This window comes from Acipenser ruthenus, chromosome 6, assembly GCF_902713425.1.
Source record: "Acipenser ruthenus chromosome 6, fAciRut3.2 maternal haplotype, whole genome shotgun sequence".
In the NCBI taxonomy this organism is placed as follows: domain Eukaryota; kingdom Metazoa; phylum Chordata; class Actinopteri; order Acipenseriformes; family Acipenseridae; genus Acipenser; species Acipenser ruthenus.
In genome coordinates this window covers 59,699,198-59,771,286 of record NC_081194.1, presented here as the reverse complement: position 1 = coordinate 59,771,286, position 72,089 = coordinate 59,699,198, and the positions used below count along the sequence as shown (strand labels likewise).

General features: G+C 37.9%; 2 protein-coding genes across 2 annotated transcripts; one reads left to right on the top strand and one right to left on the bottom strand.

Moving 5' to 3' along the window:
* Positions 1–13,577: 13,577 nt before the first annotated feature.
* LOC117410872 (discoidin, CUB and LCCL domain-containing protein 1-like) lies at positions 13,578–51,038 on the bottom strand. Its single transcript, XM_034017777.3, has 15 exons — positions 50,609–51,038; positions 43,136–43,354; positions 31,474–31,617; positions 30,483–30,534; positions 30,032–30,104; positions 28,006–28,139; positions 24,733–24,773; positions 22,231–22,434; positions 20,673–20,797; positions 20,419–20,566; positions 17,263–17,367; positions 17,058–17,142; positions 15,945–15,994; positions 14,750–14,869; positions 13,578–14,410 (listed from the first exon to the last, which is right to left on the bottom strand). Exons 1-15 carry the CDS (start codon positions 50,691–50,693, stop codon positions 13,884–13,886), a joined length of 2,112 nt encoding a protein of 703 aa, XP_033873668.1. The 5' UTR covers positions 50,694–51,038; the 3' UTR covers positions 13,578–13,883.
* A 412-nt stretch (positions 51,039–51,450) lies between these two features.
* Positions 51,451–59,489, top strand: LOC117411205 (dynein axonemal heavy chain 8-like). The gene is made up of 5 exons (XM_034921758.2): positions 51,451–51,572; positions 57,675–57,864; positions 58,095–58,258; positions 59,188–59,364; positions 59,466–59,489. The coding sequence occupies exons 2-5, from the start codon at positions 57,690–57,692 to the stop codon at positions 59,487–59,489; spliced, it is 540 nt and encodes a 179-aa protein (XP_034777649.2). The 5' UTR covers positions 51,451–51,572; positions 57,675–57,689.
* Positions 59,490–72,089: the final 12,600 nt, after the last annotated feature.

Below are 72,089 nucleotides of genomic sequence, written 5' to 3'. Positions count from 1 at the left end.
GTACTACTGTAGCATACCTCCATTCAGAGGTACGTGGAAGTGGGTGTGTGTCTCTGTTAGAGAAAACAGGAAGCAAAGCATGGGGTGAAGGGGAACAGGTGTGTGTGTGTGTGTGTCTAATATATATATATATATATATATATATATATATATATATATATATATATATATATATATATATATATATATATATATATATACATACATATACATACATACATACACACACACACACACACACACTCACACATATATACACAGTAGGTGACGGTTATTAGCAACCCTGATAAAGACAACTTTTGGCTATTAACAACATTTTCCCAGGAACCAATCCCGTCCCATAGACTTTAATGTTAATGGAATTCTGATATTGGCAACTCACGCCGCTTATTGACAACTTTATTACTAGTTGCCAGTGCTACAGAGCGCACTTGCATGATTTATATGCATACTTCATGCATCGTTTATAACACACTGACTTCGCAGCTCTGTATTTCTGGCGGACTGAGGCAGAATCGTGGCTTTGAAACTGGCTACGAAGCTGCATGCAAAATTGAGATGGATTTACAGCGGGAGATGGTACATCGTAAAAAGCAGACAACGTTGGACAATTTCTTATTTTAAAAGTGTGTTCTTTAGAATTGATTGTAAGTACAGCATATATTTTTTATGCTTGCTTTACTCATTGTACAGACGATTGTAGTATATCGTTGTGTAGTACTATTTAAGCCTACTCCCTTTTTTTTTGTTTTACACACGCGTGAAGTAAACAGTTCTATGTTTGGGTATTTCAAAAATTTGATACATATTTCATTTATTTATTAAAGAAAGTTATGCAACACCCAATGCCCCCGTGTGAAAAAGTAATCGCCCCCTTAGACTCAATAACTGGTTACGCCACCTTTAGCAGCAATAACTGCAACCAAACACTTCCTGTAGTTATTGATTAGTCTCTCACAGCGCCGTGGAGGAATTTTGGCCCACTCCATGCAGAACTGCTTCAACTCAGTGACATTTGTGGGTTTTCGAGCATGAACTGCTCGTTTCAGGTCCTACCACAACATCTCAATGGGGTTTAGGTCTGGACTTTGACTAGGCCATTCCAAAACTTTAAATTTCTTGTTCTTCAACCATTCTGATGTAGACTTGCTTGTGTGTTTCGGATCATTGTTTTGTTGCATGACCCAGCTGCGCTTCAGCTTCAGCTCACGGACGGATGGCCTGACATTCTCCTGTAGAATTCTCTGATACAGAGCAGAATTCATGGTTCCTTCAATGATGGCAAGACGTCCCCAAACCATGACACTACCACCACCATGCTTGACCGTTGGTATGAGGTTCTTTCTGTGGAATGCAGTGTTTGGTTTTCGCCAGACATAACGGGGCCCATATCAGCCAAAAAGTTCCACTTTTAACTCAATTGTCCATAGAACATTGTTCCAGAACTCTTGAGATCATCCAGGTGCTTTTTGGCAAACTTGAGACGAGCATTCATGTTCTTAGTGAGCAATGGTTTCCGCCTTGCTACTCTGCCATGAATCCCATTTTTGCCCAGTGTCTTTCTGATGGTGGAGTCATGAACACTGCCCTTAGAGAGAGGCCTGCAGATCCCTGGATGATGTTCTAGGGTTATTTGTGACTTCCTGGAGAGATTTTGGCAGGACGGCCACTCCTGGGAAGATTCACTACTGTCCCAAACTTTCTCCATTTGGACAATATGGCTCTAACTGTGGTTCGGTGGAGCCCCAGAGCCTTAGAAATGGCTTTGTAACCCTTTCCAGACTGATAGGCATCAACAACATTTTTTCCGGGAGGTCTTCAGGAATTTCTTTTGTTCGTGGCATGATGTGCCTCTAGAATCTGTGTGCTGACAACTTCGCTCTGATGGTAAGGGCAAAAGTTAGTCAGATTTATATTGGGCAGGGCTGGCCCAAATCAGGTCTGGTTGTTAACCAAAGTACTCAAACAACTGACCCTAATTATACCTTTAATTTGGTTGAGTTAACTAGGGGGGGGCAATAATCTTTTCACACCTGAAGATTGCATGTTTGATTACCTTGCACACCAAACAAATGAAAGAAGCAATGAAAGAAGCATCAAACTTTGGTGTCATTTTTTCTTTCCAACTCCCTCTATATACTACTACAACCCACAAAAAATCTGACCAAATACAATGTGAAAAATGTGCAAAAATACAGAAAATCAGACGGGGCAAATACTTTTTCACGGCACTGTGTGTGTGTGTGTGTGTGTATATATATATATATATATATATATATATATATATATATATATATATATATATATATATATATATATAATCAAATAATGATATGTATATGATTTTTGTTTTAAGGGTAATGATTACAGTATTTCTAAGGGTTTATATCTTCTTTTTAAATTGTTTAAGTGTCATGCATTGTCTTCTGCATGTTTTGTAGCTTACTTGGTTTGGTGTTTGTAATTACAGACTTTTGTGTTTTATATTTACCTTGTATGTAAATTTAATTATTTTTCATAACTATCCCAAAAATTACATAAAATTTGTATTGTTAACCATCAGAAGTAGTGTTACTTTTAAATTGGTGAAAAGCAGTTTTTATTTTTTTGTTATTGCTGTTATTATTACCCAACCAAAATTAAGTTAAATATGAGCAGATTAATAAATGGTATGGGGTATTTCAACAAACCTCTACCAAAATATAATGCATGCTCAGGATCGGTTATGCCTGTAACCTGTGCACATACAAGTCATTCCTGCCTGAAATGTATATAAACTACTACAGATCATCAAAGCCTGGTTGTCGTTATTCATACTGTACTATAAGTACAATGGTGGCTTTGGTTGGGAATAATCAAGTAATAATGCTTAGTTATCTGTAATTTACACTGGGTTTAAGAAAATATTGTATTTTTGGTGTCAAACGTTGGTAATTTTATTTTTTACACACCAGTATTTACATGTACAAACTATTCTGACTACAGTAAACATTATTTAAGCATATCACTGTATTCCGTATTAAGGCCAGCCTCTGTAGTCCCAGCTTTGGTTAATGGCCTCAGTGATGCTGGACTCCAGATACAAATTATTTGTAACAAACTGCTATACCCGCCAGACCAGGTGTTTGTTCATAACATTTTACTAATTGGTTTATTTGCACCAATACAGCCCCCATCTAGGTTTCAAAACAATCAATTACTTCATTGTAATTGATGATCCTGGTGTAGAATGACCTATCCTTGCCTTAGTAATTGATCTTCATCACAAGGAAATGCCAAAACACCTACATACAAAAATGTATGTGACTTCTGTTAGCTTGTTTCCAATGATATAACATTTAAAGAATTAGCTTTGGTGTTGAAGGTCTAACTCTGTGTTGGTAAGATGGAATCATTAAAGTAATCCAAAATGAAAGTTAGTAGGGACAGCATTGAGATGCTATTTTACATGCTGCTGATTTAAGTCACGTTGACCTACATTTTCCCTGATGCCTTCAGTGTCTTATTTATACTTAGTGTAGCTATGTATAATAAATTTGAAATCAGGAATAATCGTGGAAAAATATAGCGCATCAGCTTGTAAACAAAAATGGTTTTGATATGTGATGTAAATTGCCCGAATCAATAACATACTTGATTATCTTTTGGTTATGACTGGTCACTGGTCTTGCGACATGGCCAAGAAGTGGTCAAAATAGACTATGAGCATCTTTACACTGTAAACAATGACATTTCCTCACCGGAGGTGGTCTCGAGTACGCTATTAAACACTGCGTAGATGCTAACTCTATTTAGCCAGGTTTTAAGGCAACTAATACGGTTTACAGGCATAGTGTGGACAGGGCCTTAATGTACCCTCTTCTGTGTCTGCTTCATTTCTCTAGCACTGCTGTTCCAGACATTCTCTGCCAAATACATTAGATGGCAGGAACGCTGGCAAAATAATACTACTACAATTCTGTGGATGTTAAATATTTTACTTCAATATTTCATATTGAAGCTGTTTTAAATCGTTTCTTGTCAACAAGCCAATACTGCCATTATTCAAATGTATAATTCCTAACATTGATAATATTATTGTGAGGCATCTAATCGATCCAAGGGATAAGTATCATTTTGGAATTAAAGTCTTTTAAAAATATTATTGCCTCATCTGATGTCAACTTTGCATTTGAAGTCACTAAGTTCAAAGTGCACTGACAGGAACCTACACAAATGGAATGATTTATCCTGACACCGCAGTTGTCAGGCAAGGTCCCATGGTTAATGTTATTATTATTACCCACATTTTAAAAATTATAAATAGTTCTCTTTCTTCTGGTATTGTTCCCTCAGCACTTAAGGTAGCTATAGTAAAGCCAATGCTCAAGAAACACAACTTGGATCCTAAACTCATAAATAATTACAGGCCCATCTCCAATCTTCCATTCTTAGGCAAGGTTTTAGAGGGGGTTGTTGCATTTCAAGTACAAAGTTTTTTAACTTCAGTCCGGATTTCGTGCTGCACATAGTACAGAGACAGCCCTTGTCAAAGTTGTAAATTACCTACTGATAGCTCTGACTCAGGCTTTCCATCAGTTCTAATTCTTCTTGATCTAAGTGCTGCTTTTGACACCGTAGACCACTTCTTAAATCGGCTCAAATACTTAGTGGGACTGTCTGGCTTTGTCTTATCCTGGATTCAATCTTGCCTATCCGATGGGTATCAATTTGTTTCTATTGGGGGAAGGAAAAATCAGCATTGACCAAAGTTGTTTGCGGTGTTCCACAAGGTTCAATTCTGGGTCCATTGCTATTTTAATTACATATGTTACCACTGGGTGATATCGCCAGGAAACATGGTGTGAACTTCCACTGCTATGCGGATGACACCCAGCTGTATTTGTCTTTAAAACTTGGTGATACTTCTGTCAGGGTGTTAGTTGCTGCTTGCCTTGCTGACATCAAGTGCTGGATGTCTCAAAACTTCCTAATGTTGAATTCAGATAAAACAGAGGTTATGTTTGTAGGCTCCCATAACCGACTAAAAAATGTAGGATTGCATGAGTTTGACCCTAGCAGTCTTTTATCAAATCCTAAAACTGAAATAAAACATTTGAGGGTTCTCTTTGATCCTGATTTATCATTTGAGTCTCATATTAGGGAAGTTTCTAAAGTATCCTTCTACCACTTGAGAAACATAGCCAAACTGAGACCTATTATCTCCTTATCTGACGCCGAGAGACTAACACATGCCTTTGTTTCTTCAAGAATTGATTACTGTAATGCACTCCTCTCTGACATCCCAAAACGTGCTGTGTCACGCCTACAGCTTGTTCAGAATACCGTTGCTAGAATTTTGACTAAAACCAAAAAAAATGAGAATATTACCCCAGTTTTAGCCTCCTTGCACTGGCTCCCTGTTCAATATAGAATTGATTTTAAAATCTTATTACTGACCTATAAAGCCTTGAATGGAGCAGCACCTAGCTATTTGCAGGAGCTACTGACCGCGTATCTCCCAAATCGTACTCTTAGATCACAGGAAGCGGGGCTGCTCGTTGTTCCCTGGGTCAATAAAATCAATACGAGAGGTAGGGCTTTTTCTTTTAGAGCCCCTAAACTATGGAATGCTCTACCTCCATGTGTTAGGGAAGCTGGGTCTGTGGATATTTTTAAGTCTAAACTTAAACACATTTTTATAAAATGGCATTTTTATCTTAGTGGTTTTAATGCAACATAATTGCTAGCTTTTAATTATTATTATTATTATTATTATTTGTATTTGTATATTTTGTATTTTTATGTATTTATGTACAGTGTCTTGTGATACTTCAGTATGAAAGGTGCTATATAAATAAATAAATATTGTAATGTGTTGACGGGTATTTTCCACTATCCCCACCAATTATTATTTTATTTTTATTTAGCATAGGTATCATACAAGTACTTCATTAATGTATCCACAATAGATCCCAGATCTCTCCCCTTCCCTTCTCTTCCCCTCCACTCCCTGGAGAAAGTAGAGACAGTATTCAAACAGGCATGGTCAAAAATATTAAACTAAAAAAGCTGTACCTTGTAACTTGACATCTCCTAAATGAGATACATTAGCATTGACGTCTGGCTTTTCCTTTCCTATATCTCACTAGGTCACTTGACCCAAGTGTAACATGCTTGCTATGCAGCACAAGGAGCCCCACAGCTTCCTTCCATCCTTTGTATGGATGTTCTACTTCCTCACTTCCTCTGAGAGCCCCTTCTGTTGATGATTTCCTAATAGGTCAGTCTTGAAAAGTAAAGTTGTGCTGAAAAACATAATTATACAGGAAGTTGTTTTTTGTTTGCACTATAAAAATATTCAGAAATATGGGTAATAATTTTCTTGACTGAGCAAAAGTGAAATATTTTGAAACCACAGACTCACAGAAATGTTGGAGTGAACAAAAGAGAAGGATACAATTTGTTTAAGTGCTAAATTAACGTGCACTTAATCACCTCAACACATACTTTTCCTCACTGGTACTAATAAAAACAATATTTGGGCAGTCTTTCTGTCTAATTTGAACATTTCAGTAGACTCTGAAGTCCTAAATATACCCTTCAAAGGGAGAAAGAACAACAATTATAAGTCAATGGTAATGGTACTATATCCTTCGCATTTAGTGACTAGAGCTTGGAATTAGTCTACCTCCTGTTAGAAAGTCCCTACCATGCATGCACCTCGAATACTGTTACAATCACTACTGCTCTATGTATAAAAGGACCATCACCCTCCTCTGGAGCTCAGTATACTTTGACCGGTAGAAGACACCAGAGGGCAGCATGTACTGGGAGACCTTCAAACTCAGTGTAAATCAGTGAATCTATGAGCCATTTTTCAAACTTTCTGATAAAGCTCAAAAAGGATGCAGCACCCCTAAAGTAGATTCAGACACACACAGGGTGAGGTTCGTGAATGATGTAGAAGTTAATAAACCTATTTTTTCCCCAAAAGTTTGCTAAATTTAAAAATAGTTGTAAATAGCAGAGGTTTAGAGATATCTAGGTACTACTGATATTTCTGGTATTCTGCTATCAAAGCCTCAGTTTGCAGCTTCTATGCATGTTTTGTAAAATTTAAAGTTCCAGATGGCTTGAAAGAGCAAACATACTTGGACAGGAAACATGCAGTTTTAATAAAGATTTCACGTTGTCAACACTGTTCTTTTTCTCATCGATGATACCAATATATTATTAGATGTCTCATAAGGATTAGACAATGGGATTCAATTTTTCAGTGTCCTCAACAGCAGGAAGGGGAGGTGGTGATGGACCCCCTCCCCTGAGGAAGCAGCACTGGCAAGGAGACAGGGAAATCTGCTTCACTGTTACGCTGCTGTGGTGAAGCTATTCAAGCCCTGTATTCCACAATGCAGTGGTAGATCTTGGCAGCAAGAGGCAAGGGAGAAATTTACAAAACAATGAAGATAGAGTACGTATGTAGAGGAGGTGAAAAAAGGCAACTTTTTTGTGATGAGGTGTGTTTTTTCAGTCAAACTCTTTTTCTAAAGACATGGTATAAGCTACAAGAGCAGAAATGGCATGGGACTTGAGAAAATTCAGATAAAGAACAAAGCAACAGAAGGAAGACCTGGAGGATTAATGGCTTTGTCTTCACTAATCTGTCCTTCCAACAGGATAATGCAGCACTGCTCCTTTACCTTGTAAAACACAGCTTTCGAAGCAGGCATGGGAACTGAAGATCACGCTGCAAGTTACAGGGCCATGTGACACTTGGAGGTAAAGAGTTAAAAAGGCATACTGGTAAACAAAATGACCCTATTAAGTGCCTAGCTCAGCAGGCAGGAGTTTCTACATGACATAACACCACCAAGGCACATAAATGCCAGGATTAGCTCACACTGCTTATTTGTTAATTATATACATTTTGAGCAGTTAAAGTTAAAATCTGAGGATCCATCTTCATGACATTTCCATGACCTGCAGCAAATGTTAAGTCAGGTTGCTTTTTGTATTACCTAATACTTCTATTTAACCATACACCACTATACTATTAAAGCAAAAATGCACTGCATTCTGTGAATGCAATGCATGACATACGCAGCACAAGCAGCAGCTCTAGTGTAGACACAAGTCTGTCTGTCTCCCCTAAATTGCTGCATACCATTAAAAACTTTACCTCGAACAGAGAACATGTGGCATTCTGCTCCCAGCTTTACAGCTGTTGGACTCAGAAATGAAGTAGCTGAGCTGGAATGTCTGAACCCACGTCTTGGCTCCCAGTCCTTTTTCTTTTACCACTAGGCCATACAGCCTCCAAAGGCTACTGGTTAAAATCATTATGAACATCCTTGATACTTCTTAGAATGCTCAATAAAAATAACCAACAAGGTCTCTACAATGACTTATTTACCGCCTGTGTACAACATTTAGACATTTATGTAAACAACAAACTGTACATTTAACTTCCAATGCTGTCAGAATTAGGCTGCATCAGCGTTGCTTACGCAGACAATATAACCCCCCCCCCCCCCAAACCAAATAAATAAATAAATAAATAAAAATACCCCAAACAATTTCATAGAAATTATAGTAGTAATTTAATTGTCACTTCAGCACAAAAGCAACACTGCTTAACAACATGTGCACATTAACATAGACTTCAGGTCAAGTACAGGCCTCTTTCAACTTAAGTTTTAAAAATACAGTGTTCAAGTTCTAGAATGAACAGTGTTTTTAATTGTTGAGTTTATAACTTCTTTCTTAAAATGTAAACTTTATTTGGTTAAAACAGTACTAAGAATGCTTATTAATAAACCTGTTTCCCAGTATTGGCATGGGCTGCCACTGTCGCCAGTTACATAATGCCCACTAATTAACCCATTATTGTAGCTTCCATGTTGACTACTTCTCATGGCTATTTGCTGTTCTGCACACATCATCAGTTGTTGTTTGTAATGGGGAGGGACTAGAATATTCTTCAGAGGTTTCTAAAAGGAAAATGATCCGCTTGATAAATCTGTGCAACTGATGACTCACAAGGGAGAAAAAGTCACTACTTTCCTCCCTTCATCTGTCTGCAGATGACCTGAACAGCACAGCTAAGGCGGCTTAGTCATTAAGTTTTCAGTATACCTATGGCACCCTGTTGATAAATCTGTGTGCCTTGTGGTTTATGGAACACAAATCCATAAATGACTAGAGTACAGGGCTTTGATTATACGTCATCTTTTAGCAAGTCCAATCCCCACCACCAGAAGATTTCAAGTTCAATTGTAGGTTATGTTACTGTAACGAAATATATGAGATCTGATGACTCAAGTCTTCCAAAAAGTCCAAACGTTCTTGAAATGACTTGAGTTCTGAATGTAGGGTACAGATTTAATATCAATCCTGACTCCAACCCAGTAGGTTGTCCTATTGTGTGCAGATAAACAGATCCTGATACCTGACATCTTTTGGTCACTTCCAGGTGTATTAACAGAAATATTTAAAATTCAGAGAAAACATGACAATAGAGTAGTGGTTCCCAACCTTTTTCAATGTAGGGACCACCTTGGTGTTTGGATTTTTGCCACGGACCACTTGCCATGCATTTTTTCACAACAGCATTTTGAAACTGCTTTTTATTTGTATATGTATAAGTACATGTAGAAAGTAAAGTATTTAGATAAAGTACTTAACTTAATGAGATTCCTGGGCTTGCATCTTCACCACCAGGTCAGCAAGACATGCTGTCATTTTATGCATTAAAAGTTGCTGATGGCAAAGTTCCTGCTTCTTTTGTTTAAAAATTTAATTTTTTTCACATTCTGAATGCTTTGTAGATAAATGGCGTCTTAATTTTGCAGGTTTAAGAGTTTTGTTTGACAAATAATGCACTGGGGCTTTGGGTCGTCCTCAGATCAAGTACGTAAATGCCAGTGCTGGTCCCAGCAACTGTTACCTTGTGTAGCAAATTAATCTATCCACTTCTAACACAACATATCGCCAATGTACATGTAAAAAATACCAGAATACGAAGACAAATGATTGGAGAGTGTGCAGGATGTTACTTACCACTTCTGGTGGGCTGTGATGTGTAAATTAAACAGGATTAGTGGCACACTGTCAATAGGATTTATTGCATTTTGGTTAAATATGACAGCTTCAAGAACAGACTACACATTCATTCCAGAAGTAGTGTTCACAGAATTTGCTTTTCACATATAGTCTTGAGAGATATTAAACCTGGCTGAATAAACCCATATAATAACATGGAGGTGAAATCGATCATTCACACTACGGTACAGTTCACAAGTCAAGCTACAAATATAGCCTCTTTGTTTCACATTAACTTGTTACTATATGCAGCTAACCTCTCCAAAAACATATGGAAATAATAGGTTATATATCCTTGGCAACACTGTAGCATATGTTCTATATTGCTGAAAATGAAAAGTACGATAAATGTGGTTTTAATGTTTTTTTTTTGTTTGTTTGTTTGTTTTAATTAAATTTAGTGCCCCCATCCAAGTTAGGAATATTCAATGCAGTGCGCTACTTTATGCGAAGTGAAAAGGCTGGGACAGCCAGATTAGGTTGTTTTTTTTTTTTTCCCCCAGAACAGTGACGAACGAGCACAGATTTAGAAAGATGTGCATTTACGTGAATGCTAGTAGATTTTTTTTTTTTTTAAATAAAAAAAAAAAAAGGTCTGTAATTTTGACAAAACAAACGTGCCTTCATAATGTGTAACAGTTAGCACTGTATTTGTTTTTCATTAGAAAGCTGCTTTAGTTAATGGCAGCTTTGAAGGCAATGCTTGGTGTTGCATCAAAGGGAGCTGTAATATATATTAAATTTATAAGCACACCTTTAATAAAAGAAAACAGTTAAAGTAGAAAAATGCAGACTACAGACATGTCTTATAATTATATATCATGTGGTTAGAGCGGTTTGTTGTGCTGCTTTGTAATAGTAGTAGCACAACATGTTATTGTGTAGAAATGGGGTTTTGCAAGAACTGCGTAAACGAATTTTGGGAGTTGTTTGTGGACCACCTGGAGTTTACTCACAGACCACAGGTTGGGAACCACTTCAATAGCGCAATGGAAACTCATAACCCTTATAATAGTACAGTATGAACAGGCGTCAACTATTTTATTTCACACTGTGCCTTGCAAAAGTATTCAGACCCCTGACCAATTCTCTCATATTACTGAATTACAAATGGTACATTGAAATTTCGTTCTGTTTGATATTTTTATTTTAAAACACTCAAACTCAAAATCAATTATTGTAAGGTGACATTGGTTTTATGTTGGGAAATATTTTTAAGAAAAATAAAAAACTGAAATATCTTGCTTGCATAAGTATTCAACCCCCACACATTAATATTTGGTAGAGCCACCTTTCGCTGCAATAAAAGCTTTAAGTCTTTTGGGTTAAGTATGTACCAGCTTTGCACACAGTGTCGGATTGATTTAGGCCCATTCTTCTTGACAGATTTGCTCCAGATTGTTCAGGTTGGTTGGACGACGCTTGTGGACCGCAATTTTCAAATAGTGCCACAGATTCTCAATGGGATTGAGATCAGGACTTTGACTGGGCCACTGTAGGACATTCACCTTTTTGTTCTTGAGCCACTCCAATGTTGCTTTGGCCTTGTGCTTGGGATCATTGTCCTGCTGAAAGGTGAATTTCCTACCAAGATTCAGTTTTTTAGCGGACTGAAGCAGGTTCTCTTGCAGTATTTCCCTGTATTTTGCTCCATCCATTCTTCCTTCAATTTTAACAAGATGCCCAGTCCCTGCTGATGAGAAGCATCCCCACAGTATGATGCTGCCACCACCATACTTCACTGTAGGGATGGTGTGTCTTGAGGCATGGGCAGTGTTTGCGCCACACATAGCGCTTTGAGTTTTGGCCAAAAAGCTCTATCTTGGTCTCATCTGACCACAAAACCTTTTCCCACATCGCAGCTGGGTCACTCTCATGCTTTCTGGCAAACTCCAGACGTGCTTTCAGATGGTACTTTTTGAGTAACGGCTTCTTTCTTGCCACCCTCTCATACAGGCCAGTGTTATGCAGAGCTCTTGATATGGTTGACTGGTGCACCATTACTCCACTCCCAGCCACTGAACTCTGTAGCTCCTTCAAAGTGATTGTTGGCCTCTCTGTGGCTTCTCTCACAAGTCTCCTCCTTGTTTGAGCGCTGAGTTTTGGGGGACGGCCTTTTCTTGGCAGTGCTTGGGTGGTGTGATGCAGCTTCCACTTCCTGATTATTGATCCAACTGTGCTCACTGGGATATCCGGTGTTAGAATGGCCAAGTCAAAGTCCAGACCTGAATCCAATCGAGAATCTGTGGAAAGAACTGAAAACTGCTGTTCACAAATGCTCTCCATCCAACCTCACTGAGCTCGAGCTGTTTTGCAAGGAGGAATGGGCAAAAATTTCAGTCTCTCGATGTGCAAAACTGATAGAGACATACCCCAAGCGACTTACAGCTGTAATCGCAGCAAAAGGTGGCGCTACAAAGTATTAACTTAAGGGGGCTGAATAATTTTGCACGCCCAATTTTTCAGTTTTTTATTTGTTAAAAAAGTTTGAAATATCCAATAAATTTCGTTCCACTTCATGATTGTGTCCCACTTGTTGTTGATTCTTCACAAAAAATTACAGTTTCATATCTTTATGTTTGAAGCCTGAAATGTGGCAAAAGGTCGCAAAGTTCAAGGGGGCCGAATACTTTCGCAAGGCACTGTATGTATTTGTATTACTTTATCTCTAACTTCTGTAGAATGCTCTTTGGCTTTCATTTTCCTTCAGATTCACAGCCTGACCAATGATCCTTCAACAGTGGGGTTTTTATCCAGAAAATGTGACAGCAACTTTAATGGTTCACAGGTGGGGGCCAATGGTAAGGTAATTGTGTCCTCGTTAGGGCAATTTCTTTCATCGGTGTAAACTGGGAGCTTCCACAGCACAGGGGTTGAATACTTATGCAAGCAAGATATTTCAGTTTTTTATTTTTGTTAAAAATATTTCCCAACATAAAACCAATGTCACCTTACAATAATTGATTTTGAGTTTCAGTGTTTTAAAATAAAATATCAAACAGAACGAAATTTCAATGTAGCATTTGTAATTCAGTAATATGAGAGAATTGGTCAGGGGTCTGAATACTTCTGCAAGGCACAGTGTGTATATATATATATATATATAAAAGAATCAGAATCTTCCTATGGCAACTTGTTTCACAAGAAGCAGTTGCTGATGGAAAAGAGACTTTTGTACAGCACAAGAGACTTTGCACAAGAGAGCTTTTGCATAGCTACACAACTAATTCGTTCTTCATTCCTTATTTTAAAGAGAACCATGCAACAGTTCATTTCTTGCAAGATGACACTAGTCTAGTCAACATCTCCATTCAACAGTTACACAACTCTTAATAAATGTGTCACAAGTTTTTATTATTATTATTATTAACATGGGAATCTCTGAGGCTGCTTCAATCAATTTCACGTAACAAACAGCTTAAAGGATCCAGATTTACCAGATTTACCAGAATATACAAAAAGTAAAAAATACACCCCCCCCCCCCCCCCCAAAATAAAACAAAAAACAAAAAAACAAAAACAAAATGGAGCTTTAATCTACTGCTTCCAATATCAGTATCTGGAATATGCCTGCCAAAGCAGAATAGCAGGTCAGACATTATGTACAATGACCAGGTGTACTTCCATCATAATAAAATAGATTTAAGAAATAATTACAGTAATAATTTATCTCAATAAAGTTTCTTTAGTTCACTGGAAAGTGTTCAATTATTGCCATAAATAGTCAGCATCTGTGCGCTATAACAGTGTCCACACAGGTGCCATTTAATTTTTTTGTCGTTTTTTTACTGTTGTTTCTTTTACTGTTGCCGGGGACTTGCTGGTTTTAAACAGTCTCTAGGCACGGAGTAGCCTTCAGTCACTGACAAAGTGACCTGTGGCTTCTGATAGTCCGTACTAGCGGTTGCTGTGGCCAAAGCAATGCTCAGTTTAGGTCTATCATACCCTGCCTCTTCATTCAGCGTGCTTTCAGATATAACTTGTGGTGTTTGGTAATCTCCAGTGAGGCTTTCCTGTTTGTTGTACCTATTACAATCATTTCCATTGAAAGAAGGCTTCTTGGATAAACCAACTGCTGGCACATTGTAACCCGTGTCTGCTGTGTAGGCGTCTTTCCTGAAGTTGTGCCGCTCTATTATAGGGGTGGCATATTCTGGTTCCTGATTGGTCAAAGGCAGTGCATACTGATTGGCTGTCTGCAGATAGTCATAGTGGGTCGCTGGGTCCTGTCTGCCAATTTCCTCTTTAGCATCAATGTCTATTGGTCTGAACGTGGATCCTTTTCTCGTCACTGTCCCTGTTCCAATCATTAGGGGCTGCTGGTAATCTTTAAAAAAAAGAATTAAAAAATGTAAAATGTGACAGATAACGGTGGTACTTGATTACTGGGCTGCTGGGGGGTTGCAAGTGGTGGGGGTTTGTGCAAGCTCTCCCTTGTGATCCATTATGGTTATTTACTATTCTCAACTCCACCACCCTGTGATAAGTACAGGTAATGAAAAAACACAACCATGCATCACAGCAGAATGCAAACCAGTAATCTAATGAGGGGTGGGGAAATAACTACTGAAGCAATATGGGAACAACCCAGCATGTCCAATAGGTCAGTCTGCATGTAAATGCAAGAAAACTCTTTTAAAGTCAGGTCTGAATATCCAAACTTTACCTGCCATGTTACTTTTGACCACATCCAGTTTCTTCAGCATTTCTTTTTCAGGACTGTAGCTGATGGTAAACTCTGTGGACTGGTGCTTGGCAAAAGGCTGTTTGATCTGTTTCCAACAGCCTAAAAAAAATCAAAATTACAAAAAAATAAATAAATGGGAAACATGGCTTAAAAAAAAACACTACTAAGAGAATAATTACAGTGAAACTGAATGTAATGTTCTTTCGTCTCCATTGCATTAGTTTCTTCATGTCCATTCCTTTGTCACACAACTTTTCTGTTTGCCTGAGTTCTGCAAGTTCAACACCACCAACCCTGTGCTTGTAAATGCCTGTCTAATTCTGCAGCATGCACAGGCATGAATACTTTGGCTATCTTGTGTTGTGCTTACGCTTCACTTTCCCTCCTGTCACTGAACAAGATAACCATCAATCCACAGAGATCGAGATCAGGAAACAAATTACCATCCCAATGTGTCATGTGTTGCTTTTAAGGCAGTTTTATGTTCAAAGATGTAAACGTTTCAATTCGATACAAATGTCAAAACTCAAATTTCAAATCTAATATACTGGCCCTTTTTATTCTCGGTGGTGCATTTAGAATATCTGTTTATCCTGAAAATAATATATAAGTAACTGATCAAAGAGGCCAAATTAAGATTTTATTGCCATGAAATTAAAGGAACCATATATTTTGATTTATTTATAGGCATCTACCCAATATGTTGAATGTTACCATACATGAGTAACAGCTATGACAAATACACATATTTATTATTAATGACCAACATGGATGAATGGGTTTGATGTATTTTTTTTCAGTTCAAAAGAAATATAGCTTGATCAGATTTTACTTTGGTTTATCCTCGTTCCATGTGTCAGGGAGTGGTAAAGGTTAGTCCTGGTGACACAGAACAGCAGGAAATGTTTCATAAGCTGTCCAGCTAATTGATTCCAAAAGTCAAATAAGCATGATCTAAATTGCTTGGTATTCTACATTTTGCATGGCATGCTCAAGACAGATAGTTCATTCTGAATCAACTAACAAACAATTTATTGTGACAAAACAGTAAAGCGTTGTCATTCTCTGTAAGCGACTCAGATCTTCACTGAACGATAACGCAGACAGGATTCCTGACAGCCTTTTATTGTTGTGAGCTTTCATCCGAGAACTAAAGGTTTAAGTCCTTACTAACCTGCTTTAGGAGCATCAGATAACCCATATGCGTTTTCCTTTGTCCTCTTCCTACAAGAAAATGACAAATGTGCCTGTGAGCCTGGGTGACAGTACTCTTCTATCTCCAGTCCCACTGGGTCTCTCATTGGAGGTCAGCCCCCATTGTCTTTGGTTTAAAAACAACCCTTTGCTTTCTGCAGTGCTGTTTATTCATTAATCACTTCTCTTTCCGTGGGGGGGGGGGGGGGGGTTGGGGGTACGGATGGACAAAAACAGCTGCCGCATTTCCCAAAGGTAACCTACAACTCTGTTACTCTAGCTGTAGTCCTCCCAAACAATAGAGGTGGATATTACGGGAAAGAGATAACATCTAACACAATGTTGACACGTACAAGCGATCTGCAGAAAACAATGACATGTGCGGCAGGCTGTGCCTGTTGATTTTCCAAGCAATTAGTTGGATGTGATATTTTATATATTTGTTTAACTAGGCTCATACAGGTAATTGGGTTCCCTAATGGCTGATAAAGATATGGGCGCCCCTCAGATGGGATTGAGTGTACAGATGGGAGAAAGAGTCTGTCGCTGATAACGAACCCTGCTGAATGTTCGGTTCATCTATCTTAGCTGTTAACTGGCAACACACTCATAAACATGAAAGCTGGACTATGACTACCTGAGAAGACCTTAAAGTTGAAGGTAAGTATTAACAATATATTTTTTTTTCCTCCTAGACATATTATATTATCACTTTGCAACAATAAGTCAGTCAAAGGCTATTGTTTTCTCCAAATATTTTTTTAACCTACACTATAAAAGGATGCTTATCAGTTTTAGGAGGTACACAATACCTTTTTATACATACACCTTTTGGCACCAATACTGATCCTTTACATAACCCCCAAATTCTAATTAAGCCTTAAGTTTGCAATGTCAGGATCTTTACACCTTCATATTAGTCAATACTGTACCTTAATAACTACTGTTCGACAAAAAAAAAATATTATGAACTACAATGCCCCCTCCCCCTAAATTACCCAACTAAGGATTTTTGAAAATAAAAAAATGATTGCATCATTTGAATACAGGTTTGCTATTATAGCTATTGTATGTGTTAAAAGTTTCCACTTACTTCTGTAAAGCCTTGTAAACACAAACACCCACAAACAGAAGTACCAATGAGAGGATGGCAGGGACCACAAATATGGCTAGTTTCACTTGATGAGCAAAAGAAAAAATATTTTTAGTGCTTTGTTAAAACAGGAGTAAACATTTAGAAAACAAAGCAACTGCTGAATTAAAAATGGACCATTACAAACAATTCACTACATCCTTACATAGGTCAGTCTGGGATGGAAAAGGCTCAGTTATGTCTTCATCTTCAGCATGTGAATTTGTATCTGGGCTTGTGTTTTGTGGTATAGGTAACTTTGAAGCATTTACTGAAAAAATAAGAAGAAACAGATCACATTGATGGATTTAGATTGATATTTCAGATTCTGACAGAATGAATCCCTTCAATAGAGCAGTGCCCATTACTATACACAGATAAACTTTTATAAGGGTATTCACACAATAAAACTGACACACTTAAACTTCCTGTTTTAATGTAAAGTCACTAAATTTTTGTGGTCATACAAGTCTGGACAATATCAAAGCAGTTAAAACACGTTTTACTTGATCATTTTTTCAATTAGGGAGGGATGTGAACCGTCTTACAGAAAGTTCCCATGCCTGTGAACAAACAGACTCTTTAATGACACCAATGAGTTGTACAAAATTACTGACAGTCATAATTATTGATAGGTGCTGACATTTTCAGAAGCCTTAACCGGCCCTTTTTTAAAATCCTGTTCCTGAACAGAATTAAACATTAAATATTGTTAAAGTAAAACCTGTCTAATCCAGCCCCACTACATATTATTATTATTATTATTATTATTATTATTATTATTATTATTATTATTATGTATTTCTTAGCAGACGCCCTTATCCAGGGCGACTTACAGTCGTAAACAAAAATACATTTCAAGAATCACAGTATAAGTATTAATACATTACTTATACATACCGGCATTCTGTATAATTCAGCATCATTTTTGGGTCAGACCGTTTCATATATATGCTCACATGTCCCACTGAGGTCATTAACAGCAAATAAAATGTCTAAACTTTCATACAATCTCATGATAGAAAAAAAATGTGCTTCTTGAAGCTGAAAGCTTACCAAAACCAATACAAAGAGCTTAGTGAAAAATTCAAAAATCACAAGCAAACCATTCTGAAAAGAAAAGATGCCTACTTAAAAGCACCACAGAGAAAACCTGCCAGCTGACAGCGTCTAAATCCTGCATGCAGGTACGAACAAGTGAACGTCTTTCTATGGGAATGGATTAAACACACAGTGCTTGTAACAGGCAAATATTTTGTTGAGGCCTTGTTGTGTTTAGGTTTGCTGAGGTATTATTATGTGTATATATATATATATATATATATATATATATATATATATATATATATATATATTGTAAGGAAGCGGGTTGTGAGAGACAGCAGGGAGGGGGTTAAATCCTCCCTGAAAAAAGAAACATGTGAAAATGCACTTTTGGTTTATTGTTTGAATTTAATTGTTTAATTGTTTTATTAATGATCGTCCGCACCTGGGCGTTATTGGGCAATTAGACCCAGGTGTGGGGTTTAAAAAGAGAGCAGGCAGTCTGCTCGAGGCTGCTGAGTGGAAGGAGGCAGAGAGGTGTGCTGTCTCCGAGTAGCCATTGAATAAACGTAAGTGCTGTGTTAAACCGGGGTTTTTTTTAAAAGACGGGGAAACAGCTTAGCTGTCCCGTGTTAGTCAGGGAGTTCCTGTGTGTGTTAGTTAGTGCTCGTACAGAGCTAGGTGTTTGTTTTGTATTTTGTTTATTTCTTTGTTTATTAAAATAGCGCAACCACGCAAGAAAAATCCATTTGTGTCTGTTGGGTCACTGGTTTTAAAGGGGCAACGAACCCGAGAGAGGTGAATTCATTACATTTGGTGGCAGCGTGTGTGGGCGCCCCTACGACCCAAATAATGGATTTTAAAGAATTGATTGAAATGGTCAATCGGAACACGGCTGCTCAAAAAGAGCAGGTAAAGATGTGGAGACAGGAGTGGGGGCTACCTGACCCGGAGCCCACAGAGATAGACCTGCTGCTCCAGAAGTGGGAGCAGGTATGGGTAACGCCGCTGTCGGAGCCAGAGGGGGAAGAGCCGGAGCCCAGAGGGGAAGAGCTGCCGCTGTCGGAGCCCAGAGGGGAGAAGCCGCCGCTGTCGGAGTCCAGAGGGGAGGAGCCGCCGCTGCCAGAGCCCAGAGGGGAGGAGCCGCTGCTTCCGGAGCCCAGGGAGGAGGTGGAAAACATACCTCCACCACAGCCCCGACCACCACCCCTACTGTCCAGTCCGGCGTCGCTGCGTCCGGTCCCTCACCCCTTGCGCCTGGACACCCTGTCGGTTGGTCTGGACCTCCCGTCACTAGACCTGGAGCCCAGGAGTCGGCAGAATCGGGCACAGTTCTGCACCTGGTCCCCTGCTCCGCTCCTCACGGACACTAAGACGTCGCTGCGCTGCTCCCAGACGTCGCTTACGCTCCCCCTGGTCACTGCTTCGCTCCCCCTAGATGACCGGACGTCGCTGCACTGGGTCCCAGCTGCAGACCTCTGCCCGCTGCTGCAGCCTCCAGTGCCCCGGTTGCCGTTCTGGTCGCCCCTGTCAAACCGTTGGGGTCCTTCGTCGCCGGTGCGCGGTCCCTACCTGGCTGAGCCGGGACGTGGATCGATCCACCCTCGAGTTCGCCCGTGGAAGAGGGCGAAAATGGACATTTGTGGACTCGAGGGTGGGTGGTTGGGTTTCATGGCCTGTGTCTTGTAAAGACAAGGGGGGGGATGTGTAAGGAAGCGGGTTGTGAGAGACAGCAGGGAGGGGGTTAAATCCTCCCTGAAAAAAGAAACATGTGAAAATGCACTTTTGGTTTATTGTTTGAATTTAATTGTTTAATTGTTTTATTAATGATCGTCCGCACCTGGGCGTTATTGGGCAATTAGACCCAGGTGTGGGGTTTAAAAAGAGAGCAGGCAGTCTGCTCGAGGCTGCTGAGTGGAAGGAGGCAGAGAGGTGTGCTGTCTCCGAGTAGCCATTGAATAAACGTAAGTGCTGTGTTAAACCGGGGTTTTTTTGAAAAGACGGGGAAACAGCTTAGCTGTCCCGTGTTAGTCAGGGAGTTCCTGTGTGTGTTAGTTAGTGCTCGTACAGAGCTAGGTGTTTGTTTTGTATTTTGTTTATTTCTTTGTTTATTAAAATAGCGCAACCACGCAAGAAAAATCCATTTGTGTCTGTTGGGTCACTGGTTTTAAAGGGGCAACGAACCCGAGAGAGGTGAATTCATTACAATATATATTTTTTTTTTAATTGGATGCTACAGGAATGCGGTTTGCTATCTATACAAAGGCACTTGGCTTACCTTTTTGTTGCAGACATCCCAATAGCTCCACCTTCATGGCTATCCTCTGATGCCAGGTGTGTGGAATGATGCATATGTAGCGAGCAACGATAGATGGGAGGAAGTTGTTCCGTGTTTGGTGCCAGTAATCAAGGTTTCCTTCAAATATCTGTTTAAAAAAAAAAAAAAAAAAAGGTATCATTAATTATATGCACACGACTCCTGTACAAATCAATCAGAATTTAGGATAATATATCACAACACACACTTCTCACCTTTTCTTCTGTACCTCCAGCCTGCCTGTACATCCTCCATTTATGTCCATCTTTGCTGTGCTTGATTGTGTAACTCTGCACATAGAAGTTAAAACCTGGCAGTGTAGATCCTGAAGTGATGATTCCTGAGAAGACATGGCTATTTTATTACAAGGGAATTCATCAGGCAAAAAACTAAATGAGAAGCAAAACTGCAAATACCATAGAACGATATAGCATAATACTGTATTTCATACTGATTGAAACTTTATATTTGTACCTATTACAACATAAATAAGTGTTGCCTTCAGACTGATTAGTTCAATTGTAGTTCTTTCCCCATTCTCAGTCCCGTACACTGGCAGTTGTGCCGGTGATTTGGATACTTTAGCAGGAAATACATTGAGACCACCTGTGGTCCTTTTGACAGCTGACCTGTCACTGTTCAAAACTTCTAGCTTTTTTATTAAAATATTGTTACAAAGAGGTTTAAGCTGAAACCAGACACATTACTAGATATGTACGCATGCGTGTATGTATGTATGTATGTATGTATGTTAAGCTAATTCAAAAATCCATGTAAAATGCAAAACAAGTTAATTATTGATAATGACCATAAAACTATGAACAAAGGCTGCAATTACAACACCTGTTCTGATCTATTGGAGTCGAAAAAGGTACATTTTTGCACAGTTGCCAAGGTCAAAGAACAACGCTGGGTTGTATTTTTAGAGCGTAAATTACCAACAGAATTACCCATCAATAGATGGATAAGAGTGACCTTCAGAACTAAAAGAACATATTCTTCTTCAATTGCTTCATGCTCACTGCTGTTGATCAACTGCCCTGTTTCATGTCAGCAGTGCTTCCTTCTTGTTGTCTACATTCCAAACAAACAAAGTGATGTTCTCAGTGCAGTCAGTGATGCCAATGCACTCTGTCCAAACAGTGCCTGCATTATTCTATAGCACAGGGCTTAAATGTACAACAGATGAGGACAAAATTAACTTTTAAGAGGATGACTTTACACGCTGGGCTTGTGATAATGTCAGCATCATTATGCTACTATAATTAAACACAATTTATGCATGGATTTGCCCGTTGTGAAAGACATAGACAATGTAAGCCATTCTTTTATATTGCATAATAACCCCCAAATTCTAAGAAGATGGAAAATTAAAGTCATACTGGAGTTTGTAATTCCTGGATTGGTGAGTCACTTAAGGTTTGTACAGGATTTATACTATAAGCTTTGGGAAAGCATTACAGTTTGTGTTTTCTTTACATCTACAAACTAAAAATCTAAAAGAAATGGGACTGTACCTGTAACTGGGTCATCCTACTTCTCCCAAAGTCATTTATTTAAAAAACCTAAACAAACAAAAGCAAGCATCTCTCTTCATTCAACAAAAAGGATTTCATATTGATCGTCCTTGTAGGAACCCAAAGTATACTGGTAGTATATATTTAGCAAGGTTGATTTAAAAGTGTCAGACCCGATTGTCTTTGCTTTTAGCAAATAAAATATGAACTAAGAGTGGTTGGGTAATGATCTAGTGTACTAACTTTCTACACTGACCTGTGATATTCTTTTTCTCCCCAAGGTCTATAAGCATCCACTGGTGGGTGTTGTTATGATCAGCTGCCCACGCAGATCCTTGAACATCAAGACGGCCATTCTCTGCAGACCACTCAGTGACCATTTGTCCATTTTCACTGGTTTGCTGCCAGGCAGATGTGGCTGTGATGGCTCCCGCATCCAAGACCAGTGGCTTACTACAATCTAAGTACAAACATTATACATATATCATTGTATTCATATTTATACACCATCTAGTATTTATGTGAGTATTTGTTTTGCAGCCTTAGCATTTACCAGCCACCATTCTTCAGGAAACATATCCTTTCATCTTCAGTATAGACAACAAATTTAAAAATATCAACTTAGTGCAGGTGTGTGACAATATTGCACGTTCAGCAAAAAGAGCTTGTGCACTGATGCACTCAGAATGAAAGCCTAATAAAAGGACATAATTACAGGAGTGTGTGATAAATCAAGTGGGTGCGAGCCACTGCATTGCATGCCGAGCTCAATAAACACTTGAGCTGTCTATTGAGATTGAATCTGTGGGACATACTGTATGAGGAGGCAGAAGTGAATTTTTCATTTGTTTCATACCATAGGTTAAGTAGAAGACATCTGTTGGGAATACGTATAGATAAATGCTTGTGTCTGGACTTCCCACATTAAAAAAAAGCCTCACAAGGGATCACTTAATACATTCCCATGGAGACCACCCCTCTTGTTTACTTTTAGGTCACTACTCTTAATGTAATTCCATTGGGACGTTGTTGTTCCCACGCCTCCACCTCATATACTGTAAATTCTATTCAATTCCATTTTTTCAATTCCAATTCCATTTTTAATCCCAATTCCCTTTTAATCAATTCAAATTCCTATTCCAGTCATTTTACAACAAATGCTTTATTGAGCAAATAAATACTGTATACAGCTTAATGAATTGTCAGGTAACCTGATAAAGTCTACAACATAAACCTCAGTAAAGACTATGCCGTAAAACAGAATAGGAATTGAAATTGTATAAAAGGGAACTGGGGTTGGAAATGGAACTGGAATTGAAAAAATGGAACTAACCCCAACTCTGCTTGTATTTCATCAAAAGCTTCAATGATTACTATAAATCCCTAAAGCGAATACATTTTTTATTGTATTTAAGTTTTCTGTTCTCCACGACAAACTATATCATTTTGAGATTAACTTTGTGCAAGTACTGATAACATTAAAAAAAAACTACAGTATTTGTTTTACTTTTCTTAGGCAATCTTATCTGTTTTGTTTCAGTACAGTGAATTTCACACTGAAAGGTAACACCAAAAGCAGCTGCAGAACAATATTCATCCACATTACAAAGTACAATCCAGTGTTCACCTAACCATCGGCCTTTATAAAAGGCAGCAGTCAATAATGCCTTCTAGTACTAATTGTGGCAGCAGGTTTGTTAGCTGGGATGACACCAAAGCTCAGCTGCCATCAAACAGTCATCTGACAGGAATGGCTTTAGATGATCCAAGCCCCAATCATGAATCCATATTTATAAAAAAAATTAAATAAATAATCTTACAAAAAATAAATAAAAAATCAGTTCAATGTATAAAAAGGAACCAATACTGGTGGTTCTCAGGTGTAGAATGACATGTTTATCTAAGGTAAATATGTCAGCAACAATGTATAGAGTATGTCATGCCATTCCTTTCTTCTACATCCAAAAAACATTACAAATGTATTTTCTCTACACAAACAAGCCTATTCCCATAGACCCACACCAGTCAGGCCTATTCCCATAGACCCACACCAGTCAGGCCTATTCCCATAGACCCACACCAGTCAGGCCTAGTCCCATAGACCTACACCAGTCAGGCCTAGTCCCACAGACCTACAACAGTCAGTACATACATTATTGTTCTCATCTGTAGTGGGGAAGCAATTTGAACAATCATTCCTTCAAGCAGAGACTTTTCTTTTCCTCTGATTGAACTGCAATCCTGTCTTAACCCAACAACACACGTTCAATCTTCTGGCTTCGCTGATCAGCACTACATTAACTCAATGGAATGCAGATTGTGTGCAGTGCTACTTTGATAAACTGAAGGGCCTCAAATTAGATTTCTTCGGAAACAAAATGGATTTTCAGAACATGGTTTTGATCCCATTTTCTTTGGATTTAACATACCTCAGTATGGTCCAATTGGTTTAGACCTGTCAAATACCAGGTTTCTAGGGACATAAATATTAAAGCAAGCTGGTAATTCATTAATTTGAGTGGCGGCTGTTTCACTGTTACATCCTAATCAGAAGCCAGCAGCCAGATCTCTGTCACTGATATCTGCAGGTTTGCAGTGATACAGAAGTCTTAATGTAACAATACAAAAAACACAAACTGAAGGACTTTGTAATATATACCACCAGGTACCAGTACTAAAATAAAAATAATTTGCATCAAAATGTAAGTGATATACAAAATAATTATAGTATGAAAAAAATAAGAGTCTGTATCCTTACCATTGGTGCTAAACACAATCCGCTTGTCAGACAAAGACCCTCTGGAAAACAAAATAAATAAATCATAAGTTATTTGAGGGTATTCGTTGATTGTAATTGAAGTGATTAGGTGTGGGCTCCGACAGACAGGGACACCCAGTCTAGCACAATAAACCCTCCCCCATTGTTTCCTTAAGTAATTATCAGCAAAATACTGCCTCTGTTTACTTATCTTAAAGACATGTTGAAAACCCAATATTGAAGGAACAGAAATCATATTCTGCACAACTATTATTTAAAGTCGTGTAACTGTATCATAAGCCATAAATGATTGTCATCCTTTATGTAATTGCAGATCTGGAGGCACTGCAGGGAATGAATGGGGTGCTCCTTCCCTTGTTAGCAGTGTGTCTCCCTTTGTAACAAGAAGAGGTCACTTTTAATGGGGGAGTTCTGCAGTATAATGAGGTGCATGTTGTCTGAATTTGGACTTGGTTTCATTGCACACATTTGACCCTTGGAGATCTTGGATGAGCAGTAGTGCAAGCATCACATTAAAATGTTTAGTTCTGAAGTGAACTTGAGTTGGCAGGTGTCTCAGCTGGCTAATGCATGGCTTTATATTCTCCTGCCGGGGGTTTCAACTTGTCTATTTCCATCTGTTTTAAAGGGGACTGAACTTTCTGTAAATGCTTGTATTACTTTCATTCGACTCTCCCCTCCAGCTCCTCTAACCTAAAACAAGTGAAAATCGATTCTGCATTAGAACATTATCACTGCCCCTTTATTTTGGTTGCTTTTTTAAAGATTATTTTCAAATAATGATGTAGGTCACATAGCCTATTGATTGACACTGAAGCAGGTAGAAATAAACCACCTTTAATCTGGTATTATCTAAATAAAAATCTACCTATCTGCAAGTAAAACATGCAGACACAGAACCAAGAAATGAAGAAACACAGTAATATCTGTATTGTATCAGGAAATGTACACAGGTGAACCCAAGAACCTCTCCAGCCTAAGTTTAGTCTATGTTGCCAGGGTGCTATTGCAGGCATTGACATTTTGTTTGGCAGTAATGTACTGTTTAAATTAAAAACACAATTCCTTCCAACATACTAAATAATTAGCACCAAATCACAGACAAAGAGCTCAGTTTTCCGAAGGTTCCAAATGTTCATTAAAAATTCTGGGTATGCGAATGCAGCAACTGTGTGGTCGGTTTTAAATTTACAGTGGCTTTTAACAGGCTAGTTTAAACAAGTTAATAAACTGATAATATCCTCAAATGAGCCCCACCTAAAATAATCACAGAGCAGAAGGTTTTGCCCCATGCCTGTGGAGGATCCTCTCTTAACAAACAGGCTATTTGTAATTTTAATAAATAAATAAATAAATAAATAAATAAATAAATAAATAAAATAAATACATACATACAAAAACAAAAACAAAAAAAAAAACCTCGGCATTTTAATCCCCAAGTTTTTTTTTAACAAATTACTTTTCTGTGGATACTGACTCAAGACTTAATTAGGTTGAATGAATCGTGACCAAATTAAGCTTATCATGCACACATGCTTAATGTATAAAATAAAGATACTAGTCAGCTTTATAGTCATAATGAATGACAATCCATATTCTTTCTTACTCTACACCTCTAGCTCCTAATAAATCTCAGCAGTTGCCATTATCTTGGCAGAATGTTTCATACATTAGCTCAGGTTTAAAGACATTTATCAAAGAAATTGCAAATCATACATAACACAAGATAATAAATGTGCTGTGACTGAGCGAGGCAGGCCAAGGTCATGTCTGAGAAGCTGGTAATCGACTCATCCATATGAAAACCAGCACAGTATGACAGTGAATATGAAGTGCTCAACAAGATGCAACCTCCCCTGCAGCTTCCCAGTCTGGGACGTTCAAACATAGGGCTGCCTCAACAACTATTAAACAGGGCTATGTGTAAAAACGCTATACACTGCCCTTCCAAATGTATTTAACCAGGGTATATGATGATGGTGATGTATTCACTACTTTAAAAGAGGGGACCTATTTCTACCCAGTTTCAGCTACAGTAAGTAGGACTGTAAAAAAGTGAATAGTAATAGTAAAGTACTGAATTTGCAGTAATGATCTCCCAACTCCTAGCTTTTAGCTCTACTTACAGAACAAACCCAACCTGCCACCGTTCTGTTGTTCTTAGCTCTTCTCTAAAACCAGTCTTCTTTATTATTGTTCTTGCTATATTTGAGCATATGGTAATATGGCACCCTGGTGTAAACCCCTCTAAGTAGCTTTATCATCTTTGGCATGTGAACATGGAGGTCATGATCAAATAGCTACTCTTGAAATGACAACAGTGCTGCTATAGAACCTTTACATTTAGAAATGGTGGTAGTAGAGGGGGGGAGTGAACTGCACAGGGATCAGTATATGAGATCTAATAGGTTGTAAAAACAGTCCATTTTTACTGCACAACACTGGTAATGGAATTTGACTGAAAGAAATATAGAAAACAGCTGTGTAACAGCTGTAAAGACTCTGTGAAAGCATGTGGTCTGTTTATTTGATTTGGCCACAGGTTAAAATGTAGCAGAAATGAATGGGCACATTTTACTGGACAACACTGGTAATGATACTTGACTGTAAAAATCCTAGAATATAGCTATGCACCAAACATTAGGACAATATGGCAGACACATTTACCATACTGTACATTTATATAACACTGAACATATGAAGTCGGCATCTCAGATGGCTTATGAGTAGGGCTTGAAGTTTTCAGGATTTATTTTGAGCCAATTTTGTTTCCTAATTAAACTCAGAAAAAGCTGTTAATTACAAAACAATGCCATTTGTTTTTACCTTCATATCTTTGACTGAGCCTGATTCTGTTTCACTTAATTTTTATTTCAAACAGATGTGACAAATTAAGTCAATTGCTCATCGCTGATCCTAATTGCATTTAATTCTTGTAGTTGCCTAGTTTATCGCTGTGCTTTTGTTATTTTCACTCGCTTAAGAGTTGTCCATCATTTAAAATCTCCATGATCTGTAGCAAAAAAATAAATACAAATCTTAAAACCAGTCTTTAAATGTGTAGCTTTCTCTTTATTAGGATGCAGAAACGGCTTACAACTACTAATTAACATTTAAATGGAGGAAGAGATTTGGAAAATAAAAACCGGAAAGTTCATGCCTTATTTATGAGTTATGAGCAGCTGAAATAGTAGCGATGGTGAAGGATGGACACTGTGATGCTTAATAATCAAAAACCTGATTGATACTCACTCTTTTGTCTGAATGCCGTTTGCCTTGATGCCTTCATACCGACCGAGGCCTTTATCCTGAATGACTGATATCTGACCTCCCAATTCATCAAGTATAACCCCAGCGTGAATGGCAGCTTTACAAAGAACGGACGTCTGACAGATAAAACACAAACATCGGTTACACTTCTGCAATACACATAGGATGCAGGCATCTCATCTTACTTGATTATTAGTGACAGAGAGAATACTGAAAAGCAGTAAAAAAAAAAAAAAAAAATGTTAATTTTTTAAGTGGTGCAATACAAATCCATTTTACTTTATCCTCTTGCAAATAAGAATGCTTACTGGTTACTTGCACAGAGTTCAATGAATGAAACATTAACAATACCCCCCACCCCACCCAAAAATAGTCTTTTTTTTTGTTGCATTTTTTGGAGTGAACAGACGGACAGGATAAGGCCAGAAAGGATAGGCTGTTTATGTAGATGAGAGCTAGGCTGAACTGATCCAATTCTAGACCTTTACCCTGACCTGGAGGGACCTCTTAAAAAAGCAGTGGACTTTCATGCTTTTGTAGTCCTCAGCTTCCTAGAAAGGGACACAAAGAGCTAACTGGCGTGCAATGCAGGGGGTCGAGGGTTAATGCCCCAACACAGACTCTCTTGACGTGCCTGCTCTCAGTCTACACAGCTAAGAATGAACACCTGGTGTAAAACTGGGTAAAGTCAAGGTGGTCAGTCATGATCCCAAAAATCAAGCACCATACCAACAATGACTGCCTTATTAGCCTGTCTTGGCTCAGGGGAGAAAAAAAAAAACACAACAGAGAAAAGCCGCATAACAGAGACAGAAGGCATTTGGTGATTCAATCCTCATTTCTAACAGAACTAGAATGATGGGTAAAAATGAATGTCTATTGTATAACAACTTTATATGAACTAGATTTACTTAACCCTTTCAACACTGAAGGCTTCTAAACAGTTTTAGGTAAAATAACGCCACCTAAAACAGCAGACTGCTAGTGCAGTTAATCAATACTATAAGACTTTTTCTATAAGACATTGAAACTATTTAATGAGGTATCATAGTATTGAGCAGTCCAGTGAGGAATTGCACATCTCTGATTTTAACTTGAGAATGAAGTCATGGTTAACCAAGATCTGATTTACATAAGCATATCTGGTTGGGATTGCGTGGACCTGATCAAATAAAAGTGCACCATACCAACGAGCAAAGCAGTCTTTTTCCTCCTGCCCTCTAAAACAGCTGGTTGGAATTCAGATTTGAATGCATCATTAATTCTATCATTAATCACCATACATATAAAACATAAAGTGTGGTGCTCTGCATCTGACCACAATGCTTCATGAAGGCAAGATACCTTTCTAATTCCAACCTAAAAGGTAATCAACAACCTGTGATGGATGACGTGAGGTGCAAGGCTAGTGCAGTCAAAACAGTAAATCAAGTTTTTCATAAATCTGGTCCAGGGATTCAGTTAGTGTTCCAAGTGAAAAATGTAACCCATTATCTGAATGATATACCAAATGGCATTAATGGTTTTGATCTCATGGTTTTTGTACCAAAGAACCATGCAACAATCTTTTTTTATTCAGCTAGTATTTTTGTTTTTCTTGTACAGATTCAGTGTTGTGCTTGCCAAGTACAGTTCTAAATATATGCAGCTAATTCAAGCAATGACCTGGCACAACTATGATTCTGAAATTAAGTAGGAGGGAACCTCTTAATCTGCAGTAATGTAACAATTCAGAGATTAACTCTGCTAGGAGAACACACTACTTCCAGGGATAAAAAAAAAAAAAAAGTCTTTACATTAAGATTAATTCGGTCATGAATACCAAAAGCATCCCATTCCTAAAATAAATCTTTCTTTTTCTAGCTCCTCCCAGAAAAAAAGAAAAAAAAGAAAGGACTTATAATTACAAAGCAAGTGGATACAGTTTTTAGTTAAAGCCTTCAGTGTTTTTTGCGCTATATGATTGAATGTTTGAAGCTATGGTTGAATTACTTATATTTGTACTTACATGTCTGTAACCCTCAGACTTATCCCCAGAAACATCTCCTGTTACTGCCTTGCAACCAGCAGGGCAGTACTTGCTTAACAAAAAAAACAAAAAAACACATCTCATTAAAAATTGGTCAGTTTTAATCCAGCAGCCATTTATAATGACTTTAAAAAATATGGACATTTTATTTAAAATGGGGGGGTAATTCCTCCTCTTATTTATTTTTTTTTTTTTTACCAAAATAGATCAATAATCATGCAAACAAAATATTTAAATTTACAACTCCATTAATTATTACATTTGAGCTGCAATTAAAAAACAATCTAAAATCAGCAGTTTGCACCCACCTTTTTTGTGCTGTAAACAAGATATTTCATACTTCTGGTACAGCAATCAGATTTAATTCAAAACACAGCAAGATATAATGTCAGGAATGTTTTCATCTGGGTTCCAGAGTGTTAACACTTACCTGAACTGTGACTCTGGGAAATGGCTGGCTTTATCCAAGCATGTAAGCAAATCTGACAGGAAATAAAAAAAGAAACATACATTCAGTTGGCAAACCTGAGAAACTATGAATAAGCTGGTTCTATGAACAATTGTGAGGATGCATCAGGAATATCAGAACATCTTCTCTTTTACATGCTTGTTCATAAACGGTGCTTCAGAAATCAAAATGTAACTGCATTGCAATTCTATACAACAACAACGCCACAAAATGAAGTTCAGAAAAATAAATACTAAAATTCCAGTTAATTGTACACTCCTGCTTCTTAAAGTGTATATTTCTTACTTTTATCAAGTTGCTTTACAGGTATATATACATTCGTATATATGGGAAAGACCTCCTAATGTGTCAAATAAAGATATATAGATGTCTGCTCCTCGAAATGTAACTAATACAAATATACCTTATGGCAGATGCTCACTGTATTTGTTTTATAATTGTCAATGTTGCTTCGCTGTCTGGGTAAAATAAAAGAGAGAGTGTAGGCAGGGTGGCTCAGCACTGCAACCCAACACTGCACTATAGACTTATCCTTTTCAAATTCTGTTGCAATAAGGAAAAGTGACCAGATTATGTCAGGTTTCTGGAGTTGCCTGTTAGGTGAAAGAAAAGGGTATTTGTCCTCAGATAAGGGGGTTGGGGTGGATGGAATTTGAGATTGAAGCACATGTTACAGGTTTTGTGGCTATAGGAATGTTTTCACCTTCCTGTCCTGTCGTATTTCATGTGTTTTGGGTGCTTTGACTTTCTGTACTGTCAGGGTCAATCTAATCGTTCATGTGTTACACTAAAAAGTCATCAATAGTGAAGTATAATATTTTTGTGGTAATGTGTCTATCCTAATACATAGCAATTTAAGAAATTCCAGTAGTTTAAAACATGTTTGCAAAGCACTAATATCCCCAGTCAGCATGTACGGAAATGTTCATAAAGGTACAAACATGTTACACACCTTTGTGGTTGCTCGTTGCATATGACAGTAGAAAGCCACGTCCCGATAGGTGATGCCCACTTTCAAACTGAACTGTGATCTCATTGGTATCCATGTGGATCTCTTTTGTGTAAGATTTCAGGTTCCCACAGTAGGTCACAAAAGCTACAAAAAAAAAAACACAAACAAAACAGAATTAAAAATAAGGCAGACCCTCAAATAAACTGAACAGTCGACCCAACACAGGACTTAAAACTCAAAAAAGGGCTCCTGGCATCTGTAAAATAGACCAAGATCAGATGCAGGGGATTTTACTAGTTAAAACACTGGTATCCTGGCTTTCTGATTTGTACCTATCATTGATTCGTTCTGAATACTTTAAACCCACCACAAAATACGGAGTGGCAGCAAATTCCTACATTTTTATTGGAGACTCAGTTTGCAAGATTTAAAACGAGATTACAATTAGAAGGCTTGTTCATGGGATGTAAAGCTATATTACAGTTAGATAGGGAGAATTTAAAGCAGAATTACAAATTGTGACAAAATGTAAAAAAATGCCTAGACACACAAAAACCCCAGAAGATAGTGCCGGTGACCATAAGGATTTCATTGTGGAAGACAGCAAAGGAAAGAAGGCACAACTTAAGTGTGCAAGTACTGTCGAGCTACTACGAAAAATAAGCACTGAAAAATGGAATTAATAAAAACCGAAAAACAGAAGCCCTAATTGTAGCAAAGTAAATGTAAAAGTATTACATCTTTCTTGTGACTCATCTTTGTTTCCTACCTCTACAATAAATTTAAGCTTTAATATTGGCTACCTGGTATATCAGCTAGGTTGATATACAGTAGTAGCTTGCCACAATCAGCAATTTACATGTTTACACAAACAGGAAGAACTAAAAATATTCACTTACTCAAACTCTAATTTGTCATGCCTCATAATGTAGAAGTCATTTTACCACATGATATACTATATGTATCAGAGGGTTTCCTGAAATTGATAGCTATACATTATTTGTGTTTACAGTAAACACAAAGTAATTTACTGTACTAGCATTTATTGTAACTGATTTCCAACTAAAATATGCATGTGAGTATGTGGGGAAAATAGAGATATACAGGTGCTAGTCTCAGGCATACAAATAATACAGTATGGAAATCACAAAATGGTGATGTATTATGAAAAATCAGTTACTGTTCTGACAGAGAAAAACAAAGTTATTATTATTTTTTTCTCATTCAGCTTTCAGTATTTGAACATCTTAAACATTTCAGCCTGACACAATTCTACTGTACAGTGGACAAGAGACAAACTATGGACTTTGTTCCTTGTTTTCTGCCAGTCCTTTTAATGGTGACTCAACAGCAATCTTACTGAGTGGAGTTCTTTCCTCAACAATCTGACATACCTGAAAAAACACCTTCACTGACTTCCTGCGAGAAAGGTCACACTCAGTGATTAAGCAATAAGAATGTGACAGTAATTAAAGAGCCATATTCCATGGAAAACAGCCTTATCTGGGGGAATTCCTGGAAGTATTTAATGATTAAAAAGTACAATTAATTGCTGGTTAACAACGATTTACCACAATCATACACTCCGTTCACACTTGCGATTTGAGGAGGCCCAGGTCCACCTCAGGACCTGGGCCGGACTTTACATTTTGTAACGACTCTGGCGATGGCAGCATCCTGGACATTGTGTTTGTCTTGTTTGTTACGTCCCGTTAAGGTTCCGTGTATTGTGAGGGTACGGGGCACGCCGTACGTGTGTGTGCGTATGTGTGTGTGTGCAGTGGGCGGTTCCCCCGGAGGCTATAAGTAAGAGAGGGGGGACCGCGAGCGGGAGAACGCGTGTGGAAGTCTTACTGGACAGACTGCGAGAGACAGAGTACCGGCTGAGAGAGTGCTTGTCTGCGAAGCAGTGTGTGAACCCCCAGTGAGTCTGCGGTGTAAAAGAGAGAGACAGATATTTATTATTTTGGCGTGAACCTCGGCCCAAGCAGGGTTTCGTTGTGTTTATTAAAAAGAAGAATAAAAGTACGTGGAACTTCATCTGGTCTCCCCCGAGTCTGTCTCACCCCCATAGCACAGAACGCTACAATAAGTATGAACGCAAAGCAGATTTAGGGACGGCCTTTCATATGACCAATGTGGTTACGTAGCTCAGTAGACACTCCTATACTATACTCTGACCGACGTGAAATGTAAATAGAAAGCTGAATGCTGTGCTGGGCAAGACAGAAGTGGATCAATATTGAATGGTAGTTATTTCTACAGCATACAACTTTAATTATAAAAAATATTACATTTTTAAAAAAATCTAGCGGGTTAACGTTCAGGTTGTTTCTTTCACATCGCGCTGCAGTGCATTCATAATTATGCTTAATTTATCACAATTACATTAGTAACCAATTGATAAATATAAAAACTGCAGGATTGTGTATCTCAATAATGATCAATAATGCGGCGACTTGGCATATTCAGCCACCATTGTTTATTTTGCACGCAACGATATAGCTACAGAAGTGTGCGTCTTTAAAATTCGGATCATTTCTTTTAGCTGCTTGCTTTTACACACAAATGAAATACTGTTCTCATCCACAAATATTAAGATATGTAAAGGTGAGACCCTCACTGTAATATTATAATGCCTGTTACTGTGATTATTATTGTTAATGTTATTCTACTGGTGCTAGAGCAGTGGGTTACTATGTATCGTACATGTTGTTGAGCAAAGCGTATTTGATATGTGATGGTGTACTGCTATATTTAGGTTAGAGCGATTCCTTTAATGAAGTTGTCGTTTACAGGTGGGACAAGGGTTTTGTTATAGCCATATGTTCGGTAATCTTCAAAGACAATAATAACAACAATGATAATAATAACATGAGTAAACAATAGAATAGTTTAACGATCGTGTTTGTAGACAAAGACAGTATTCATGCAGATTAAACAAATACATATAAATGAGAAGAAACCTGTGTAATGTATTTAACATTATTTAATGCCGTGCCTTTCCTTAGGAGGGAGCAGTAGTGCTATTAGGTGGTCAGTCGTGAGCTTGTCTTGTGAATGTCAGTAATTGTGTACAACCTGATAGTCATTTTTTTTTTTTTTTTTTTTTGAACAAATGTTTTTTATTTATTTAAAGAGAAAAGAACAACATGGAACAATACATAACACAACATAATATAAAAACCCAAACACAAACCCCCCCCCCCCCCCCCCCCCGTTGGTGCCCCCTTTCCTCTATGGATTCCATCCCACTGGGTCTTATAATAATGACCTGACAATGGTCGCAGCTGCACTCCATGCCTCCATAGTCCCCCCCCTGGCACCATGGATTCGAGCAGTAGACAGTTCCATATGGATAATGTCAAGGAAAGTGAGGAGCCAATGTTGCCAAGGGAGGGAGTGGGGCGGCTCCCAGCGGAGCGCCAGTAACTTTTTAGCTGCTGTGAGGCCAGCCAACCAAATCCTCTTCTGCTGCCGTGAGAGATCGAGAGTACAGTCATCATTCAGGAGAAGGACCCGAGGAGAGCATGGAATATTCGTGTTAAGAATAGTGGATAATGATGAGGATACTCGGGACCAAAAGTGAGCCACATCTGGACACTCCCAAAACATATGTAAAAAAGTACCCATAGCACCCTGGGGGCAGAGCATGCACAAAGGGCTGGGGGTAAGTCGCATTTGAAAGCGTCTGCGAGGGGTTAAATATACCCTGTGAAAAAAATTGAAATGAATCATTTGATGATTAGGGTTCCTGGAAGCCAGATTTATGTTGTCCCAGAGAGTGCTCCAGCAAATCTCGTCATCTCCAAAATTCAGATCTCTATTCCATATAGTAAAAAGTGCTAGAGGTTTATAAGAGGTCTTTAAAAGAGAGATGTAAATGGCTGAAGCCAACCCTTTTGTTTTGCCCTGTTTATCTAATAAATTGTGAAGTGGGTGCATAGGCAGCTGTGCTCCCCAGGGAACACCATAGGCACGCATTGCAGAACGGAGACGTAAATAGAAAAAGAAAGAAGATCCTGGCAAGTTATATTGAAGTTGCAAATCGTGGAACGCACGCAGACCATTGTCATTAAAAATATCCGCAAAGTTATGTATACCATTATTACTCCAATGTGAAAAAGAGAAAGGAGAATTGCCTGTGAGGAGTTTGTAGTTATGAAAGATCGGTGAATGGGAATGCCATTTAGTTTGGGAATTTGTAAGTCTCTCTACCAGACGCCACGTAGCAATTAAATGAGAAATAATAGGGCCAAAGCGCAATTTACACTGTCTGAGAGGGACATTGGCGTAGATTAAATCTTGGAGTCTATAAGGGGAGATTATGTCTTCCTCAAGAGGACGCCAAGATACAGGAGTATCAGGAGCAAGCCAAACCGAGATTGGGCGTAGAATAAATGAGTAGAAATAAAATTTAAAATTTGGGAGAGCCAAACCCCCCATGGATTTTTCGCGCTGCAAAGTGGAAAATTTGATGCGTGGTTGTTTCCCTTTCCATATAAACTTGGAGATACTTGTATGCAGTCTATCCCAATACCCTGAAGGGGGAGATAAAGGAATCATTGAGCTATAAAAATTAATGCGAGGAAGCACGTTCATTTTTACGATGGAAATACGAGCCTGAAGAGAATTCGGAAAGTGCGTCCACCTGTTCAAATCTGCATTCACCTGTTTAAAGACTTTACTAAAGTTATTTACTGTGGTATTATGTAAAGAAGGATAAATCTCAACACCCAGATATTTGAAGTGTTTAACCAGCGGCACTATCGAGGGTATGTTGGTTCTTGTCATTACAGAATTTAAGGGTAGCAATGCAGATTTAGACCAGTTAACTTTATATCCCGATATTGCACTGAAATCATCAAAAATAGTCAGCAGATGAGGTAGGGATTGGGAAACATTGTCTACGTATAATAATATATCATCTGCATACAGCGATATGTGATGTTGGGTATTATTGACAGAAATAGGGGTAGAGTCAGTTGATTGACGGACTGCCTGAGCTAGAGGTTCAAGAGATAGGGCAAACAACAAAGGCGAGAGTGGACAACCCTGACGAGTGCCCCTAGAGATAGCAAATTGGGGAGAACACGATTGGCCTGTCAAGACTATTGCGGAGGGATTGGCATATAAAAGTTTAACCATATCAATAAACCCGGAACCCAAACCCATATAGTCCAGAACTGCCCACAAATAATCCCATTCGAGTCTATCAAATGCCTTCTCAGCGTCTAATGAGAGAACTGCACATGGGGAAGCAATGTCAGCAGCAGCATGTATAATATGTAGGAGACGGCGGATGTTATCAGACGCAAGGCGAGTTTTAATAAAGCCTGTCTGATCATGATGTACTAGTTTGGTCATATAAGCCTCAAGACGACGTGACAGCAGTTTAGCATACAGCTTGATGTCCGAGCCAATCAGTGATAGTGGTCGATAGTTCGCACAGGAAGTGGGATCTTTGTCCTTTTTCAGCAAAAGAGATATAACTGCGCTATTAATATCTCTCCGAAATGAACCCTTGTCAATAGCAGAGTGTATCATATCGAGCAACAAGGGGCCTAGTTGGGGCCAAAAAGTCAAATAGAGTTCAGGAGGGAGACCATCAATGCCAGGGGATTTGCCCTTCTTCATGTCTTGTAGTGCCTCCCGCAGCTCAGCTAAGGATATAGGAGCACCAAGCACGGCTGATTCTGTAGGTGAGAGACGAGGCAGTTGAAGGATTTGAAGGAAATTCATATAGTGCTGTCGATCATGTCTAATGTCAGAACTGTATAATTTGGAGTAGAATAAACGAAATGAAGAGTTTATCTGCATAGGATCTGTCAATAATGCCCCCTGTGAAGATTTGACAGCGGGGATATCTGCAAAACGTTCATTGTTGCGGAGTTTCAAAGCCAACAGGTGGCTAGGTCGACTGCCATTGAAGTAATAGTTTTGTCTAGACCTATGTATGAGAAATTCGGCACGATGTCTAAGTAGTACATTTAGGTCTTTTCTAAGCAGATTAACTTCCAAGGCTATAGAATCAGAAAAGGTTAGTTGTTGGGCATGTTCTAAAAAAGCTAATTTGGATTCTAATTCAGTAATTTTGCTGAGACGAGACTTATGTAATTGAGAAGCAAATATGGTGGAATTAAACCTGATAGTCATTTGTAATCTGTGAAGTATCCATTATGAAAATAAATATTTATACCTGTCAACACTAGCAAGTTGCTGTTTCCCGCGTTCTAAATACCTCAGTGTTCTTAAGAGAACAATGTGATTGTGGGTGGGGGTAAGCTCGGACTGTCATTACACACCATAACAGTAAGTCAAAATAGTCAATATGTTTTTTTTAATATATACCATACAATTGTTACTGTGCTGCATTGAATGTATATATATATATATATATATATATATATATATATATTAATAAGAAACATCTACTGTAAAAGGATTCCTGTATATCCCGGTAGCTCTTCCATTCAGTGCAGACTATCGTTCCATTAAAAAAAAAAAAAAAAAAAGCAGCCACATTTTAAGCCTGCTTTTCAGTCACACATGTGAACGTGCAAAGGTGCCTTAAAAACGTGAACAGGGTTGCAGACCTAAATATAGGGCGGCCCTGGGCAGGCCCAGTAGTGTGAACGGGGTCATAGAGTATGAAATAGTATCCTTATAAAAACGGAAGCAAGACAAAATCCTTTGAAAGACAAACACTCTAGGCTTACCCCTTGACTCTGGGAATACATACCTTTGTGTCCATACGTCCCCTGCAGTTTATAGAACATTAACCTGAGAATTCAGAAGAATTACTGCCATAATTGACTTCAAAGAAATATCAAATGAAAAACACGAACAACCCCGAGGCAGTGGAAATAACAATTTTACAGGAGCTCCTAAATAGCGCAATGCACCACCCTCTCCCTAACTACTCTAGAAGGGGTCAATCTACAAAGCACATGTCTTTTCTGGAAAAGAACCACTGCCTAATTGCACGTTAAACCCATTATGTGGCCTAACTACATGTTATTTAGAAAAACAAAACATACATTCTCAATAAGGGAGATGCAACTTTCATTCTTGAATACGACGGCCAAGTAAATTACATTGTTTTTTTCCCCCCTACACTGATGGTAGAGTTAAAGGTTTTATATATAAGAGGTGATTTACAATTACAAAGATCACTACTTAATATCAACTATATAGGTGCTTACCATAATTTTATTTATTACCAGTATAACAAACACAACTGAGATTAGTTTATATTTTTGTTTTGCTTCAAGAGCTACTGGAACATTCCATCTTAATGTAACATTAACAAATATCAACCTGCTAGCAAGACTCCCATGTAAAAGTATAGACCCCTCAACACAAAGATCTTTGGCTTATCAGTGCAACAGACTGTTAAAGTTGAATCCTTAGCACCAGTAAAAACCAACAGGCCAACTGGTAAACTAAACAAATCACTCATTGAACTGTTTTTCATACAAAATTTAGCATTTACAACGGAAATTAAACTGACCAAACTGTAATCAAAAAGTGCATCATTTACTTTCCCCAAGCGTCAAATTGATTCAATGTTCTTTCATGGTAATGTACTGTATACCCTTATTAAGCTATTTTACTATGCTTTAGATCACAGCCCTTATATTTTATTTACCCTATTTTTTTTTTTTTTTATCGCTGTCAATTTGAACCATTTATAATAATAATAATTTTATAAAGTGCCTTTCATGACAAGTCATCACAAAGCGATGTACATAAGAACAGAAAAATAAAAATAAACAGTAAGAAAAATATCAAAACATTAAATCTAAAAAAAAAACCAAAAAACAAAAAACAGTTTAAACAAATAAGTTTGAAGGTGAGATTTAAAAACACTCAAGGATTCAGAGTCCCTACTTTTTTTGGCAAGGGCATTCCACAACCTAGGGGCATAGGAACAGAAGGCGGCCCGATCACCCACAGTTCATAATCTGGTCATGGGGACACATAAAGAGTCCAACATCAGTGGACCGCTAATTGCGTCTAGGGGTCAGTTATGTAAGGGGGAGACACACCCTTTAAAACCTTAAAAGTCAAAAGCAAGATTTTAAAATCAATGCGAAACTTAACAGGAAGCCAATGTAAGAATTCCAGAACAGGGGTAATATGACCACCAGATCGAGACCTAGGTCAAAACCCTGGATGAAGAGTTTTGAACATACTGCAAATTTGTTTAGGGTGTTCTTGGTAACCCCAGCAAGCAGGGCATTACAGTAGTCAAGTCTGGCCGAGACAAAGGCATGGACCAGTTTCTCCGCAGCAGGCATGGAGAGAACAGGGCATAGCCGGGCGATATTCCTAAAATGAAAAAAAGGACATCTTGGGGATATTCCGTACATGAGGCTCAAAATTTAGGGTAAAAAATGACCCCCAAATTTTTCATTTTCGAGCAAAACAGTCTCTACACCATTGATAGGAATGCTTAAACTGTTAGATTTATGCAGTTGGTGCGGCGAACCTAGTAACATGACCTCTGTCTCATCACAGTTCAATTGCAAACGTTGTTGCATCCAAAGCTTTAATATCAGTTATACAATTAGTAAGCACAGAAACAGTCACTTCAATGTCAGGTTTAGTTTGCAAGTAAATCAGACTGTCATCAGCGTAGAGATGGAAATTCACGTCATGATGTTTAAGAATTTTACCAAGTGGGAACATATATTAAATAAGAGGCCCCAATATGGAGCCCTCGTGAACCCCAGAGGAAACCGTCCCAGTAACGGACCTAAACCCACCCAGAGAGAGAAAATGCTTTCTCTGAGAATTAAGAGCTAAACCAACTTAGGACAGTGTTAGAAATGCCAAATAGGCTCTCTAACCATGCAAGTAGGATGTTATGCTTTACTGTATCAAAAGCGGCACTAAGGTCCAGTAAAACTAATATAGAAAGAGCACAGAGTCAGAAGCCAGTGATCATTTACAACCTTGACAAGGGCTGTTTCAGTACTATGTAGCAGTCTAAAGCCTGATTGAGAGGTTCATAGAGTTTATTTATTGAAAGATGATTATTCAATTGTTGTACCACAACACGTTCCAAAATCTTAGACAAAAAAGGCAAATTTGATATAGGCCTATAATTACCCAAATTATCAGGAAACAGCTTTATCAATCTGAAACTGAGGGATATTGCTGCTACTGTAACATACAGTAGCTTCCCTATATTTGTTATAATTCAACCTTTCAGAGACAAAAGCAATGACAGGCTAAATAGGACTTTAAACTCAAGAGAGATAAGGTGGTTATTGCACCAGTTTCAACAGAGACCACAAGCATTCTTTTTTTTTTCTGTCTCATGACAGCAGTGGTGCGCAAACTTTTTATATGCCGCCCCAGTTGTCGATTCAACATTTACATCTGAAAAACATTATCATCATTCAGCAATTAAATATAATTAAACATGTATCTGAAAAAATAAATCTGTTTTTTCACAAAACAGATTTAGCTGTTTTTTCAGCTAAATCTCAAGCAAACATACAAGCCCACGCCCATTGACGCGTTTGATTTGGCATTGCCGTTACACTCCAATTTTAAGAATGTTGTAATAGGATAGCTCCTTCTCCACCCTCGCCCCGCAGTGGTGGAATGACCTTCCTACAGATGTCAGGACTGCCCCTGACCACCTTCCGGCGCCTCCTCAAGACTCTCTTCAGACAGCACCTGTAGAACTATTTTTCCCTCTGGACACTTTATCACTCTTCCTTAATGTGCTTTACTTGCTCTTATCTGCATTTAATCCTGTACTTTAGAGTACTGTAATCTGTCAAGTGTTATTTAATCTGTAGCATTTTGTATTTAATTATATCCTGATGTAACTATCACTGACACCGTTATCTGCTCTGTTATTGAATCGTATTTTGTCATACTTGTACTTGCTAGAACCGAAGTCATTGTATTTTATCTTGCTCTTAATTTTATTACTACTTATACTGTGATTCTTGAAATGTATTTTTGTTTACGACTGTAAGTTGCCCTGGATAAGGGTGTCTGCTAAGAAATAAATAATAATAATAATAATAATAATAATACATCAACAAAAGAAAATCCCTCACCCAAGTCCTCCACTCTCACTGTGAGTTTTAAATATAGGAGTGTTTTTCTAGCTCCGTGTGGCAACAAGAACCTCTCCTTATGCAGCTCCCAAAACCTCCTTCTAATGGAGTTTCTAGCTCCCTTTTTATATCATGTATTTCATTTGGGAACAGCCACATTCTCACATGTATTTGGCAGGGATAGGAATTAACCCCATCCCTGCCAACCATCACCACCACCAACACAAAAACCAAACACTATTTACAAGCAGGGCCCTGCCCTGACACAAATGTGTTTGTTAACATTGATGTATTTTGCTAAATCTGGACTTTGTTTGGTTAAAGCTAGGAAAAAATAAGCGATTTACATTAAATCGGGGAAAAAACAGCTGTTAAAACATTAGTGCCCTTTAACACACTTGTCGCACCATACATGGTAGCCGTCATTTCGGCTCTGTTCACTGCAGTTTCACTCACACTCGCCACTTCAAATATCATTTCTCCGGTTGTACAAGTCCTAGAGTGATCGGAAATGGCTCATTTGAAAAGGTAAGAACTTGGACTAATTAGCTGTCATTTATGTATTTATTTAAATATTGTATTTAATCTTTTATTCCTAGCTTAAGTCAGATGTATCTTTTTTTCAAAAGCCCCCATGAATCACTGGTATGTGTTACGAAACTGACTATCAAAAGGCTTTTGCTTTTTAGTATACCAAAGAGGGTTTCAGTGAAGCTGCCTCTGTCCCGCTAATCCACCCTAGTAATAACAGGTTAATTTTTAGCTATTTTTGAGTTAAGTAAATTGTTTTTTCCGGGGCTTTCACAAGTCAAGCATCAGTGTTCTTATAAATCTGGGTTGAAGTGAAACCCTTCTGTTTAGAACAAAACATACAAGTGAGAGTGAGGCAATAAAATCATTTCACCAGTCAACAATGTTGTACTTGCTTCAAAATAAGGCACTAAGAGGAAAAATAAGCTTAGAGAATAAATGCTAGCCCAGTTCTAAACAATACAACCTACCACTGCGAATATTTTGGTTAGGGTGGACAACCAAATTTGTTAAATTTGAATCAGCTCAAACAGAGTACAAGGTATTTATTAGCCCAAGATGTGCCAGTATGTCATCTAAGGTTTTACTTGTCTAGACAAAGACAAGCAGTTTCAGCTGAAATGACTAAATCATGGTTACCTGGAAACTGTAATGTAACATTCACCTGCCAATCTTTAATTCCACAACCTGCATTCATGGTTGTATCTGCAAAACAGCTGAAAACCATGCTTTGATACATCACAGATGTGACAGGAAGCATTTAGAAAGACAGCACTGCTTGTATTCAGACCTATTAATGAACAGATTATTGAATTCTTTGAACTTTTTCAGCCCAAAGGGTTTCATTTTATCAAGCTGTAGCTTGTCGGAGTAAGTCACTTCAATATTTGTTAGAACATTTTGCAGCACTGGAGAATCAACTTGGATAGCATCAACCACCTATCCATGGTTCCCTGTTACTGTAAAATGCTCTAAATAAATCCATACCGGTGATCAAATCAACCCCATAGCAACATATTGGTATATTTGTTTTCTGGTCTGCTTACCATTTCCAAAAGTCTGTGTTCCTTTAAAGATTTTAACATAGTCAGATTCACAGTGCTGTGCCTCAATATCCAGGTCTCCAAACTTCAGTATGATAGTCTTTCCTTCTGGCACTTGAATCTTCCACTTACACCATGTGTGGTTTGGGTACGTTCCGGGATAGTTCTTGGAAGTCAGGACTCCACTTTCTTGACCCAGAACAGACTGCCCACATCCATCTCCTGTGTCAAAACAATGGGGGAAAAAAAAGACTTATTGCATTAAGTTTTTTCAAACAGAGTTAGAATAATTACATATGTAGATCATCAGATGAGGCAGAAGATAGGTCGAGAAGATAGCAGTGTCTGCTTTTGCTTTTAGAAACGGCAACAAAATTGGGTTGTCAGGCACAAGTAAAACTGGCAGTTTTAATCTATATATATATATATATATATATATATATATATATATATATATATATATATAATTTAAATCCTGGTACTTAACCCTTTCAAATTTGAATGTACTTTGTAGATTTGACAAACACGGTAAATGGACTCTAAACTGCTCTGATAAAACAACTAAAAATAAACTGTTATTTATTTTAAAATTTCTTTAAGCTTCAATGAAAAGATGCTATGCATCTTTCTACTATACACTAAATACTTCACACATTCAGAATTTCTGAGTTCATACACAAGCGCCATCCTTTTAGGTGAATTTGTTCTGGTGGGAAATCTCCTGGGACTGTTTTTGATTACCTATAGTATAGATGGGAGCCGATAGAAAGTACTTTTTTATAAATAGCTGTTTGTAAATTTTGTAAATACTTGTAAATACTTTTTTATAAATTGTTCACGTTAATCAATGTTCTCTCCCACTATATAAGTTTGCCTTGTGACTTCAGATTGGGCTCCGGCCTTTATTAATCTACTGCAAAATACAGTACTGTATAAATTACAATAGGTGTTGTGTGAGGCACAAGTGCCAGCCATATAACTGGAATCAACTATATGTTCTAATTACACTGGTGAGTCATGCAAGGTAGCCTGACATACTGTAGTACTGTACAGTAGCCCAAAGCACAGCAAGTCGAGACAAGGGATTTTCAGCTTTGGAAACACACAACACTGCTTACAGTATACACTAGTCACAAAACTACTGAATAAGCAGCGTAGAAAGTTTGCACAACATGATCCACAGGTTACAGGATAGACACTTCCACTCTGGGGATACTGACAAGAGTAGAACTGGTCCAGTAGCAGATAATATTAAACATATTAATATTTCACTTTTTTTTCAAAAGAGCAAATAAGAAACAAACAAGTCGAGGGTGCATAAAAAACCTGGATTATATTAGCTTCTTAGGTATTTGGTTACAGTTTGTACAATTAACATGATTTTTTCTCCTTCCCAAACATGGTACTTAATTGCACTGTTGGCATAATAATGACTGGTATGTTTCAGTTCGGTACAAAGTGGCATTAAACTAAATGTGACGGTGTTGGAATACTTTGAATCCTGCCGACCAGGCAGCTCTGAAAACGGTACCTGGTTTTGTATGACTGGGGTACGGTGTTTTAATTACTTGTCTCACTCTGTAGTATAACATAAACAGTAACCTAGACACTAGCGCTTCATTCATTATGGTCATTAAAATCACATCTGCTTCTAACTAAATCTACGTTTTTGGGATGGTATTACTGATTTTTTTTTTAAATACACACAAGCAAAAAACAACCAAAAACGCTATGAAATATAAGCAGTTTACAACAAGACTATCCACCTGGATGGGTGAGGCAATAGTCTTTATTCTTTCTCATGGATGTCCCCAATGGGGTCCTGCTGAAGTGCTCTAAATACTGCTCTTCACCTCTGTGTTCCAGGGGTGATTTATCAACCACCTTATTAACATCCCAACAGATAATAGAGCAGATAAAACATCAGACCAGACAACTGCGGTTTCATACGGGAAAGAGCCATCAGCACTTAGGAGATATAGGCTATCTCCCAAAAGAAGTTAAAAAAGGTGGATAAAACAAATACAACTTTGGACCACAAATGAACTATTAAATTAACCCTCCTAAGACACAGATATGAACAAGCCCTTGCAGGCATGGAAGTGGGATGACATTGTGACCTTATTTGGAAATGCCTATAAAAGGGCCACAAGGCTCTGGGGATTTTCCCAATTAAGTACCCCCCCCCCCCCCCCCCCCAGCTTGTCCTCTTCCTGTAGGTTTCATTATGGCATGAGGTGAGAGAGATTTATCTATGAGACTCTCAAAAATTAAGGCAACCAATCATTGTAATGGAGCCGCAGGAGTAAACCATTCTTCTATACAGATCAGTTTAGCCAAACCCCACAGAAAAAATGTCTGTAGAGGTACAGTACATAAAACATGTTTCAGTTGCCAGTATCCAGTGCTATATAATTTTGCACAGTATTTGTCTACACATCACTTCAGTATGACTGTGTGTTCTGCAGGTTGAGGGGATCCACATTTACATTTTAATGGCAACAAGAAGGACATCAAGCAAATGACAAAACAAACAACTCCCAGGACTGAGTCACCTGATTGATTTCAGTTCACACTCCATTTCATTTAAGTTTAGGACTATATTGCAAATGCAACATAGTGCAGTACACCTGCCAATGATATGTTTTCAAACTGTCCAAATTAGCAAGCCATACTGATTGCTTTTAACAACTAATGAATCTACCAGAGTAAACTAATTGATCTAAACAATAAATTACTGCAGACAGAACATGACTCCGTCAAACTAGGGGTGAGTTATACTAGTACTCTAAATCCTGAAAAAATATCTTGCATACACCAGTACATTATAGTACTTGGAGCAATTAGCAGAATACGCAAGCTACAACCAGGAAACACGTGACAATTTCACCCCCTTGCTACCCCACTGGCTTCAGCAGTGAACACCATCAAATACTTTACTCTGCCTGTCATTGAACTAGCATGTATTTGAAAATATACTTTTTCAAAATGCACACTCTTAAACTGTACTTTTGCCCTCTATTACTGCTTAGACAAGATTTGTTTGGTGTGCAGGATTTGAGAGATGGTGGGTTCTGAATTTAAAGGAGCATCTAATAAAGAAGCAATTGAAACCACTGACCGTTAAATACTTAGATAGCAAAACTTCACTCAAAGAGCAAATGAAAATGTTTAACAGTTTGGCGAGTGTTGTAATTTGCTTCATTGTATAATGGTAATGAGCTGGCTGGCCACCTTTTAACATCTCTAATTTGACTAGCAAATAACCGTGCTACACCAGATGTTTCTCTTCTTTATGCATTCAGGGCAAAGTGATGTAAGTTACTTGATTAAAAATATGCAGAAGGCTGTTAAGCTGCCAGAATGTACAGATTAAGTGAAAGCAACATGTTTCTGTTTATGCCCGGAGATGCCCAAGGGAAAGATTTTCTGGTAGTGGGCCAGCACGTATTAGGTAAATCAATACATTCCAAGTCTTTCAAAAAGCAAGCAGACGTGCTTGATGGCAATTATAAATCATGTGCGTAATGTGAATTACAAGGCTTGTGACTACATGTATTTTCCATATCAGAATGGGCCTTTTATGTTACCCGTCTTATATATTCAAGGGTTTTACAGTACTCTCATTCGAACGCACGTTTTAAAAACATAAAATAACACAGAAAAGCAAAAGTACAGGTACATGACTTCAAGTGTACTCGCATTCTAATTTAATCAATTTCATTAAACATTTCAATATCCCCCATCACAACCCAGCTGTCTGCTGTTTGTTTTTTTTTGTTTTGTTTTTTTCACTTTACATGGACAGACAAAAATAATGCAGGCTTCTTGCCTCAAGACAAGCAACACAAGGGACAGAAGTTGCTGGGTCAAAGTAATAGCAAAGCTGCAAGTGGCAAGTTAAAAAAAGTCAGCATATTGCTCCAATTTGTTTGTATTTCTAGTTTATTTTAATTTACTGTTTATTGTATTTGAGACACTATGTGGTATCCCAGGGTGTGTTGTACAGTTATACCTTAGTTTCTCTCATTCATTTTATGTCATGAGAATATTCCTCATTGGTTCCATACAACTGGTATAAAAAAATAGATTTGTACACAGGTGGATTCTCGCAGCTAAAACATAAATGTAACACAGCTTGCCAAACACATAGAAAAATGAAAAAGCTTGACAGAGAGCAGAATGAAAGTAAAGATAACACAGGTTTCACAGCATAACTTGTATTAAGGCAATTATCTTCACTGTCAGGGGAGCATCATTTTTATTCATATTTAAACGTCAACGTCATTGTAATTTTGTTATAAAGCTGCCTAATAAAAGCTACAGTAATACAATGTGTTTCTGTTCCCACAACACACCACTCATTTCAATAAGGGATCCAGCATTGTTGCTGGAGGAAGCATGATCCGAGTACACTGAAATGTTTAGAACAAACAATCGTTCTCCTGGTTAAAGTTCCAGAGTAAAAATTGAAAAAAAACTCCCTAGTTCACTGACCTATTATATGTGAATAAAAAAACATATGAAAAAAATACTGCAATATGGGACAACACGGGATACAGCAAAGGTAATGTGTTTTTTGTAAACACTGCAGGGTCATGTAACAAACAGTCTTTTAAACCCTAAAGGCAACAAACTTCCATGTAAGGTTTCTCAGATTCATACAGCACCCCTGAAAAAAAAAAAAAAAACAGCATTGCTACCCAGTACTGTTCACATAGTACAGAGTGCTTGAAACAAATTTCCGGACATCTGCTTTACTTCCATAGAAGTTGACTCACAGCACACTCTGCTCAGCTAATTAACCAATTACGGTGCACTCGCATTAGACTTCTATCTAACCACTTTGCAAATGAACTTGAGTATTGAAATGTTGTATTTGAGCATCCATACAATACAAATGCATTTCTACAGTTAAGTTGTATTCAGTAGTACACAGAAGCTCTGTAACACTCTATAAACACAGAGGAACGTTTTTGAATAAAATACTTTTTGGGAGTTGTTTTCATGTTGCGACAATGTCGTTAATCCAAAACCTAACTTTAAAACATTCATTCCTAAATGTGAAAATAAAATTAACAAAAATCAAGTAGAAGCAATTTCACAAAAGGGCCTGCTTCTAGTTCAGTAATCGACACTACTGTCCAATGCCATTACAGAGTGGCAATGGAAGGAAAATGCCAATAACAGAACAGCAATAAAAAGATTTAGCTAGAGGGTAAAGAAACCCTGCCAGGTCTCCAACCCACAGAACATGAGCGCAGTGGTCATGCATTAACACAGGGCGCTTAGGCGCATTGTTCCAAACTGTCGACAAAGCAAGGGCCAGTCATTTTCAGAGCTTCATATTTCAATGAAATGCACGCGTGAGCAGAAGCGCAACAGGGCTGCCCTCCATTGTCATTCCAATGCACCTCAAGCTAAACTTGTGTAAAACACAGAACTTGAATTCATTCTGAAGTCCTGTCACTCTAATTCTGACATCAGTTTTCACATGCCGGTAGAGCAGGGATTTTTTGTTTTGTTTTTTGTAAATGAAGAACGAAACCGCATTTGATGGGATTTGACAAAAAAAGAAAAACAACAAAAAAAGTCTGTAATGTATCACATGTTTTTGTAAATGAGCACTCTCTTATGCCTGATTCTTGCTATGTTAAAAGCATCCCTGACAGACAGTATGTAATACATACAAGCTGAATCTTGCTGTTACAAGATTCTACTAGAAGACTAAAAGTAGTGTTCATTGACAGGTGCCTAATTACATAACCAACACTGCACAAATTGCTAATTATCATTTTCTGGGTACAGAGTGATGAAGTGTTGAATCTATGGGCCATGCTTAAACATACTTCACAGTAAATCACTGAAAATCCCAGAACAGTTTAAACAGAAAGCCCTTAGCAGACAATGTTATGGCAAGTTATTTTTATCTATTTGAATTCAATACCAGTACATGGGAACCTGGTTTGTAACACAATACTAGAAAAAAAATAACTTGGCAAGAATATATAATTGATTGAAACAGAGTTAAGGATTGACACAACAAATAGAAAGGCCTGTCATGATTTGATTATTGTCAACTGAGGCACCATACCCAGCAGCACCAATACAGACTGCTCTGTGTGCATCAGATCTAGTTTGAATAACAACTGCTGTGTTAAAAAAAAGTGTCAGACATGCTACAGCACTCTCCCTAGCATCTATACCTAAGAGGTATTCTTGAGGGCTGCAGAAAACTGATTACAAGTGAGAGTGACAAGTGAGAATCAAATCCTGCCACATCTTAAAGCAATAGGTTAATTACTGGTAAAGAAATTGTTAAACATCAGCACTCGATTGCCAGGAACTGTGAGTATTGCTTTGTATATCAACTGCCAACAACACATTAATTATAAGGGTTTTTATTATGTGTGAGATTTAGTGCAATGAGATTTAGCCACACTCTTAAAGGATAAGTTACTTGTTACCACAAACAGTGTTATGGCAAACAGATTTTCAATCAAGTCATTATTTTAGCAAATTAATCTGTCACGTGTTACAAGGTTCTCCTCCATGCAGATACTAAAAAACAGATAACAGAAAATTCTGACAAACCACCACAGCACACCCCAGAACAAGATCAGAACGCCAAAATAAAACACTTCTTGTTTCTAACCAGTTTGTTGTTCATTTTTTTTCTGACACCGTTTACAAATCTTTGCCATTCACATCAATGCAGTAGACCAATTATTTATAATCTCTTATGGGGAGGATCACAGCCAAGACTGATTACTTGGAGTTTTAATCTTGTTAGAGGTCTCCTGAAGAAATTGTGAGAAAAAAAAAAACTACAATTTTATCATGGTGTATTATAAATCGTGAGCATAATGTGAATTATGGTAGTAATAATAATAGTACTAGTTAATGGTTTACCCTGTATACTGTATACAAATTGGCATTGAAGTAGGCTACCCTACATTCTGTCGTACAGAAGTCACCAAACTAACTGGTTCTAAACCATAGGATTTACCATCGCTAACGTACTAAACACAAACAACTATGTTTGCAAATAAAACCAGATACTCATCGTGCAGGCGCTGGGAATACACATTTGTTTACAAATATTATTTATAATTTGTCTTGCACAGTATTTTTATGCTTGTATTCTCTACACCGCATATTACGAAAAAGAAAAAAAGACAGTATTACACCAATAGCGTAACTTGTGTATCAATTACTAAACGTTTTAATATAGCCTGTTCTGTAAGTGGTTTGCTTCCACAGCTGATGGGTAGGCAAAGCGACTGAGTGTTCCAGGGACACATTTCAAGCTAGTGTATACTATCCTAAAATAAGTACATAACTAATCTGACCAATTTAAGTACATGTATTCATTTTGAGTAAGTATTTTGGTTAAAAAAGGTTATTGTTTAGTGAATGCGTGCACTGTCGCTTTAACTTAACAGCAATGCACTCCTTCAGTTCAAATACACTTACCCAGCTTCTCAGCAGACGACAGCAGAGGCGCAGAAAGTCCGAAGAAAAAAGAAAGGAGTCCGTAAAGTTTGCTCCTTCCTGACATTTTGTTTGAGTTTTTATCTCCTCTAAAGTGCTGTGCAGTTTGTTAAAGTTTAGAAGGACGTGTGTAAGGTTTTATTCTTCCATTTTTGCTTCTGCGTCTAAGTTTTTTTGTTTTTATTTGCAGTTACTAGTATGGAGCTCGCGGTTCTGCTGTTACTGCCTCGTTGCCAACGACTAGTCTTCATCAGACGGGTTTCTGAATGAACTGTTCCGGATTTCACACGCAGGCGGCACCCAGCGGTCACTCAAGTCGTTTGACAGCATAGTTTCGATGTAAAGCCGGAGGCTGTGAATCACAAAGCTCCTTCCCACACAGCAACAGTGAATTCATTTAGTTCAACCCCCCCAATATTTTTTACACCCCCTCTTCCAACCATCGGAGAAATGTGTCCCGTTCAGAATGCATACCCTCTTACCCCCTCCCATTCTATTCAAAACAAACTCACGCACACTCATCTAAAAATAAAATAATAATAATAATAATAATAATAATAATAATAATAATAATAATAATTAATTCATTGATATTCATCACTTCACTGGGATTAGAAAAAAAAAAAACACTGGTAAGGAAGTATTGGCAGACTGTCAATCAAAGCACAAATTTGCAAATCACAGTTGACAGATTGTCTGGAGGAGGGACACAGAGTGAGCGCTCTGTCAATAGGTCAGTGGTAAGGTCATGTGATTGCTCTGATGAGAGAATATATTAAATGCGTAATTTGGAGAGCCCGCCACGAACAGACTGAAGAGAACTGGACAACCTGATCTGGAGAAACCGTTCATCTTCCTGCAGTGGAACTCTTCTGCTTGTTCAATCAAACAGCCCGGTCCGCTCAAGGAGCAGTTCCACACGGTGAAACATGGTGGAGCCCCACAGGTATGGCCAAAAGTTTTACATCACCTATATATATATATATATATATATATATATATATATATATTTGGATTGAGACATAATTTAAAAGAAAAAAATAAACCTAGATTAACATAATTTAGATGCTTTATTTAACATGTAATCAAAGAAACTACAGAACGATATTGCAAAAGTCCATAATGTACAGCAGTAGAAAACAGAAAGTACTGATTGAGGAGAGACCTCAAAATGGAGCAAGGTAACCAGTGGAGTACCACAGGGATCAGTATTAGGTCCTCTGCTCTTCCTAATCTAAATTAATGACTTAGATTCTGGTATAGTAAGCAAACTTGTTAAATTTGCAGACGACACAAAAATAGGAGGAGTGGCAAACACCGTTGCAGCAGCAAAGGTCATTTAAAATGATCTAGACAGCATTCAGAACTGGGCAGACACATGGCATATGCCATTTAATATAGAAAAGTGTAAGGTACTGCAACTCAATAAAAATATCCATTATAAAACCCATATGGGAGATACTGAAATTGAAGAAGGAATCTATGAAAAAGACCTAGGAGTTTATGTTGACTCAGAAATGTCTTCATCTAGACAATGTGGGGAAGCTATAAAAAAAAGGCCAACAAAATGCTCAGATATATATAGAGAAAAGTGTTGAATTTAAATCAAGGGAAGTAATGTTAAAACTTTACAATGCATTAGTAAGACCTCATCTAGAATTGTAAACTTGGTTGCTTTTCCACAAGGAGAATCCACCCCTAACCAACATGTCATCAGCAAGCGCATAAAGGCTCTGTGTGTTATTCTCCCATGTTGCTGCTTTTGTTTTTGGCCGCTCAGTCAAGCGCTGGGAAGTTGAAACGGGAGTCGACCGCTTAGAGCCTGGAGGAAGGGCTACCCTGAGCCACAGATTCTCTGAGGTTTCCCTCTAAAAAATAAAAAATATGTCAGTAGGGTTTTTTTCCTTACCTGAGTGCTGAGCGGCTTGTATTTAGTTCTGTGGGGTGTGTGGTCAGGCTGGAGAGGCTGGGCTGCGCAGTCATGCTTTGGAATGGATGTAATTGTTCATATTTTCCAGCCGGTCTCGCGCAGGTAGCCGTCGAACACCCACGGACGAGGCCTCCAGCCAAATTTATCGTTCATGGGCCCTGAGTGTCCATCACAGTCAATGGGCCCCGAGCGCCCATCACAGTTCATTAAATCATCTGTAATTTCAATCATTCATTCATTGCAGATTCTCCAAGCTGAATATTGTTTTCAGTTCTGGTCACCTCATTACAAAAAGAATATTGCTGCTCTAGAAAGAGTGCAAAGAAGAGCAACCAGAATTATCCCGGGTGTAACAGGCATGTCGTATGCAGACAGGCTAAAATAATTGAATCTATTCAGTCTTGAACAAAGAAGACTATGCTGTGATCTGATTCAAGCATTCAGAATTCTAAAAGGTAATGTCGACCCAGGGGACTTTTTTGACCTGAAAAAAGAAACAAGGACTAGGGGTCACAAATGGAGATTAGATAAAGGGGCATTCAGAACAGAAAATAGGAGGCACTTTTTTACACAAAAAATTGTGGGAGTCTGGAACCAACTCCCCAGTAATGTTGTTGTTGAAGCTGACACCCTGGGATCCTTCAAGAAGCTGCTTGATGAGATTCTGGGATCAATGAGCTACTAACAACCAAACGAGCAAGATCGGCCGAATCAAGTGGTACAGTCTCCACCAGGTCCTTATTAACATATTGTAGTTAAGATATTCAAGTGAAAAGATTTCATGCTGGGGCGATACTTGTCACTTCTATATGAAGTACATTAGAGGTTGTTTTATTTCTCAGTAACCCATTTGTCTAACAAAATACAAAGATGAATGTATAGATTACCTGTCAGGAAACCAGAAAGCAAAGATTGATCTTACATATAGAAACCCAAACTGCATTATTTCTGTTTAAAAAAAAATAAAAATAGAAAATATTTGTCAATACAGTGATGAAAAAGGCAGTTTATGTCAATATATTTAGACAAATGCTTTTTGTATAAATGTTTGGTGATTAGGATAAAACAAATATTACATTTTGGTATATTTTTTAAAACACTAGCCTCATTGAGGGATCAGCAAGCGTTTATAGAGCATTATGATTTAATTCTACAACAAACGTACTTCAGTACGAAAATCTTACATTTTCTCGACCAACCTGCGCCAAGTCACATGAGGATACTGAAAGATACATTAGAATACCTTGGAATGTGTTAACTGATAATGGTACAAATAGGCATACTGTGAGGTTAATGTTCACTGACATTCATTACAATTACATCAATCACAGTGCAATCATTGCTAATGCATATAGGCATGTCCGGGAGCCACAGATGATTTGATAGATGAAGTAAAGCATCATGGTGCCACCTACTGACAGCAGAAAAGACTGCAGCTTTACAAAACGACTGGGGAAGACTACGTTTCTCTGGGATTGTGACTCCAGCATTTACTGATAACAAAGAAGTCTGAGAATCGCTTGAAAACTAAATCTGAAACACTGTTGTATCATGTTAGAAATCTGTTAGTCAGCATACAAATTGGGTGTGTCATGTGTCATGCTCTTATTCTTTAATGTCTCAGATTATCTGTTATTATTTATTTATTTATTTATTTATTTGTATTTATTTCTTAGCAGACGCCCTTACAATTATTACAAGATATCACATTATTTTTACATACAATTACCCATTTATACAGTTGGGTTTTTACTGGAGCAATCTAGGTAAACTACCTTGCTCAAGGGTACAGCAGCAGTGTCCCCGACATGAGATTGAACCCACGCCCCTCAGGAGTCAGGAGTCCAGAGCCCTAACCACTACTCCACAAGATTAAGATTCAAGTTTAAGATTAAGATTCAAGTTTAATTGTAATAGTTTGTGTTTATATTATCCTTATGTTTTACAAGGTGTGCATTATTTTTTGGGGCCAGCAGAGTTGTAAAATCTCATTGTCCCATGATTTCAATTGAAAGGAAGTCTGTTCATTATTGGTGCAATGGTGCCCTTAACAACTGAGTGCAAACATCATAAATATATTTTATAACATTCTTTTGACATGTTACAGCAAAACATATGTATTTCTAATCAGTTAATAGCATACTTAGTAACTTGTTGATACAGTATTTTCTGTATGACAACTTATAATGTACACCTTAACTAAAGTGTAACCTATTTCCCTTTCTGCAGCTCTGATGCTAATCAGTGAAAACTACAAAAAATTCCCTGAACCACTTAAGAGCTTACAGCAGTTACTTGGGAGTGACAGACAGCTCAGAGGACACCAGTGGTGTGTTTACACTTTGACCTGCGTTGTCTTACAGTCAATTGAATTTAAAGATTCATCTCGGTTGAGCCACCCGTTTACACTTGTATGTATTAAGGTGTGTGACCCTAGACTTTGTATCTCCACGCCAATACACACAGGACACAAACTTAATCGATGTGCTGTTCCCTGAGTTTACAAAGGATTAAAACACCTTTGTTCATCTTACAGGTTGGTTCTTATGAGGTTTTCTTCTCTCATGGGAACTAGCCATCACCTTGATTTCCTTGATACAGATGTGCTCAAATTTGTTGGTACCCTTACAGCTCATTGAAATAATGCTTCATTCCTCCTGAAAAGTGATGAAATTAAAAGCTGTTTTATCATGTATACTTGCATGCCTTTGGTATGTCATACAATAAAGCAAAGAAGCTGTGAAAAGAGATGAATTATTGCTTATTCTACAAAGATATTCTAAAATGGCCTGGACACATTTGTTGGTACCCCTTAGAAAAGATAATAAATAATTGGATTATAGTGATATTTCAAACTAATTAGTTTCTTTAATTAGTATCACACATGTCTCCAATCTTGTAATCTGTCATTCAGCCTATTTAAATGGAGAAAAGTAGTCACTGTGCTGTTTGGTATCTTTGTGTGCACCACACTGAACATGGACCAGAGAAAGCAAAGGAGAGAGTTGTCTGAGGAGATCAGAAAGAAAATAATAGACAAGCATGGTAAAGGTAAAGGCTACACGACCATCTCCAAGCAGCTTGATGTTCCTGTGACAACAGTTGCAAATATTATTAAGAAGTTTAAGGTTCATGGAACTGTAGCCAACCTCCCTAGGCGCGGCCGCAAGAGGAAAATCGACCCCAGATTGAACAGAAGGATAGTGCGAATGGTAGAAAAAGAACCAAGGATAACAAGCTGAACTCCAAGGTGAAGGTACGTCAATTTCTGATCGCACCATCCGTCGCTTTTTGAGCGAAAGTGGGCTCCATGGAAGAAGACCAAGGAGGATTCTACTTTTGACAGAAAAACATAAAAAAGCCAGAATGGAATTTGCTAAAATGCATATAGACAAGTCACAATCCTTCTGGGAGAATGTCCTTTGGACAGATGAGTCAAAACTGGAGCTTTTTGGCAAGTCACATCAGCTCTATGTTCACAGACGAACAAATGAAGCTTTCAAAGAAAAGAACACCATACCTACAGTGAAACATGGAGGAGGCTCGGTTATGTTTTGGGGCTGCTTTGCTGCGCCTGGCACAGGGTGCCTTGAATCTGTGCAGGGCACAATGAAATCTCAAGACTATCAAGGCATTCTGGAGTGAAACGTACTGCCCAGTGTCAGAAAGCTCTGTCTCAGTCGCAGGTCATGGGTTCTCCAACAGGATAATGACCCAAAACACACAGCTAAAAGCACCCAAGAATGGATAAGAACAAAACATTGGACTATTCTGAAGTGGTCTTCTATGAGTCCTGATCTGAATCCTATCGAACATCTATGGAAAGAGCTGAAACTTGCAGTCTGGAGAAGGAACCCATCAAACCTGAGACAGCTGGAGCAGTTTGCTCAAGAAGAGTGGGCCAAACTACCTGTTAACAGGTGCAGAAGTCTCATTGAGAGCTACAGAAAACGTTTGATTGCAGTGATTGCCTCTAAAGGTTGTGCAACAAAATATTAGGTTAGCGGTCCCATCATTTTTGTCCATGCCATTTTCATTTGTTTTATTATTTACAATATTATGTTGAATAAAAAATCAAAAGCAAAGTCTGATTTCTATTAAATATGGAATAAACAATGGTGGATGCCAATTACTTTTGTCAGTTTCAAGTTATTTCAGAGAAAATTGTGCATTCTTCATTTTTTGTGGAGGGGTACCAACAAATTTGAGCACGTCTGTAGATACCATACACTGATAAACATAGTGATCACATTACAATGCTCTCTATTAAACAAAGAACCATGTTGATTGCAAAGATTTCTGATGATGGATACAGATGAAATAATAAAGAAGCAGGCTGGTAAAAACATAAACAACACACAATGATGGTCCTTTGACTGAATTGCTGACAGACAGACAGTATCCATTTACCCCATATTGCTACCAATAATTTGTACTATAGAAAGTCCTTAGCACATTTCATGACCATTGGACAAGCAGTTCCCCAGACAGAGACCAAACTCTAAAATCACATACAGAAATACAATCAGTCCTTAGCAAGGTTTGTGACAGCGGTTCTGTTTATACACACCAACTCCCCAGTAATGTTGTTGAAGCTGACACCCTGGTATCCTTCAAGAAGCTGCTTGATGAGATTCTGGGATCAATAAGCTACTAACAACCAAACGAGTAAGATGGGCCGAATGGCCTCCTCTAGTTTGTAAACTTTCTTATGTTCTTATGTCCCCTGGCGGGGATGTGCATGTTTCATAGGCTCTGTAAAAGGAACGAAAATAATGAGACTGTTTCTGGCCATTTTATCGGAGTCCAACCTGAAGGGACAGTGCCTATTCTTTGTGCGCTGCAAAAATGATATTGCCATCACACTGAAAAATATTCATGAGGTATGCTTTCTTTTAAAATAGTAGAAAATTATAGCTTCTCCTTTTGTGAGTAGAAATGTGTAGACTAGCATGTAGCCTAAATGCCTATACAAAATGCCTAGAAAAAATGCTCCCATTCCTCTTGCACACAAAGGGTGACATTTATTATTTCCAGTAAGTAATTTTGGTCTTTAATCCTCATTTTAACTTTAATCCTAGATTCATTGAATAGGTTATTCAATATTTTTGTTTGCAGGAGACCTATTTTTCTATGCTGGATGCCTCTGAGGGGTTGCTGACAGGAACAAGAAACATTTTGGCAAACATTTTCTTTCCAGCTGTCTGTGCAACTGAGAACTGGGGTGCACTAAACCTGTCCAAGCATGGAGAGAAGGAGAAACAGAATTTCAAAGATGGCATCCGTCGATACATTGCTTTCTTAGATGGTAAGGAGGATTTGTAGTGAATAGAATATAGTACATCAGGATTCCCACTGAGGCCAATAAACTTTGAGTCAGGTATGGAGAAGGGCACACTTTTTACTGGACACCTGTTTAAAGAATGAAACTCACTATTTACAATGTGTAATGGGTTTTTAAAGTATATGCAAAATCCTGCCTTGGTGGCAGTGCGTACCATAATAAAGTACTGTGTTTATCCTGTGCATGACCTGTAGGCACTAGAGTAAGCATTGAGGGGGCTGTGAAGCTGAAGAAGACTACTCTCATTGATCTCTCCAAACTGCAGTCCTTCGAGGATCTGATGACAGCAGCCTCAGATGTGGATATGATTGATCAGCTAGAGGAAGTGCTCATGATGTGGTACAAACAGATAGAACAGGTAAGTGCACAGCCCTCAGTGTAATACAAAAAAGGGACAACTTAAACAAGACACAGTTGGGACGAGCTTGGTCCCTTGTTTTTCATGTCGGTGAAGAAGTTCACACCTGCATGTTTCCAAATGAGTCCCAATTGTGTTTAATCATTGTTATATCACTTCTTTATTGAGCTAATCCTGTCCCTCTGGATGTCACACTATATTTGTACATTATGTTATTTCACATACTGTACAGTCATCAGTCATTTTAATATACTTCATCATGATAATAATACCTAATTTGCTTATTAAATACAATGTATCCAATTTAATTACACTATTTATTGGTTATTAATTCAATACTATTCTATACATACGGTTGATATGCTTCATGGTAATCAACTGTTCATATTTCTAATTTTGAATTTACAGCCATGGCGTGGGATTAATACTTTTTTGAGGAGGTGGCCACTTTTACCACCAGTCAAGAAAATCTTGACTGGTGGTCCATTAGAGATTTTGGTGGCCCTAATTTTTTCTAAGTGAACCTAAAAATAATCGCAATAAATGTATTACTGACATACTTTAAGAACTGGGTCGATAAATAATCTCTTGTGGAAAACCACAGCTGGGTTCATATATTATTATTAATATTTAGATCCGCAAATGTAGTTTGTATAACATAATATCCCAGCGATTGTGGACTGGCTTACAATTGAAGTTACCTGCCAGATACAGCAAGGCTAAGCTGAGGTCAAAGGTCACATTTGATTTTGACACCCCTACTCTGAAGCTATCCCATTCAGAAAACAAATGGAATTGAAATTAATTCCACTGAAGACAGACATGCACACAACAAAGAGACATACTGAACCTGGCAACTCTGCTGTTGCATGTATAGTATTTTCTATTTATTCAAGTGGACATACGCTCATGGTTTTTATTCTTTATAGGTTCTTACAGAAAGTGACCAGATGAGAAAAGAGGCTGATGCTTCAGGCCCCTTAACTGAGCTGGATCACTGGAAACGAATGTCTGCTAAATTCAATTCCATCATTGAGCACATCAATGGGCATGACTGCAAGACTGTCATCCATGCTTTAAATATCAGTCGCTCCAAAACACTTAAAGTAAGTAAAAATGGAAGTAGGGCTAAATAATTCAAAATAAGTGGAATTGTTAATGGAAGAAAATCTGAGCTGATCACATTCTATTAATGTTATGCCTTTAGCTTCTCCTTTTGTTTGTCCCATAATCCATTTTTCTCCACCTCTCTGTCACATTTTGACTGGAGGGAGCTGCATTGTAAGCTCAGAAAGGCAAGAACATTGAACCATGATATTGTGGCATTTACATGTCACCTCATCTCAACCAGCGTAAATCTTACATCCTATTCTTGTTTTCTTATTTAAAATATAGTACGTATGTTGAAAAAAAAAGCTGCTACTAAGTAAAATGCTGTGACTGTATTATCTAAGCAGCATTACTTGTACATGTTTAATTAAAGTTAATTATAAGCGTCACATGTTTTTGTCTTTGTTTAGGCATGGAGAGAGCTGGATGCAAGAATTACTGATTCTGCTAATGAAGCAAAGGATAATGTAAAATTTTTATATACACTGGAGAAGGTCTGTCAGCCTCTGTATAACTGTGACCCGGTGAGTCCAATCAATTTAGACATGAATGTTTTGTAGTTATCACCTAGCAACTTCGCTGTTGTTTTCCACAAACAGTGATTTATTGGCCCTTTATGGGTTTTATGATTTAAATAATAAAAAATAAACTCAAATTTCTTCAGATTATTTTAGTCAAAGTTACATGTGCTGTCCAAGATTCAGTGAAAGTATTTTTTTCCAGGTAACAATGATCAAAGGCATCACAAATTTGATTAATGCCATAAGAATGATTCACAGTGTTTCAAGGTACTATAACACTTCAGAACAGATGACATCCCTCTTTATAAAGGTAGGCTTCTTGATTGCAATTGCCACAATAATATGCTAATTATTAGAAATGTCTGGTTTTATAAAATTATAGGAGGCTGTGTGGTCCAGTGGTTAAAGAAAAGGGGCTTGTAACCAGGAGGTCGCCGGTTCAAACCCCACCTCAGCCACTGACTCATTGTGTGACCCTGAGCAAGTCACTTAACCTCCTTGTGTTCAATAAATTATTATTATTATTATTATTATTATTTATTTCTTAGCAGACGTCCTTATCCAGGGCGACTTACAATCGTAAGCAAATACATTTCAAGTGTTACAATACAAGTAATACAATAAGAGCAAGAAATACAATAACTTTTGTTCAAGTGTGACAAACCACAATTCAATAATACAGCAGATAATAGTGATAGTTACATCAGGATATGATTAAATAGTGATAGTTACATCAGGATATGATTAAATACAAAATACTACAGGTTAAACACTTGGCAGATTACAGTATTTGAAGTACAGGATTAAATGCAGTAAAATAGGGGGCAGATAAGAGCAAAATAAAGCACATTTAAATGAAGGGTGATAGTGTCCCAGGATACAAACAGAGGAGTTCTACAGGTGCTGTTTGAAGAGGTGAGTCTTAAGGAGGTGCCGGAATGTGGTCAGGGACTGGGCAGTCCTGACATCTGTAGGAAGGTCATTCCACCACTGCGGAGCAAGGGTGAAGAAGGAGTGGGCTCTGGAGGCAGGGGAGCGTAGCGGAGGTAGAGCCAGTCTTCTAGTGCAGGCGGAGCGGAGAGGTCGAGTGGGGGTGTAGGGAGAGATGAGGGTCTGGAGGTAGCTGGGTGCAGTCTGGTTTGTAAACTTTCTTATGTTCTTATGTCCCCTGGCGGGGATGTGCATGTTTCTGCCTTACTGCAGGTATTCTGAGGGAGGTGAAGAAAGTGGTGGCTGATCTTTCCATTATATTGATTTAATAAACTGAGTGGAGCTGGTTTCTAGGAGGCTTTTCATATAAAAAAAAAAACATACAAAAAAAACAATGTTTACAAGTTTAATTCAGAATTCCGTTTCTGGATCACAAGCTCTCATAAAATAATAATAATAAAAAAAGTAATTCAAGGGTTTTAAATAATAAATCCTTTGTAGGCAAATTCTGCAGACATCCATCTGTGTTAGTGTCTGAGTGCTATGTCTACCCCCCATATTAAGAATGCCAATCTGGATTTCAACATTCCACCTCTGTGATTGTAGGTTCTCCTAAAATCCTAGTCAAAGAAATACCAGCAGTGTGGAGTAGCAGCAGTGTGGAGTAGTGGTTAGGGCTCTGGACTCTTGACCAGAGGGTTGTGGGTTCAATCCCCAGTGGGGACACTGCTGCTGTACCCTTGAGCAAGGTACTTTACCTAGATTGCTCCAGTAAAAACCCAACTGTATAAATGGGTAATTGTATGTAAAAATAATGTGATATCTGTATAATGTGAAATCTTGTAACAATTGTAAGTCGCCCTGGATAAGGGCGTCTGCTAAGAAATAAATAATAATAATAATAATAATAATAATAATAATACCAGCTGCAACATTCCACCACCAGGGGGTGTTATGTGAAAAGTAAAAATCGCCATAGCATTTAAATAGGTAATAAAACAAAACAAAACACAAGGTTATGCACACATTGCTACCAAATATTGGGTTTCACTCCCCCCAGCCAAAACAATATACAATAGTATTGCCCCAAGCATTTTCTGATAATAATGCGGTTTGCAAAATGCTATGACAAGCTATGACAACAGTTGACTGTAAACACAGAAAGGCTGATCAGTGAAATCAATTCTAAGGGAACAATTTATAGATTAAAATCCAACATAATGCCCTAACAAATAAAACCATGCATACGGTAGCTATGTAATTATTTACTTAAGGGGAAAGTAAATCCCTGATTATTCAGCCATTGGCTATGCCTCAAATTGTTAATGAATTTGATTGGTAGTTTTGTCTTTCAACCAAACAGTGTGCTCTCCCAATTAAACTCTTTGAATACCCAAGACTTACAATGAGTACCAAGCCCATCCATCCTTCCTGTTATGTTTTTGCAATTTGAGAATAAACAGGCATCTGGACTTACATTTTTCAAGTAGACAATTTTGAATATCCTGCTATCTACTTGGTTATTTTAACAAATATCTCATAAGAATATATTACAGTTCATTAGTCTGATTTAATCCAGGGTGATTCTCAAATTCTGTAAAATGCTTCAATAAAATCCTGCTATGCATTAACACTATGGGGTAAAGGTTGATGCAGTCAACCCCCAAACAAGTGCTACAGTGCTCATCTCTTTGTAACATTGCCAGCATGATCACGGGTCTCCTTATCTTTGTGACCCAGAGGTTTTTGTCACCGTATCTTGATGATGTTTGAGGCTGGGGCTGGGGGGGGCCGGGGCCGGGGTGGGAGGGGGGTGTTAGAGGCCTTTTGACCTCTATAACAGGAGGGATTTTTTTTTTTTTTTTACAACAGAGTGCAGGAACATTATGAATTGTAGCCTCAGATAGCACTAAATCAACCTCTGCAGAACTGAAAATGTACAGAATTTCTTAAGAACTATGGGTTATATATTCTAGGTTTTCCCGTAGAATTTTTCATAGTTATTTTTTTTTTGCACACAGGGACCTTGAAAAATGACATTTCTTTCAGAGCAGCACAGGCGTTGTCACTGAACCAGAATAGTCATTGTACAGAAATGAATCCAGTATGAATGCAAGCAATTCCTTTGCTGATTATGCAGTAGACAAAATATCTATCCTTTTTTTAAAATGTTGAGGGTGAGCTACTATGCTACTGCAGTGAAGGATAAATAAAAATCTTGCAAAGCACAAAAACATTGCATTTTGTTTTAGAATGCTGTTACATTGAAACTTTTGTAGGTACTTTGCCTTACTTTTCTGTGATTTACCACGCTTCCTCGCATTTTACTACACATTGCTGTGTTTTACCACAGTGTACCACAGATGACCTTAGGGAGCACTGTGCTGTTGGAGAACCTGTCCTACAGAAGAGACATTAAGAACTGTCAAACATTAAAGATACCATGGTATTCATTTGAACTAGTGCAACTAGTGTCCTGACAGTCCAACTCTAGGAAAAACACATACATACGAATTGTTATTAGACTTATCTGGGATGGGTTAACACCATTTGTTTGAAATAAATGCTTTCTTGTTTGTTTCCACTCTAACGTGCTTAGTGCTAAAAAAATAACAATCCACCCCCCAAAAAACCCCACAGAACTACATTAGGAGCTCCTGTCCAGTTTAGTTTTTTGCGATATGATTCTTACCAGAAAGGCCTGAAGTCAGGGTCTGTTAACACAGGGGTTCCCAAATCGCATACAGTCATACTAACTTTGATAGTTGTGAGCAATGTTTCTGCTCATGCAACACAATAAGGGACTGTGCTCAGAAAATAGCAATTTCATAATGTTGTCATTTTGTTCAAGAGACCTTGGGCAAAAGTGAAATTTACTTCAAAAGTTTGATGCATTTTTTTTTAACATACCGTTTGCACACATGTGCAAAATTTGACACCACTCCATTGCCTCTCAATAAAAACAGGGTTTCTGGGTTTCAGTGTTTTACCCCGACTTTTTTACTCCCGTTTAAAAATTAAATTGATATCTTTTAAAATATTTTAATATAAGTTTGAAAAACATACCTTTGGAGCTCTGACGCAAAATATCTTAGGAACTGTTTTGCATGTTCCATCACACAGGAGAAAACAGATGACTTGGCAAGCTAGATCAGATGTGTTCAGTAAAGGTACGTCTCCAACAACTGAATATATGGAGGTAGCGCAGTAACAGACTCCCTGGAAGGAAAGCGTTAGTCGTCCTTTTTAAAATGAAAACACGTTTGCTATAACGTGCTGCTGTATGAACTGCACATTTGAGACCCGCGTAACGAATGGAAGTGCACAATGGGTAAGATTTATTTATTTATTTATTTATTTATTTATTTTTTAGCTACAATTAAAATAAAATAGAAATTCCTTAGGAGAAATATAATGGCAACCTTCACTTTAACGAGTTTGTAACGAGGTTCCGAAAAATAGAGTTGTTTACATGGCATACCTGTAATTTTTCTTTTCATTGATAACATCCCGACAAGTTATCAGTTTCACACAAGCTCTTGGCCATTTAACTCCAGGCTTGTGCCCGTTGAGGTTCTTTTCTCTCTTATGCTGGTTTGTCTGACCGGGTTCACAAGGATCATTAGGTTCATCACTAACTGTGTCCATGCAAGTCCTCCTCACATCTATGACAGGGGTGCTGACATCCTGCAAACTGTGGTTTGCTTCCTGTCGCTGGATTTCATTCGACTGACTTGACTGACTTCGTAAGAAGTACTGATCAATGTGAGGCCCTTGTCCCTTCTCCATCAAGCATTTCATTCTCCCTTGATGAATCTTCAAACCCCTGACCGTTGTCGCCTTGCTCCAGCCGCAGACACAAACCTGGAGTTCTATGTCTTTGCTAACTGCAGAACTTGAACTAGTCTTTTGTGAAGTACTCTCCATACTCATATCCGTTTCCGTTCCTAAGTTGTTAACCGTGTTGTCCAACGTTGAGTCATCTTCCGCCCCCGCTCTCGCAGACTCTAGGGGTATTTTTCTCTTTAATTTTCTCTTTTAAAGCCTTGGACGTAAAACACAGAGCTGGATACTGCCGACAAGGGTAGCTAACCCTTGCCAGCCCCAATGGGGTCTCTTTCCTCCTGTCAGCTGTCTCTCCAGGCTGTCACAAGGTCTTTCCCTTGTTGCCAGCTGCACTATTCACAGCAGTCACTGGACGTATCCAGATCTTCATGATTTCCATTACATGAGAGTAGATGTTAAAACTTCATGTTGATTTGAACTTGGCTCTCGCCAAGATAAGCACCAACTAAGACGTAGCTTCACAGTAAACTAATGTGATCCATATGTGTCTCCATCCATTTGCGCTTCCTTCCATATGATGATGCAGATATCCTTCTGCCTGGTGTTGATGGCTGAAGTGTAACGCTGGCTCCAGGGATCAGCTTATTGCCTCCCTAGCGCATCAGCACACACAACGGCTGTGATGCTGGCTCCAGGGATCAACCATAGTGCGGTCTCCCCAGCGCATCAGCATGACAACCGTCTGGATTGAGCTAAGTAGGGTACATATAATGTTTTGCTTAGTGTCTTCTAGGTTGCTCCTTTGGAATTTAACAAACCGACAAGAATGTTTCACAGAATGTGTAGATTTTCTTTTAAATAGAATATTGGGCGGGTTTCGATGGGAAAAGAACAAAAAGTCTCACTTTTTTCTCATGATATTTTGGTAGTACCTTTCGGTCAGGACAGTACACAGCGCTTTCTAATGGAATTTTTTTTTTTTTGTGGCCAAATGAGGCAGGCTGCATGCAGTGCTTCAACACAACCTAAACAGTTTAAGAAAACTGTGCGATGTCAATAGTTCCACAAAGCCAAATTGGAACTCAAGTTGAAAATATTTAAATACACCTGTATTTTAATATTAATTTGCATTTGGAAGGAGAATTTCTCTGGCTGAAAGAAAACACACACTGCCCGAAAGTACTACCAAAAAGGTGAGAATATTTTTTTATTTTTCCTGTTCAGTAGCTTACCTCCAATAACGCTGTTTAATAAGACATTTGAGAAGGTTAGTTTGGATCGCAAAGGCAAACTTTTATCCCCTCTTCAGAATCGCTTAGGTGAAAACACCTGCGGCAGAGAAAGAATGAATCTTGGTTATAAATCTCCCTCCCGACCTGTGAGAGTGCTGTGTAATGGTCTGGATGGTCTGACGATTCATTCCAGGGAAAGGTGGAAGTCGGCCATCTGGAAAGGGGAAGCGATGTGGCAACCTTGGATTGGAGAAGAAACGTTTGCACTCGCTAACCAAGGGGGTGTGACTGACAGTACAAAAGGGGACGTGGCTAGACAATCTTTTCCTTTGTTATGGTTGTGAATGAATCACTAAAAGGAGAACTGAATTTCAGAGTTGTAATGACTCGACTCTGAATCAAGTCGCAGTTTTTAGTGACTCAACTCGACTCGAGTCATTGCCATCAAATGACTCGACTTGACTCGAGTCCCTGCAAGCAAAGACTCAACTCCCTGCTCAAAAGACGTGACTCACCATGGTTGTTAAGACCATTGCTAAGGAAATAGAAAACACCTTTCTAGCCTATAGCACCGTTCTGTGATCATAACGTCACAAGCAGCAGGGAGCACGGGAATCAAAATGTGTAGGCGGGAAGCAAAGACAGATTTCTGATCACTGATCACAGAAAATCCTGAGGAAAATAGTGATTTTTGAGTTTTGTCACAGACACGAAAAAAACAAAGCAACAACATGGAGAGTACACTAAAAGTACCTGCGGTGGCGGAATTTTTTTTCAATTTTTTTTCAACTTAATGTCATTGTTTTGCACGTCGTCTTGTAGTAATTCAGTTTGATATTTTTTTAGATTTGAGTGCCATATAGAAACGAGTATCCTTGAGTTGTCTATGATATGTATTTTTATCCATAATGATGATGGCTCCCCTTTGTCTGCTGGTTTAATAACAATAGTGTTGTTCTTTTCAAGTTCCTTCAATGCTTCTCTTAGACATTGACTCTAATTGGCTCATTCAAATTTAAAACTTAACTATTGTAGTTTTATTGGATGCTGTTAATTGCCTATTAAACTCCCTAATTACTGAGTCTTTTTATACTGATGTGTTTGTAAATGCACGTTTTAATTACCCTGACGAAGGCGCTGGACGAAACGCATCAGTTAAACTAATAAAGTTTTTAGACTTTTTAAACTACTGTATCTCCTAAGTGTTGCTGGGCTTCTTACCTAAACTATGCTGACTTTGCTACATGCACCTTGGTGAGCTTGCAAAGTTGTGCCAGTTACTTTTTCTTTTCTAATTATATAAAACTGAATTATATAAAATTTTGCCTGTTTCTTTATTTTTTCTTTTTGTCTCCATATGTGTTAAAACCTTGAAGGAATATCTCAACATGAAATTAAATGCCACCAAATTTCCTTTCATTTGGTTAAGGTACCTGAAACAAAACTATATGGGAGCTTCAGTATTGAAGTGAGAAAATATTTAGATATGTTCTTTGTTTTGTGGTATCATTCATTACTAAACATCCAACCCAATTGAACACAGATAGAGGGGTCTTTATACAGTGGCAACATATGCTTATAAATAGATCAAGGAATCAAATTCACTAAAATGGAAAGACGAAAACAAAGCAGAAACCGTGGACTTTTAATGGTGAACATAAGTGGGGCAAGTATGACCACATTATTGTGCATCCTAATTTTGTATTTCTAACAGATTTTTTTTTTTATGTATAGATTGCTAATCTCCTGTAAAACTAATGTGATTAAATCAAGATATCTTGAACTGTCAGAACTAATGACTCGAAGTGACTCGAGCCAGATTGGTGACTTGACTCGACTCGACTGGAGCAGTTTAGTGACTCGACTTGACTTGAGCTTGACATGCCAAAGACTCAACTCGACTTGAGTCTTTACTCCCAATGACTCGACTCGAGTCCCAATTTTGGTGACTCGTTACAACTCTGCTATAATTGTACCGTGAGTGTTTAGTGTTTGTTTGTTTTGTCGTGTCTAATTATACTTGTTTGTTTATTAGACGGCTAACACATACCGGGAGCTGTCGCTTAAAGCCAGCACCAACCCGGACAACACTTCACCACTGTGCACTAATAAACTGTATTTCACCACTTGCACGTTAGCACTCACTCTGGACTTGTGATCATATGTGTGTCTTTGTGTGTACTATACTGTGTTTATTATTTCGGGACTGTAACCAGTTGTTTTGGAACAGTGCAATATACATTGCTGTGTATTGCCTGGGATTATTCTTTGCAGTCGCCAGACCACAATTACAAAAATAAATGTCTGTTTGGATTGTGAACTTTGTTGTCTGTCTTCTGTTTCGTAATCACATCACCTCTACACCTGCGCACTGCAAACCACTTTGCCACAACACCCCAAACTTTTATCTGACACCCGGCAAAAGGGCAAGTGTACAATTTTGGGGCAACACAATACTAAAATCATTTCACGGGGCAAAGTCTGATTACGCTTTTAAAGTTAGTGCCTTGTCTTGGATCAAAATTGAGCCCATTTTGTTTCTATTTAACAGTCACCAATTTATTTAAAATGCAAAAATATATCAAAGATTTATACACATATTCTACGGAGTCAGAGAGAACAGGAAGCATCTCTCTAAAGAATATATGCAATTGGAATATTTGAACCAGTTTTTATGTAGCTCCATGAATATAACAGCTTGTTACTTTTACAACTAAACATGCGAATAGTTGGATAGATTCAGTGGTTGAGTTAACATGCTACAGTGTCAATAAGTTAAAATACCATGTGTTCTTAAATTAAAAGTCACTTATAATGGGTGCATACTGGTATATACAGTAGTTTAGTACAAACTTACTCTTCCCTTCTGTTTCACTGTTCTCATGATCAAATCAACCCTCAAACAAGTGCTACAGTGCTCATCTCTTTGCAACATTGCCAGCATGATCACTGGTCTCCTTATCTTTGTGACCCAGATGTTTTTGTCACCATATCTTGATGATGTTTGAGGCTGGGGGTGGGCCTTTTGACCTCTACAACAGCGATCAATAAGCTACTAACAACCAAACGAGCAAGATTGGCCAAATGGCCTCCTCTCGTTTATAAACTTTCTTATGTTCTTAACAGGAGGGATTTGTACTTTTTTTTTTTTTTACAACAGTGTAAGGTTATTTTTCTTCTTAAAAATAATAAGTCAGTCTTCTTCAGGTAATCTTCAATCAAAGCCCCACCCTGGCCTCATGATGTTGTCTGAGCTGCCATGGCTCAGAGATTGTATGTCTGAGCTGGCGACGGTGTCGATGTAGTTTTCTGAGCTGCCATGGCTCAGAGATTGTATGTCTGAGCTGGCGTCAGTGTCGATGTAGTTTTCCTGTGCCCCGAAACACTAGTTACAGACATTAATATACTGAAATATACTGGGCAGGTTACATTATTATTATTATTATTTATTTCTTAGCAGACGCCCTTATCCAGGGCGATTTACAATCGTAAGCAAATACATTTCAAGTGTTACAGTACAAGTAATACAATAACAGCAAGATAAATACAGTGACTTTGGTTCAAGTAAGTACAAGTGTGACAAAATACAATTCAATAATACAGCAGATAACAGTGACAGTGATAGTTACATCAAGATATGATTAAATACAAAATACTACAGATTAAACACTTGGCAGATTACAGTACTCTGAAGTACAGGATTTAATGCAGTAAAATAGGGGGCAGATAAGAGCAAATAAAGCGCATTTAAGGAAGGGTGATAGTGTCCCAGGGGAAAAACAGAGGAGTTCTACAGGTGCTGTCTGAAGAGGTGAGTCTGCAGAGCAGTATGAACTTGAATGTTGGTTGAGAGTGAGTCCAGCATGCAGATACATGCAGGTATATATTTTTGGGGCAAGTGGTGTGGATGTCTTGCTAGACAAAAGAATGAAAAAAAGGCAATCAGACTCTTTACAATAGGGGTGGCACCATTGCCAGTGTCAATGAGAGAGGAGACATGTCTGCCAATGTGCTGACTGGAGATACAAAAGGCTATTTAACAAACACAATCAAAGGTGGGTACATACCATTGAAGATATGTTAATCACTTCAGGACAAGCAATCACCACTTCTTTGAGATAATGACTGTGACATCACTCTTGCACTTCCCAGGATCCACATTATGCCTGTTCATAAAACCCCCAAAATACAGTCTGGCTACATGACTGCAAAGAATAAATAGTCTATAATAATTCAAACCGTGTAACTTGACAAACATATCCTTACAACAGAGTACAGGAACAAAATGAATTGTAGAGCCTCAGATAGCTAAGATAGCAGTAAATCAGTCTCTGCAGAACTGAAGATTTACACAATTTATAGCATTTCTTATGAACTATTGTTATATATTCTAGGTTTTCCTGTAGAAATTTTCATATATATTTTTTTTGCCCACAGGGACCATGAAAAATGACATTTCTTTCAGAGCAGCACAGGCATTGTCACTGAACCAGAATAGTCATTGTACAGAAATGAATCCAGTATGAATGCAAGCAATTTTGCTGATTATGCAGTAGACAAAATATCTATACTTTTTTTTTTAATGTTGAGGATGAACTATTATGCTACTGTAGTGAAGGATAAATAAAAATCTTGCAAAGCACAAAAACATTGCATTTTCTTTTATAATGCTGTTTGAAACTTTTGAAGGTGCTTGTGACAAGCTTTGACCATTATTATTATTATTATTATTATTATTATTATTATTATTATTATTATTATTATTAGCAGACTTCCTTATCCAGGGTAAAATCAGTAGTAAATATGAGCAAATTAAAAAAAAAAGTACAGTAAATAATTATGTTTTACAGCGATTACGACTAAGAGCAGTTAAACTTAAAAATATTTGATTGTAAGATTAAATTCCATTAAGAGCAAATATTAAGTACAATAAATGGATAACAACAATTTCAAATAAGAACAATTACAAAAAACATGAATACGGTTACCTTTATGAGTAAAATCAACTACAAGATACAGAAAATATAATTATGATTGAGAGCAGTAGTAGAATACAGCAAAGTGTGGAGCAGTTAAGTGCAAGATGATACAAGTACTGATAAAATTGGGTGCCATATAGTCCAGTATAGTCGAGAGTTACTTATTACCATATTTTTACTGCTCCATTTTTTTTGTTTTTACCATACCTTACATTTCTGTGATTTACCATGCTTCCTCGTGCTTTACTACATTTTGCTGTGTTTTTACCACAGTGTACCACAGATGGTCTAAAAAAAACTAAAATAAGAATTAAGTATACAATAAACGTTGAGAAATCTAGCATTAGATAACTTCTTATAATCTATGGTCCTGTTTTTTTTTCTCTTCACATTTTGGAATCTATTTTGCATTCATTTATATCCATCGATCTGTCATGAGCAAATCACAGTACGGAGTCAGAGAGAACAGGAAGCATCTCTCTAAAGAATATATGCAAACATTATTTTCATAAGAGCAAATATGTAGAAGATTGGAATATTTGCACCAGTTTTTATGTCGTTCAGTGAATATAACATCATGTGGTGTTCTTGTGTTTTTTAAACTAACTGGTAAGTCAACAGTGTTTTTAAAGACACACTGTCATAAACTACAGAAGCCTGTAGTAAACATTCACCCAGGAATATGTTTCTCCTCAAGACACACCTGTTCAGACAGCATCTGTAAACCCCACAACTCTCGACCATACCGGACTATATGGTACCCAACTGTACCAGTACTTGCATCAGCTTGTACTTGCACTGAACTGCTCCATACTTTGCTGCATTCTACTACTGCTCTTAATTATAACTACTTCCTGTATTTCGTATTTGATTTTACTCATATAAGTATCTGCATTCACATTTTCTGTAATTGCTCTTATTTGAAATCATCTCATCCATTTATCATACTTACTATGTGCTCTTACTGGACTTACTTGTATCAGCAAATCTTTTTACTATAAGTTAACTGCTCTTAGTTGAACTCGCTATTAAATGTAATTATTTACTATATCTTTTATTTTGCTCTTATTTGAGTTTGATATTTTTTGCTACTGATTTTTTTGTACTTTACAATTGCTCTTGTCTGTAATGTGATATTCTGTAATGTGATACTTTGTATTGTGATATTTTGAAACAATTGTAAGTTGCCCTGGATAATTGCACCTGCTAATAAATAAATAAATAAATAAATAAATAATATTGTAATGTGAAATTGAGCATGATTGGGAGATGC

What these genes read in the sequence shown, in the direction of transcription:
- LOC117411205 (XM_034921758.2), top strand. Translation starts at nt 57,690, where the DNA reads ATGCTGGATGCCTCTGAGGGGTTGCTGACAGGAACAAGAAACATTTTG. An exon ending in ATACATTGCTTTCTTAGATG is followed by an intron (nt 57,865 to 58,094) that starts GTAAGGAGGATT and finishes CATGACCTGTAG; the next exon opens with GCACTAGAGTAAGCATTGAG. An exon ending in GTCGCTCCAAAACACTTAAA is followed by an intron (nt 59,365 to 59,465) that starts GTAAGTAAAAAT and finishes TTATGCCTTTAG; the next exon opens with CTTCTCCTTTTGTTTGTCCC.
- LOC117410872 (XM_034017777.3), bottom strand. Translation starts at nt 50,693, where the DNA reads ATGTCAGGAAGGAGCAAACTTTACGGACTCCTTTCTTTTTTCTTCGGA. An exon ending in GATTGTGTTTAGCACCAATG is followed by an intron (nt 22,435 to 24,732) that starts GTAAGGATACAG and finishes GTTTGTACTTAG; the next exon opens with ATTGTAGTAAGCCACTGGTC. An exon ending in GGAGAAAAAGAATATCACAG is followed by an intron (nt 20,798 to 22,230) that starts GTCAGTGTAGAA and finishes ATGTCTTCTCAG; the next exon opens with GAATCATCACTTCAGGATCT.